Raw genomic sequence first — 62,375 nt, 5'->3', positions numbered from 1 at the left:
TTTTTTTATCTGTACAGGCTTCCTTCTTTTCACTCTGTCAATTAGTGTCACGATCGTCTAACAGAGATGAGGACCAATGCGCAGCGTTGCAGGCAAACATACTCTTTATTAGAGACACGATCAAAAACAACAAAACGATAACGTGACAGTTCACGGTCTAACACAACAGACTAGAAACAAGATCCCACAAACTCTGTGGGAAACAGGCTGCTAAAGTATGGTTCTCAATCAGAGACAACAAGCAACAGCTGAATCACGTTGCCTCTGATTGAGAACCACACTGGCCAACATAGACAAACAATACTAGAATGTGAAACCTAGAACAAAACACATATACTTTACACACCCTGGCTCAACATATTAGAGTCCCCAGAGCCAGGCGTGACAGTACCCCCTAAAGGCGCGGACTCCACCGCGCCCACCAAATACCACAGGGGAGGGACCGGGTGGGCACTCCGCTAGGCGGCGGATCCGGCTCGGGCCTGATCCCCGCTCCTCTCCAACCCCCAAAGTACCCTGGTCCGGTCTGGCCCCGCTGGCCGGAGCTGGACTGCACACTGGTGGAGCGGATTGCTCTAGCCCGCGTGAAGCATCTGACCGGTGCCGGACCAGCCACCAGTGGAACAGGCACGGGCGTGCCGGACTGACGACGCACACCACTGGCTTGGTGTGGGGAGCAGGAGCGGGCCGAGCCGGCCTGACGCAAACGCACCACTGACTTGGTGCGGGAGCAGGAGCGGGCCGGACCGGTTGACGGAGCGCACCACTGACTTGGTGCGGGGAGCAGGAACGGGCCGAGCCGGGCTGACGACGCACCACTGACTTGTGCGCGGGAGCAGGAGCGGGCCGAGCCGGTTGACGAAACGCACCACTGACTTGTGCGGGGAGCAGGAGCAGGCCGACCGGGCTGACGAAACGCACCACTGACTTGGTGCGGGGAGCAGGAACGGGCCGAGCCGGCTGACGAAAACGCACCACTGACTAGGCGGGAGCAGAACGGGCCGAGCCGGCTGACGAAACGCACCACTGACTTGGTGCGGGGAGCAGGAGCGGCGGACCGTGCTGACGAGCGCACCACTGACTTGGTGCGGGTAGCAGGAGCGGGCGGACCGGGCTGGCGAAAACGCACCACTGACTTGGCGCGGAGCAGGTGCGGCCGGACCGGGCTGACGAAGCGCACCACAGGCTTGGTGCGGGGGAGCAGGAACAGGCCGGGCCGAGCTGGCGACGCAGCACCGTAGACTTGGTGCGAGTGGCAGGAACAGGCCGGACCGTACTGGAAACACACACCACTGGCCCTACGTGGGGATCAGGAACAGGCCGGACCGGACTGGCAACACACCCCAGTACCTCTCGCCGTGCCTCTACACCTTCCATCCCCTCTTCGACCAGTGGCCCCCGTAACCTGGCGGCCTCCTCTGCCAACCCGCTGGGCCGCTTCTATCGCGGCCTCCTGCCCCCGACGTCGTGAGCCCCCCTAAAAAATTTCTGGGAGTCTCTCTTCCCCGTGGGCCAGGCCTCTATGGTTCTCGCCCAACTCTCGCTCTTCTGCTTCCAATTCCCGCCATTCAGCTCCTCATTCGGCTTGACCCAGTCGAAGCTCTTCCTCCACTGTTCCCAATCCACCCTCTCTGCTCCTCACTAGGCTGCTTGGTCCAGTTCTGGTGGGATCTTCTGTCACGATCGTCTAACAGAGATGAGGACCAAGGCGCAGCGTTGCAGGCAAACATACTCTTTATTAGAGACACGATCAAAAAACAACAAAACGATAACGTGACAGTTCACGGTCTAACACAACAGACTAGAAACAAGATCCCACAAACTCTGTGGGGAAACAGGCTGCTAAAGTATGGTTCTCAATCAGAGACAACAAGCAACAGCTGAATCACGTTGCCTCTGATTGAGAACCACACTGGCCAACATAGACAAACAATACTAGAATGTGAAACCTAGAACAAAACACATATACTTTACACACCCTGGCTCAACATATTAGAGTCCCCAGAGCCAGGGCGTGACAATTAGGTTATTATTGTGGAGTAACTAAAATGTTGTTGATCCATCCTCAGTTTTCTCCTATCACAGCCATTGCACTCTGTAACTGTTTTAAAGTCATCATTGGCCTCATGATGAAATCCCTGAGTGGTTTCCTTCCTCTCCGGCAACTGAGTTAGGAAGGATGCCTGTATCTTTGTAATGACTGGGTGTATTGATACATCATTCAAAGTGTAATTAATAACTTCACCATGTGATATTCAATGGTTGTTTTATCTACCAATAGGTGCCCTTCTTTGCGAGGTTTTGGAAAACCTCCCTGGTCTTTGTGGTTCAATCTGTGTTTGAAATTCACTACTCGACTGAGGGATCTTCCAGATAATTGTATGTGTGGGGTACAGAGATGAGGTAGTCATTAAAAAATCATGTTAAACACTATTATTGCACACAGAGTGAGTCCATGCAACTTATTATGTGACTTGTTAAGCACATTTTTACTCCTGAACTTATTTAGGCTTGCAATAACAAAGGGGTTTAATATTTTACATTTTAGTCATTTAGCAGACACACTTATCCAGAGCGACTTACAGTTAGCGAGTGCCCACAACCCTGGCGTTGCAAACACCATGCTCTACCAACTGAGCTACATCCCTGCCAGCCATTCCCTCCTCTACCCTGGACGATGCTGGGCCAATTGTGCGCCACCCCATGGGTCTCCCGGTGGCGGCCGGCTACGACAGAGCCTGGATTCAAACCAGGATCTCTAGTGGCACAACTGTGATAGAGTGCCTTAGACCACCGCGCCACTCGGGAGGAGTGTAATAATAAACTGACTCTTTTAATTGTTAATTAGTTTGTAAAGATTTCCAAAAATATAATTCCAGTTTGACATTATGGGGTATTAAGTGTAGGCCAGTGACACAACATATCAATTTAATCATTTAAAATTCTGGCTGTAACACAAGAAAATGTGGAAGAAGTCAAGAGGTGTGAATACTTTCTGAAGGCACTGTATATCTGTTTTGCAGTAGTAGCCTACAGTGGAGAAAAAAAGTATTTAGTCAGCCACCAATTGTGCAAGTTCTCCCACTTAAAAAGATGAGAGAGGCCTGTAATTTTCATCATAGGTACACGTCAACTATGACAGACAAAATGAGAATTTTTTTTCCAGACAATCACATTGTAGGATTTTTAATGAATTTATTTGCAAATTATGGTGGAAAATAAGTATTTGGTCAATAACAAAAGTTTCTCAATACTTTGTTATATACCCTTTGTTGGCAATGACACAGGTCAAACGTTTTCTGTAAGTCTTCACAAGGTTTTCACACACTGTTGCAGGTATTTTGGCCCATTCCTCCATGCAGATCTCCTCTAGAGCAGTGATGTTTTGGGGCTGTTGCTGGGCAACATGGACTTTCAACTCCCTCCAAAGATTTTCTATGGGGTTGAGATCTGGAGACTGGCTAGGCCACTCCAGGACCTTGAAATGCTTCCTACGAAGCCACTCCTTCGTTGCCCGGGCGGTGTGTTTGGGATCATTGTCATGCTGAAAGACCCAGCCACGTTTCATCTTCAATGCCCTTGCTGATGGAAGGAGGTTTTCACTCAAAATCTCACGATACATGGCCCCATTCATTCTTTCCTTTACACGGATCAGTCGTCCTGGTCCCTTTGCAGAAAAACAGCTCCAAAGCATGATGTTTCCACCCCCATGCTTCACAGTAGGTATAGTGTTCTTTGGATGCAACTCAGCGTTCTTTGTCCTCCAAACACGACGAGTTGAGTTTTTACCAAAAAGTTATATTTTGGTTTCATCTGACCATATGACATTGTCCCAATCCTCTTCTGGATCATCCAAATGCACTCTATCAAACTTCAGACGGGCCTGGACATGTACTGGCTTAAGCAGGGGGACACGTCTGGCACTGCAGGATTTGAGTCCCTGAGCGCGTAGTGTGTTACTGATGGTAGGCTTTGTTACTTTGGTCCCAGCTCTCTGCAGGTCATTCACTAGGTCCCCCCGTGTGGTTCTGGGATTTTTGCTCACTGTTCTTGTGATCATTTTGACCCCACGGGGTGAGATCTTGCGTGGAGCCCCAGATCGAGGGAGATTATCAGTGGTCTTGTATGTCTTCCATTTCCTAATACTTGCTCCCACAGTTGATTTCTTCAAACCAAGCTGCTTACCTATTGCAGATTCAGTCTTCCCAGCCTGGTGCAGGTCTACAATTTTGTTTGTGGTGTCCTTTGACAGCTCTTTGGTCTTGGCCATAGTGGAGTTTGGAGTGTGACAGTTTGAGGATGTGGACAGTTGTCTTTTATACTGATAACAAGTTCAAACAGGTGCCATTAATACAGGTAATGAGTGGAGGACAGAGGAGCCTCTTAAAGAAGAAGTTACAGGTCTGTGAGAGCCAGAAATCTTACTTGTTTGTAGGTGACCAAATACTTATTTTCCACCATAATTTGCAAATAAATTCATTAAAAATCCTACAATGTGATTTTCTGGAAAAAAAATTCTCAATTTGTCTGTCATAGTTGACGTGTACCTATGATGAAAATTACAGGCCTCTCTCATCATTTTAAGTGGGAGAACTTGCACAATTGGTGGCTGACTAAATACTTTTTCCCCCCACTGTATCTGGCAAATTCAAAGAAATGCATGTTGGTGTATGGAACATGGCATCTTTCTCTCGGTCTCTCTAGGGTTAAGGACACGTAACTGTGGATCATTCGGCCAAATACTGCTCGTTTATTGATGGCGCTGGCAGTGCCCAGTCTGAGGTTTATTTTTCTCTCTCTTTCTACTCTCGGATCTGAACGGGTTTCTCGGATCTGAACGGGTTTCTCGGATCTGAACAGGTCTCTCGGATCTGAACAAGCACAGGTCTTTTGGGGTTTGTTTTTCCACAGGCCTTTTCGGAACGGGTCTGACTGTTCTCCGGTCCATTCAGAACGGGTCTCCATTTATTTATTTTTGATGCTTATCGGGTCGGGTGGGAAATCCACAGATCCATCTCTAGTGGAAACCTGTGTCAGTGTGTTCCTGTTGTTTGTTGTTTTGAACCTCCCTGTGAATGTGAAATCTGTCACTGACGCATGCAGCCCCCGTCAGCAAATGGATGACTGGCCTGCCCAAAAATTAAGAATGGATGATGACATGTCATGTAGCATCATGTATCTGCTATATCCAGGACATCTAGGCCACCATCCACTCAGTGTGATTCCTTACTGTGATGTCCAACACTCTCCTACGTTAGTGTTTCTCAATTCTGGTCCTGGCACTAACCCACCTTATTAAAATCAAAGGCTTGATGATGAGTTCATTAGTTGAATCATGTGTGTTAGTGCTAGGGCAAGAACAATAATGTGCACCCCTTTGGGTCCCTAGGACCAGGGCTGAGAAACACTGTAGATCTACATTATGGTCTAGTAGTCCAGTATGCTCTGATTACTACTCTCCATTGTCACCTAGTACTTCACAAGTCATCTGGTTTAGAACATGTACCAGATAGAGAGGGAGAGGGGGAATGAGAAGGAGGAGAAGGAGAGGCAGAGATATAGGCAGAGATATAGGCAGAGGCAGAGGCAGAGGGAAAATACTATAGTATTCAAGTACTAACTACATCTATCTACATCTATGAATATTCATGCAATGCTTACACTACAGGGTTGATAAAACACACACACACAGTCAGTCAGGGTTGATAAAACACACACACACAGTCAGTCAGGGTTGATAAAACATACACACACACACTCAGGGGGACGCAGCAGCTACCACTTCTGCTCCCTGACACACACGTCAGTGTGTTTATGTGTATCTGCCCCCTAAGTACATGTGCATGTGTACACTCAAACCAATCATTTAAACTGCATTGGCAATTATGTGCAATCACCTGCCAATTTGCAGAAGAATATCAATTTTCATATGGGTGGCCCCAGCGGGAATCAAACCCACAATCCTGCCGTTGCAAGCTCCACGCTCTACCAACTGAGTCACAGTAGTGATATGTCTCCTCCCTGTCCCTTGCTCCATGGGGTATTTAAGGAGGTATAAGGGAGGACAACCAATATTACCTAGTGCCTCTCCTTGAACCCAGGAGATGGAGTCAGTGTGGTGTGTTCATCAGGCCTCACAAGCTCCCTTACAGACTTACAGGATATGCAGTGAAACAGAAGCACTCTCTGGAGACTGACAGCCTCCCCCTCAGCCTTCCCCCTTCTCCAATATCTGCTGAGTCACGACTGACAGGCCAGGGCCCCTGTGGGCCTGAGATTGAGCCTAGTGTAAGGTTGCCGCTGGAGAGGGGAGGATTGGGGAAGAAGAGGAGTGGAGGAGAGGATGATGAGAGGAGGGGAAGATGGGTATTGGAGGAGAGGATGATGAGAGGAGGGGAAGATGGGTATTGGAGGGGAGGATGGGGAGAGGAGAGGAGAGGAGAGGAGAGGAGAGGAGAGGAGAGGAGAGGAGAGGAGAGGAGAGGAGAGGAGGCTGGGGATATGGGAGGAGTGGAGGGGAGGAGGAGAGGAGAGTGTAGAGGAGAGGAGAGGAGAGGAGAGGAGAGAGAGAGAGGAGAGGAGAGGAGAGGAGAGGAGAGGAGGATGGGAAGAGGGGAGGATGGAGTAGGGGTAGGAGAGGAGAGGAGAGGAGAGGAGAGGAGAGGAGAGGAGAGGAGAGGAGAGGAGAGGAGAGAGAGGAGAGGAGGATGGGAAGAGGGGAGGATGGAGTAGGGAGAGGGAGAAGAGAGGAGAGGAGAGGAGAGGGAGAGGGAGGAGAGGAGAGGGAGGAGAGGAGAGAGAGGAGAGGAGGCTGGGGATATGGGAGGAGGGAGGGGAGGAGAGGAGAGGAGAGGAGAGGAGAGGAGAGGAGAGGAGAGGAGGATTTGAAGAGGGGAGGATGGAGTAGGGGTAGGAGAGGAGAGGAGAGGAGAGGAGAGGAGAGGAGAGGAGAGGAGGATGGGGAGAGGAGGGAGGGGAGGGAGGCTGGGGATATGGGAGGAGTGGAGGGAGGAGAGGAGGGGGAGGGAGTATGGGGGAGAGGAGAGGAGGGCCGGACGGACGGGGGAGGAGAGGAGGAGAGGATGGGTGGAGTAAAGGAGAGAAGACAATGCTCGTTTTAACCATGTGTGTAACTTTGTAAATGGTATTATTGGACCGCTTCCTCCAATTCTGTTCCAACAGGACAGAATATTGATCAGAGAGAGAGAGAGAGAGAGAGAGAGAGAGAGAGAGAGAGAGAGAGAGAGAGAGAGAGAGAGAGAGAGAGAGAGAGAGAGAGAGAGAGAGAGAGAGAGAGAGAGAGAGAGAGAGAGAGAGAGAGAGAGAGAGAGAGAGAGAGAGAGAGAGAGAGAGAGAGAGAGAGAGAGAGAGAGAGAGAGAGAGGAGGAGGATGGGAGGGAGAGAGGAGAGGAGAGAGAGGAGAGGAGAGGGAGAGGAGAGGAGAGGAGAGGAGAGGAGAGGGGAGGAGAGGAGAGGGAGGAGAGGAGAGGAGAGGAGAAGAGAGGCTGGGGATATGGGGAGGAGTGGAGGGGAGGAGAGGAGAGGAGAGGAGAGGAGAGGAGAGGGAGAGGGAGAGGGAGGAGAGGAGAGGAGAGGAGGATGGGAAGAGGGGAGGATGGAGTAGGGGTAGGAGAGGAGAGGAGAGGAGAGGAGAGGAGGATGGGGGAGAGGAGGGAGGGGAGGGGAGGCTGGGGATATGGGAGGAGTGGAGTGGAGGAGAGGGGAGGGGAGGGGAGTATGGGGAGAGGAGAGGAGGGCCGGACGGACGGGGGAGGAGAGGAGGAGAGGATGGGTGGAGTAAAGGAGAGAAGACAATGCTCGTTTTAACCATGTGTGTAACTTTGTAAATGGTATTATTGGACCGCTTCCTCCAATTCTGTTCCAACAGGACAGAATATTGATCAGAGAGAGAGAGAGAGAGGAGAGAGAGAGAGAGAGAGAGAGAGAGAGAGAGAGAGAGAGAGAGAGAGAGAGAGAGAGAGAGAGAGAGAGAGAGAGAGAGAGAGAGAGAGAGAGAGAGAGAGAGAGAGAGAGAGAGAGAGAGAGAGAGAGAGAGAGAGAGAGAGAGAGAGAGAGAGAGACGGCTTTGATGAAGGTGGATGATTGATTTGCATGTGAGTGTTCATCCAATGCAGTATGTACAGTCGTGGTCAAAAGTTTTGAGAATGACACAAATATTAATTTTCACAAAGTCTGCTGCCTCAGTTTTTATGATGGCAATTTGCATATACTCCAGAATGTTATGAAGAGTGATCAGATGAATTGCAATTAATTGCAAAGTCCCTCTTTGCCATGAAAATGAACTTAATCCCAAAAAAAACCAGCCCTGCCACAAAAGGACCAGCTGACATCATGTCAGTGATTCTCTCGTTAACACTGGTGAGAGTGTTGACGAGGAAAAATTATTTTATTTATTTATTTCACCTTTATTTAACCAGGTAAGCCAATTGAGAACATGTTCTCATTTACAACTGCGACCTTGTCACGACTGTCTGTGAGATGCGGTAAACGAAGTCAGGCGCAGGACACAGAACTCTCGACTGTCTGTGAGATGCGGTAAACGAAGTCAGGCGCAGGACACAGAACTCTCGGATACGTACTTTTAATACGAAAAGGATCCAAAAGGACAGAGAAAATAACTCCACGCAGGGAGGAAATAACCCGCTCACAAAATAGACAACCGTGAAGGGGAAAACAATCACACACAAAGTACAGATGAGAGACAGGGGTAATTATAAGGGAAACAATTAACATAATGACGAACAGGTGTAAACAATACAGACAAAACTAAACAAACACCGATAACATCGAACGGCAGTAGCTAGTACTCCGGGGACGACGAACGCCGAAGCCTGCCCGAGCAAGGAGGAGGAGCAGCCTCGGCAGAATCCGTGACAGTACCCCCCCCTTGACACGCGGCCCCAGCCGTGCGCCGACCCCGGCCTCGGGGACGGCCAGGAGGACGCGGAGCAGGGCGAGTTGGGTGACTCCGGTGGAACTCTGTCAACAGGGAGGGATCTAGGATGTCCCTCCTAGGGACCCAGCACTGTTCCTCTGGACCGTACCCCTCCCACTCCACGAGATACTGCAGACCCCCATCCGACGCCTCGAATCCACGATGGAACGGACTGAGTATGCCAGAGCCCCTTCGATGTCTAGTGGGGGCGGAGGAGCCTCTCGTACCTCATTCTCCTGGAGTGGACCAGCTACCACCGGCCTGAGGAGAGACACATGGAACGAGGGGTTATGCGAGTAATTAACAGGCAGCTGTAACCTATAACATACCTCGCTCAATCTCCTCAGGACTTTAATGGCCCCACAAACCGCCCGGCCCAGCTTCCGGCAGGGCAGGTGAAGGGGCAGGTTTCTGGTCGAGGCCAGACCCGATCTCCCGGTCATAAACCGGACCCTCACTGCGGTGGCGATCAGCGCTCGCCTTTGCCGCCTGATGGCCCGCTGCAGATGGACGTGCGCAGCGTTCCATGTCTACTTCGAAGCGCCGAAACCATTCATCCACCGCAGAGCCTCGATCTGGCTCTGATGCCAGGGTGCCAGAACCGGCTGATAGCCCAACACACACTGGAAAGGAGTGAGATTAGTGGAGGAGTGGCAGAGTGAGTTCTGGGCTATCTCTGCCCAGGGAATATACCCCGACCACTCCTCCTGCCGGTCCTGGCAGTAGGACCTCAGAAACCTACCCACATCTTGGTTTACTCTCTCCACCTGCCCATTACTCTCAGGCTGATCGAGACCCCCAAACGTTCCATGAACGCCCTCCACACTCTAGAGGTGAACTGGGGACCCTGATCAGACACTATATCCTCAGGCACCCCGTAGTGCCGGAAAACGTGAGTAAACAGGGCTTCGGCCATTTGTAGGGCTGTAGGAAGACCTGGCATAGGGATGAGACGGCAGGCCTTAGAAAACCGATCCACAAAGACCAAGATCGTGGTATTCCCCTGGGAGGGGGGAAGGTCCGTGACAAAATCCACCGACAGGTGAGACCACGGCCGTTGTGGACGGGGAGAGGTTGTAACTTCCCCCTGGGCAGGTGTCTAGGCGCCTTACACTGGGCGCACACCGAGCAGGAAGAAACTTAAACTCTCACGTCCTTAGCTAGTGGACCACCAGTACTTCCCCGCTAAGACAGTGCACCGTCCGACCAATACCAGGATGACCAGAGAGGGTGGCGTGTGAGCCCAATAAATCAGTCGGTCACGGACCTCGAGCGGCACGTACCTCCGTCCCCTCTGGACACTCTGGGGAGAAGGGTCTGTACGTAATGGCCGCTCGAGCTCCGTGTCGACCTCCCACACCACCGGTGCCACGAGACAAGACTCCGGTAGTATGGGGAGTGGGCTCAATGGACCTCTCCTCTGTGTCATATCGTCGGGACAGGGCGTCTGCCTTAACGTTCTGTGACCCGGGGATATACGTGATCTTAAAGACAAACCGGGCCAGAAACATGGCCCACCTAGCCTGACGAGGGTTCAGTCTCTTCGCTGCCCGGATGTACTGCAGGTTACGATGGTCATTCAGAATGAGAAAAGGGTGGTTAGCCCCCTCAAGCCAATGTCTCCACACCTTCAGTGCCTGGACCACAGCTAGCAGCTCCCTGTCCCCCACGTCATAATTGCGCTCTGCCGGACTGAGCTTCTTAGAATAGAAAGCACAGGGGCGGAGTTTTGGAGGCGTGCCCGAGCGCTGAGACAGTATAGCACCGAGCCCCGCCTCGGACGCATCCACCTCGACTTGGAATGCCAAAGAGGGATCCGGATGTGCAAGCACCGGAGCTGAGGTGAACAGGTCCTTCAAATGACTAAACGCCCTGTCCGCCTCAGCCGACCACTGCAAACGCACTTGCCCCCTTTAGCAGGGAGGTAATGGGAGCCGCTACCTGTCCAAAACCCCGGATAAACCTCCGGTAGTAATTGGCAAAACCCCAAAACCGCTGCACCTCCTTTACTGTAGTTGAGTCTTCCAATTACGCACGGCTGAAACGCGGTCAATCTCCATCTCCACCCCTGACGCAACCGTGTCCCAGGAAGGAGATGGACTCCTGGAAAAACAGACATTTCTCTGCCTTCACATACAGATCATGCTCCAACAGTCTACCCAGCACCCGACGTACCAGGGACACATGCTCGGTACGTAGTAGCGGAGTATATCAGAATGTCATCAATATACACCACTACCCCCTGTCCATGCAAATCCCGGAAAATCTCGTCTACAAATGATTGGAAGACTGAAGGAGCATTCATTAGACCGTATGGAATGACGAGGTACTCATAGTCACCCGAGGTGGTACTGAAGGCTGTTTTCCACTCATCTCCCTCCCGAATGCGCACCAGGTTGTAAGCGCTCCCTGAGATCCAATTTTGTGAAGAAGCGCGCCCCGTGTAATGACTCCGTCATACTAGCAATCAGAGGGAGAGGATAGCTGTATTTAATAGTGATCTGATTGAGACCACGGTAATCAATACACAGGCGCAAACCCCCATCCTTCTTCTTCACAAAAAAGAAACTTGAGGACGCAGGAGAAGTGGAAGGCCGTATGTATCCCTGTCTCAAGGATTCGGCGACGTATGTCTCCATAGCAGCTGTCTCCTCCTGAGACAGAGGATACACATGGCTGCGAGGGAGCGCTGCGCCAACCTGGAGGTCTATCGCCCCTGTCGATGAGGTGGTAATTGAGTCGCCTTCTTCTTACAGAAGGCGCTTGCCAAATCGGCATACTCAGGAGGAATGTGCATTGTGGGCATTTGGTTCGGACTCTCCACCGTCGTTGCCCCTACGGAAACACCTACACACCGCCCCACACACTAATCAGACCATCCCTTGAGAGCCCTCTGTTGCCATGAAATATTGGGGTCATGAGATATTAACCAGGGAAGTCCCAACACCACTGGAAATGCTGGAGAGTCAATTAAATACAACTGTATAGTCTCCTCATGACCCTTCTGCATTTTCATCTTCAGTGGCGCTGTGACCTCCCTAATCAATCCCGACCCCAAAGGCCGGCTATCTAGGGCATGGATAGGGAAGGCACATCAACTGGTAATATAGGGATCCCTAACTTATATGAGAAATGGCGATCGATAAAATTCCCAGCTGCGCCTGAATCAACTAGCGCCTTATGCTGGGGAGTAAGAAGAAACTTCTGGAAACATCACTTGGATACACATATGAACAGCAGAGAGCTCTGGGTGAGTTGGGACCTTACTCACCGGGAATGACTCATCAGTGCGCTGCCTGCTGCCTCGAATCCGAGGAGACCCTCCCCAGCACCGAACCGCCGTGTGTCCTCGCGGCCACAGTTGGTGCAGGGGACAGCCTCCTTCCTGGCGTCCCTACTACCAGCACCCCCGAGCTCCATAGGGCTCGGCTCGGAGGTGCTGGGGAATGGAATGACGGCCCCAGCGCTGGACGTCCGCGGGTAGCCAACAGGGTATCCAAGCGAATCGACATGTCCACCAGCTGATCGGGAGCTTAGGTTGGTGTCCCTGCAGGCCAGCTCTCGACGAACGTCCTCCCTCAGGCTGCATCTGTAGTGGTCGATGAGGGCCCTCTCATTCCATCCCGAATTGGCAGCCAGAGTCCGGAAGTCCAAAGCGAATTCCTGCGCGCTCCTCCTCCCCCTGTCTGAGGTGGAATAGACGCTCACCCCGCCTCTCCCCTCCGGGGGATGATCGAACACTGCCCTGAAGCGGCGGGTGAACTCCGCATAGTTCACAGTAGCGGCGTCTATCCCTCCCCACTCGGCGTTGGCCCACTCCAGTGCCTTGCCGGACAGACAGGAGATGAGGGCGGACATGCTCTCGTATCCCGAGGGTGCCGGGTGAATGGTTGCCAGGTAAAGTTCCACCTGGAGCAGGAAACCCTGACACCCGGCTGCGGTGCCATCATAAGCCCTCGGGAGCGAGAGCCGAATCCCACTGGACTCCGGATGTGAGACGATAGGAGTAGCCGATGGTGGTGGTATCGTTGGAGGAGGTGTGGGCAACCCTCCTCTCTCCCGTCGTCCCAAAGTGTTCATAACGATATCCATAGCGGCACCAAGATTTTGGAGCATCGCTGCCTGTTGTAGGACGCGCTCCTCAAGTGATCCAGTCGGTGCCGTCGCTCCTGCTGACTCCATGGTAAGGTGTGTGATTCTGTCACGACTGTCTGTGAGATGCGGTAAACGAAGTCAGGCGCAGGACACAGAACTCTCGGATACTTACTTTTAACACGAAAAGGATCCAAAAGGACACAGAAAATAACTCCATGCAGGGAGGAAATAACCCGCTCACAAATTAGACAACCGTGAAGGGAAAAACAATCACACACAAAGTACAGATGAGAGACAGGGGTAATTATAAGGGAAACAATTAACATAATGACGAACAGGTGTAAACAATACAGACAAAACTAAACAAACACCGATAACATCGAACGGCAGTAGCTAGTACTCCGGGGACGATGAGCGCCGGATCATCAAGAACTTCAAGGAGAGAGGTTCAATTGTTGTGAAGAAGGCTTCAGGGCGCCCAAGAAGGTCCAGCAAGCGCCAGGACCGTCTCCTAAAGTTGATTCAGCTGCGGGATCGGGGCACCACCAGTGCAGAGCTTGCTCAGGAATGGCAGCAGGCAGGTGTGAGTGCATCTGCACGCACAGTGAAGCGAAGACTTTTGAAGGATGGCCTGGTGTCAAGAAGGGTAGCGAGGAAGCCACTTCTCTCCAAGAAAAACATCAGGGACATACTGATATTCTGCAAAAGGTACAGGGATTGGACTGCTGAGGACTGGGGTAAAGTCATTTTCTCTGATGAATCCCCTTTCCGATTGTTTGGGGCATCCGGAAAAAAGCTTGTCCGGAGAAGACAAGGTGAGCGCTACCATCAGTCCTGTGTCATGCCAACAGTAAAGCATCCTGAGACCATTCATGTGTGGGGTTGCTTCTCAGCCAAGGGAGTGGGCTCACTCACAATTTTGCCTAAGAACACAGCCATGAATAAAGAATGGTACCAACACATCCTCCGAGAGCAACTTCTCCCAACCATCCAAGAACAGTTTGGTGACGAACAATGCCTTTTCCAGCATGATGGAGCACCTTGCCATAAGGCAAAAGTGATAACTAAGTGGTTCGGGGAACAAAACATCGACATTTTGGGTCCATGGCCAGGAAACTCCCCAGACCTTAATCCCATTGAGAACTTGTGGTCGATCCTCAAGAGGCGGGTGGACAAACAAAAACCCACCAATTCTGACAAACTCCAAGCATTGATTATGCAAGAATGGGCTGCCATCAGTCAGGATGTGGCCCAGAAGTTAATTGACAGCATGCCAGGGCAGATTGCAGAGGTCCTGAAAAAGAAGGGTCAACACTGCAAATATTGACTCTTTGCATAAACTTAATGTAATTGTCAATAAAAGCCTTTGACACTTATGGAATGCTTGTAATTATACATCAGTATATCATAGTAACATCTGACAAAAATATCTAAAAACACTGAAGCAGCAAACTTTGTGAAGACCAATACTTGTGTCATTCTCAAAACTTTTGACCACGACTGTAGCTCTATGGTTATAAGATAACATATCGCTGGGATATGAGGTAACAACAGGGCCTGGCCTATGTTAAAAGTGTTTAAAAAAGTACAAAGTGTTTGTTAGGTGTTAAGCCTATGTTAAAAGATGTTTAAAATTATTAAAAGACAAAAAAGTTATTGGGGTTGTGTTGAATTGTGTTTGGGAAATAAAGATAGACATGGTTTAAAAAGATACAGTAGTGGTAATATTTAATTCAGTACAGAAATGTGTAGGCGGCTTAACTTACTCTGTCCCGTGGCTCAACGGACCCCATACCCGGGGTAAGTTGTGCCAAGACACCACTTTTTTGGACAAGCTATGTTTTCAAAACTGTAATGTTTACATCCTGAAATATATGTAGATATCTTTGTTAGAAATAATTATATATTTCCCTTAATAGAGTGGAAATTGCTGAATTTACCATGTTGCCCAGGGTTAAGAACATAAACTGTAGATTAATAATATTACGTTGTATTGCATTGTATTACACACCCTCTAAACTTATACCATGGACCCCTTGGCCAAACTGTGGTTAATCTGTTGTTGTAACTAATATATATATATATTTTTTATTTTTAAGTGTTATTTTTATTTTTATACTTTGAGATTTGGTCGCAGACCCCCTGCAGTACCTCCGCAGACCCCGAGGGATCCGCAGACCCGACATTGAGAACCCCTGCACTAATATATTCATACAATAAATAATTTCACTGACTACACTAATACATTCATACATAATGTTACTGACTACACTAATACATTCATACATAATGTTACTGACTACACTAATACATTCATACATAATGTTACTGACTACACTAATACATTCATACATAATGTTACTGACTACACTAATAATTCATACATAATGTTACTGACTACACTAATACATTCATGCATAATGTTACTGACTACACTAATACATTCATACATAATGTTACTGACTACACTAATACATTCATACATAATGTTACTGACTACACTAATACATTCATACATAATGTTACTGACTACACTAATAATTCATACATAATGTTACTGACTACACTAATACATTCATGCATAATGTTACTGACTACACTAATACATTCATACATAATGTTACTGACTACACTAATACATTCATACATAATGTTACTGACTACACTAATACATTCATACATAATGTTACTGACTACACTAATAATTCATACATAATGTTACTGACTACACTAATACATTCATGCATAATGTTACTGACTACACTAATACATTCATACATAATGTTACTGACTACACTAATACATTCATACTGTACATAATGTTACTGACTACACTAATACATTCATACATAATGTTACTGACTACACTAATACATTCAGAAATAATGTTACTGACTACACTAATACATTCATGCATAATGTTACTGACTACACTAATACATTCATACATAATGTTACTGACTACACTAATACATTCATACATAATGTTACTGACTACACTAATACATTCATACATAATGTTACTGACTACACTAATACATTCATACATAATGTTACTGACTACACTAATACATTTACATTTACATTTACATTTTAGTCATTTAGCAGACGCTCTTATCCAGAGCGACTTACAGTTAGTGAATACATATATATATTTTTTTTATACTTGCCCCCCCGTGGGAATCGAAACCCACAACCCTGGCGTTGCAAACGCCATGCTCTATCAACTGAGCTACATCCCTGCCGGCCATTCCCTCCCCTGGACGAATTGTGCGCCGACCCAATGGGTCTCCCGGTCGCGGCCGGCTGCGACAGAGCCTGGATTCGAACCAGGATCTCTAGTGGCACAGTTTGCACTGCGATGCGGCGCCTTAGACCACTGCGCCACTCGGGAGCAGTGGTCTAATACATTCATGCATAATGTTACTGACTACACTAATACATTCATACATAATGTTACTGACTACACTAATACATTCATACATAATGTTACTGACTGCACTAATACATTCATACATAATGTTACTGACTACACTAATACATTCATACATAATGTTACTGACTACACTAATACATTCATACATAATGTTACTGACTACACTAATACATTCATACTGTACATAATGTTACTGACTACACTAATACATTCATACATAATGTTACTGACTACACTAATACATTCATAAATAATGTTACTGACTACACTAATACATTCATACATAATGTTACTGACTACACTAATACATTCATAAATAATGTTACTGACTAAAATAATACATTTATACATAATGTTACTGACTAGCTGGGAATAATAATCTGAATAAATATGTTTACAACCAATAAGTCAGGAGAAATGAATTTCCATTCAGTGAGTGTTACTTAGTTTACATGCAGCATTTTGATGAATATATTATGATTATTCAGCAAATGACTTATGTATAAACATACATCTTATTTATCGCTCCCTCTACATATTTACTTTTAATGTCTCCTTGTCAAACTCCCCTTATTTAGTCTCACAGTGTTTATGGCATTTTATCAACAATATGGAATCCATATTTTGTCTATTTTATGGTGTGCCTGTTGTGTGTGTCTGTGCCTCTATATTTGAAAGAGAGAGAAAAAGAAGAGAGAGAGCGAGAGAGGAAAAGCGGGCGAGAGAGGTGGAGTGAGTGTGAGAGAGGGAGATAAAGAGGCAATAGTGAGTAAGTGTGAGTAAGAGAGAGGACTGCAGAAGGCAGGGTGAGCTTGTGTGAATGTGGTTTTGTGAGTGTGACTAAAGATTTGAGAGGTTTTAAGTGGTTTCAGTGTACTGGCCCAAAAAGGCTGGGATGCTTACATAAGGGAGAGTTGCCCAATGCAGTGGAAATAAGAGACACTGGCAGTCCAGTAGAGACAGCCTGAGAGACAGCACCCTGCTAGGTTGATCACTGCCCTCTGCTGGGTGGAAGAACATACTACCACAGCACAGGCTTAACACATATAGGGCAGGGTTCCCCAAACAAGTTTTCTGAGCAAATGTTTATTTATTTATTGTTGGACATAAAACACTGTAAAAACACTAGCAAATCAGCTCCAAGTGATTTTAATTTAGGAAATTGGTTCCAAAGTATTCCCATGCATAATATATATATATATATATATATATATATATATATATATATATATATATATATATATATATATATATATATTGTAATTGTATACAGTGCATTTGGAAAGTATTCAGACCCCTTGACTTTTTCCACAAATTTGTTACGTTACAGCCTTATTTTAAAATGGATTAAATGCATACTTTTTTTTATCAATCTACACACAATACCCCATAATGACAAAGCGAAAACTGGTTTTTAGAAATGTTTGCAAATGTATATAAAAAAACTAACATAAATACCATATTTACAAAAGTATTCAGACCCTTTGCTATGAGACTCGAAAATGAGCTCAGGTGCATCCTGTTTCCGTTGATCATCCTTGAGATGTTTCTACAACTTGATTGGAGTCCATCTGTGGTCAATTCAATTGATTGGAAATGGCACGCACCTGTCCATATAAGGTCCCACAGTTGACAGTGCATGTCAGAGCAAAAACCATGCCATAAGGTCAAAGGAATTGTCCGTAGAGCTCCGAGACAGGATTGTGTTGAGGCACCGATCTGGGGAAGGGTACCAAAAAGTTTCTGCAGCATTGAAGGTCCCCAAGAACACAGTGGCCCCCATCATTCTTAAATGGAAGAAGTTTGTAACCACCAAGACTCTTCATGGCCGCATGGTCAAACTGAGCAATCAGGGGTGAAGGGCCTTGGTCAGGGAGGTGACCAAGAACCCGATGGTCACTCTGACAGAGCTCCAGAGTTCCTCCTTGGAGATGGGAGAACCTTCCAGAAGGACAACCATCTCTGCAGCACTCCACCAATCAGGCCTTTATGGTAGAGTGACCAGACGGAAGCCACTCCTCAGTAAAAGGCACAAGACACCCCGCTTGGAGTTTGCCAAAAGGCACCTAAAGGACTCTCAGACCATGAGAAACAAGATTCTCTGTTCTGATGAAACCAAGATTGAATTCTTTGGCCTGAATGCCAAGCGTCATATCTGGAGGAAACCTGGCACTATCCCTACGATGAAGTATGGTGGTGGCAGCATCATGCTTTGGGTATGTTTTTCAGCGACAGGGACTGGGAGACTAGTCAGGATCGAGGGAAAGATGAACGGAGAAAAGTACAGAGAGATCCTTGATGAAAACCTGCTCCAGAGCGCTCAGGACCTCAGACTGTGGCGAAAGTTCACCTTCCAACAGGACAATGACCGTAAGCACACAACGCAGGAGTGGCTTCGGGACAAATCTCTGAATGTCCTTGAGTGGCTCAGCCAGAGCCTGGACTTGAACCCGATCGAACATCTCTGGAGAGGCTTTAAAATAGATGTGCAGCGACGCTTCCCATCCAAGCTGACAGAGCTTGAGAAGATCTGCAGAGAAGAATGGGAGAAACACCCCAAATACAGGTGTGCCAAGCTTGTAGTGTCATACCCAAGAAGACTCGAGGCTGTAATCGCTGCCAAAGGTGCTTCAACAAAGTACTGAATAAAGGGTCTGAATACTTAGGTAAATGTGATATTTCAGTTTTTTATTTTTAATAAATTAGCAAACATTTCAAAAACCCTGTTTTTGCTTTGTCATTATGGGTTATTGTGTGTAGATTGTTGAAGGAAAAAAATGATTTAATCCATTTTAGAATAAGACTGTAACGTAACAAAATGTGGAAAAAATCTAGGGGTCTGAAAACTTTCCGAATGCACTGTACAAATGTGAACAAGGTGTTTGGGCTTCTTGCGGTCAATTTGCGGTCTACACATTTTTTACAATTATGTTCCGGCCCCCTGACCATCCGCTGAAGAAAAAATAGGCCCACGGCTGAATCTAGTTGATGATCCCTGATATAGGGGCTGTTTCCCGGACCCAGATTAAACCTAGTTCTGGACTAAAAAGTACTTTCATTGATCTTGCTTTTTAATCCAGGGCTAGGCTTAATCATTCTGGGAAACCGTCCCCTACAATTCCACACCTATAAGATTTACCCAATGTGTGGTTACTAGTATGCATTTCCTTTGCCTAGTATCAATTAATATAGTGAGACTTAATGCCGAAAAGTATTCACCACCAAATAACCTCACAGTTTCTCTCTTTCCATTAAGGTTTCCATTATGTTTTAGACTGATTACAGTATGTGTTTGTGTGAGTTTGTGAGGTTCCTTACTGTACCATTTTCATCAGAATGGATAGTGATACATGATATGAAGGCAGGATGGATGTATAAATAAATTGCTAAAATTCTGAAACGTTTCTTACACGTTCTTCACACGTTGTTCTCACGTTCCTCACACGTTGTTCTCACGTTCCTCACTCGTTGTTCTCACGTCCCTCACACGTTGTTCTCACGTCCCTCACACGTTGTTCTCACGTCCCTCACACGTTGTTCTCACGTTCCTCATGGGGAGCTCTTACAGTAGGTCATATGTTCTCCACGTGCGTTACATGTAGCGTAGTGTTCTGACGCTGTGTTCTCCGTGCACTGTGTTCTCTCTGTTGGTTCCGCCCGTGCTACTACAGCTGCTGGACGCCAGGAGAACCAAGGTTTGTCCCTATGTCTGCCACCGCAGCCCTGGCTGCCGTGTGTGTGCACAACATAGAGTCGTCCTCAGTGTGACCTCAGTGACCCCCAGAGAGGCTCTGCCCCCCCCACACCCCTAGGTCATATCTGAAATGGCACCCTTTTCCCTATATAGTGCACTACTACACACCAGAAAGGAGTGTGATTGGTTTCGCCTGTTCCGTTCCCTACACCCTACCCTCTGACCCTCTCCCTTCCCCTACACAGTCTGTTTAGCTGAGTGTTGTTTGTTCAGCTATTCCTTCTTTACTCCAAGCACACCTGGTCCTCCTAGTATGTTCCCCCTATACAGACCAACATACTGTAGGTGTGGTTCACATATAGGGGTGTGGCTGCTCCTCTGCCCCCTAAATTCCAACACACAGGCTAGGTTCCAATGTCCATGCTAGCATACCACTAAGAATGCATGGCCCAATCAGTACACAGTGGTATGCTAGTGTGTATTTTGGGACAGTCACAGAGCCTCAGCCTCCTTTTTCCTTCTCCTACACACACTTCAATGGATGTGTGACTTACTGCTCGTTTAGTTATCAGGTACTGTACCCCTTTACTTTTCCCCTATGCTTCCTGAAGCAGCGTGTGCAGTCTAATGGAGGAGCATTGCTGTACCCTAACTCACAACCTCGCACGCATACACACACACACATGTGCACGCATGCACACACACGTACACACACACACACACACACACCACCCTAACACACAGCATATGGATGGGCATGAACCCAGAGGTCTGCTGAGTCTACTGCTATTGGTTGGTCTCCAACTCTCTGTGGGAAAAGTGTTTACTGTGCTCTACATGGATCTCTGCTGCTCTCGACTCAGACCGTATGGACAGCACCCACCCTGCAATAATGATAGATAATGACCAATAATGCTGCAACAATCAGACATGATAACAGCACAGCACAACCTCCTTTGAAAGTGCAAGCTGTTAAATGCAACCGTTAAACAATGAACACTTGACATGATCGTCAAACTATTATCGAACAATCATGGTTCTACAAGTTCTTCGCTTTCTTACTGGAATAGGGTGCCATTTCGGTTGCACGATCGGTTTCTCCCAGCAACACACCGATTCAGTCGTTCACTGGATGGCTTTGTTTAAATGGCTCTTTTAGTGTTCCTGCTGTCGAAGCCTTGAGAGATATTCCTAAAGATTAGATTACTGATATACAATACTGTAAATAGATAGCCATTTACAGTACACATTACTCACCCTAGAAATTGTTACAGAAGATGGAAAGCAATAAGCCGTATAGTCGATTATGAACAGCATATAAAACAGTTGGTTTTTCTATTACCTCTTCAACCCATACTTTCTCATGATGCCATACTCAAATCAAATCAAATCAAATCAAATTTTATTGGCCACATGCGCCGAATACAACAGGTGCAGACATTACAGTGAAATGCTTACAGCCCTTAACCAACAGTGCATTTATTTTTAACAAAAAAGTAAAAATAAAACAACAACAAAAAAAGTGTTGAGAAAAAAAGAGCAGAAGTAAAATAAAATAACAGTAGGGAGGCTATATATACAGGGGGGTACCGGTGCAGAGTCAATGTGCGGGGGCACCGGCTAGTTGAGGTAGTTGAAGTAATATTTACATGTGGGTAGATTTATGTGCATGTTTTCTATGTGTCTTTCATGCCATAGCAAGGTAAGGCCTCAGTTTCTTCGGCTATAACTTCTCCAGAGGTTGAATAGATTACAGTGTGTGTTTGTGAGTTTCTCTGTGTGGGTTCTTCCTAATGCACATCTCCTTTCCACAGGGCTGTCAAAATGCCCCCCCTCTCTATAAAATGTATTTTTGTGTGTGAGTTTGTGTGAGTTTGCTGTGATCCTACCAGATTGAGACTCCTTGTGTTTGCATGTGTGTGTGTGTGTGTGTTTGACCCCCACAGCACCTGCAGCTGACCATCCAGGCCCTGCAGGATGAGCTGCAGACCCAGAGGGACCTGAACCACCTGCTGCAGGAGAGTGGCGGCCGCTCTGGGGAACACTACACCAACATCGAGCTGACCGAGGAGAACTTTAGACGACTGCAGGCTGAGCACGACCGCCAGGCAAGGAATCTTAATAAATTATTCATAATAATTAGTGATAAATAAATGAGTTAGTTATTAGTTCCAGGTTATTATGACCAGGGTTGAAAAACTTCTGGTAACTTTCCCAAAATTCCCAAGTGCTGGTTGATGTATTTCAGATTTCCTGCTTATTCCCTGGCGGAATTCCGTGAATCTTCCAACCGGAGATTTCTGGATTTTTTTCCAACCTGGACATTTTGGGAAAATTCCCGGAATTGCGCTGCCCTAATGATGACACCATTTATATACTTCCTTAATTTAACATTCCTTAAAATTCCTTACTTTCCGGCAGGCAAAAGAGCTCTTCCTCCTGAGGAAGACCTTGGAGGAGATGGAGCTGCGGATCGAGACCCAGAAGCAGACGCTGGGGGCCAGGGACGAGTCTATCAAAAAGCTGCTGGAAATGCTCCAGAGTAAGGGTCTGCCTGGGGGGCCAGGCAGGGTCAACGAGGAGGAGGAGCAGGAGAGAGCCAGGCGCATCGCTGAGGCAGAGGCACAGCTGGGACACCTGGAGGTCATCTTGGACCAGAAGGAGAAGGAGAACATCCACCTCCGAGAGGTAGAAGATTATATGGCTTGCGTCCCAAATACACTATTCTCACTCATTTTGAACAGAGCCTGGTCAAAAGTAGTGCACTATGTAGGGAATAGGGTGCCGTTGGTGACGTGTCTTATGTAGTGCTTATGGCCATGTAGTACTGGCCATATAGTACTATATAGTACTATATACTGTAGCTAGTGTAGGGCCACAGTAGACTCAGAGTAAATGTAGTGCTATTATACGACCACTAAATGGCCATAACTATATAACTACTGGATTGTTCCACAAATGAGTGCCTTTTTGCATGCTTTTGATATTTGAAGTTGAAATTTTTCACAAATATAGAATTTTAAAAGCCTGTTATGAAGTTCCCTTTAATAAACACCACATGGAAAATTCAATAAATCAGATTTTTTTACATTAATAAATGCTCGCTAAAGTGGCAAAATTCAACATTTTGACATGTTCCTCCGTGCACCCTCAGTGAACTCTGTGACTTAACCCCAAAATGTCTCCAAATTTTCACTATCATTGTAAAGACCTAGTTATTTTGTTGCTTTGACAGTCATTTCTGAATATTGTTATTTATTTCATGTGATTAGTGATTCATTTTAAGGTTGAAAAATTAAAATGTGAACTGAACTCTCATTTTAATATGGTGAAACTATTCATTAAAAAAAATAACATTTTCAAAAGAAACATTGAACATCTAATAATCATATCATAGTGTAAAAGCAAGTGAGCTGGTTCTACTCTTTTTGGCCATTTTCTGGTGTTTTGTAGTGGAAAACTGAGCGGGTCAAGCATAACACATCAACCCTGTTAACCATAGCTAGAGAGGCTAGAAATGTTGTGAACAACTTAAAATAATTTGTGACGCTTGCATTCAATTGCCCCACCCTGTAGCACACAACAAGCGTTATGGATGATTTAAGATTAAGTTGTCAACCCTGTTACGGTCAACCTTGTTGCTTTATTTGGCACTTAATATGCACTTACTATAGCCATTTCTTTATGTATTTAACCTTTTGAAATGGGAAAACATGTTTTTTAGGAAGTTGAACATGTGCTCTTTATGACAGAATTTAAAAATGAGGTGAAATCAAAAAACATTTTCCATCAATTTACATTACTCAAAAGGCACCTACTTGGTGGAACCACCCTACTATATGGCCACAGTAGACCCAGTAGATTCCACCTGGTCAGGGTTGCCTCTGTCGGCACTGGTCTCACCTGTGTTTGAGGTGTTACTGATTGCGTTGAGTCATGTTATTTGTTCGGTACTGGTTTTAGAGCAGACGTTATTTGGCAATTTCCAAATGTTTCTTCTAAGGTAAAGTGTATGCGTATCAACACTAGAGGGCAATATTGAACTTCTGTCTGCCTACTGTGCTCTGACTGAAGTGAGAGGAACAGTGTTCAATCTGTGTCAGAGGAGGCTGGTGGGATGAGCTATAGGAGGACGGGCTCATTGTATTGGCTGGAATGGAATTAACGGAATGGAGTCAAACATGTGCTTTCCATATGTTTGATGTGCTTGATACCATTCAATTTTTCACAATGTCTTTACAATGATCCCATCATCCTATAGCTCCTCCCACCAGCCTCCTCTGATCTGTGTACAGTATTATTGCCAGTATATGAATGATGTAAATGGAAGTGCAAATAAATGTAACTTATTTCAATGCTGTCGCTAGAGTGTTGAGTTGAGTCATTACCCATTGAAAAGACTGAAAGGTTGTGTTGTGGTATTTGCTAAGATGCTTTTGGAGAGATTCAGAGACCATATTCATAAAGCGTCTCAGAGTAGGTGTGCTGATGTAGGATCAGGTCCCCCCTATCCATGTTATCTTATTCATGATGATCTAAAAGGCTAAACTGAACCTAGATCAGCACTCCTATTCTGAGATGCTTCATAAATACGGGCCAATTGCACTAGGTCTTAAGAGAGGCGACATTTGATGCTTGTCTTGTCTATTTCATATCAACTGGTGTTCTCCCAGGAACTGCACAGGAGAAACCAGATGTACCAGGACCCTGGCAAAACCAAAGCCCTCCAGACCATCATAGAGATGAAGGTAAGAACCATGGGGCATTATGGGTACTATAATACATCATGCTACACCAGACTAGCACCATCACTGAGACCAACCATGTAGTCAGATGAAGTACGAAAACAATAGTTCTAAGAAGCACGGTTTTGCAAGCGCCGTGCTCTACCAGCTGAGCTACAGAGGACAACTAGATGATATTTGGAAGTATGGCCTTGTGAGACTAGTTTGTGTGGATGACGTTACAAAGGTACATAACATGCAAAAGCTATGAAAAATATATTCAAAGCACTAACTGAGCCATTGTAGAGCCTACTGTAGCTGCAGAGCTGTGATATCACCTCCTAAATATAAAGCATGAGCTCACAGCCCACCAGCATGCTACTCTCTCACACACCACATCAGATGGAGATGGATTGGTGCTGAGCAAAACCCCAACATCCCCTAGCACAGTCACGTGACTCTCCTCTTGCATGGTCACATGACACGCTGGCTCCTGGAGGCTATGGATTTGCATACAGAGCTAAGCCCGGCCCCTTCCATCCTCGGTAGAGGAACTCCCCGCTCCTCTCTGCTCTTTTCACAGCCATGTTGATGTTGATGTTAGCATGAGTAATGCTTTCTTCCTCTTTCTCTCTCTGTCTGTCTGTCTCTCTCTCTCTCTCTCTCTCTCTCTCTCTCTCTCTCTGCTCTCTACCTTCTCTGTCTTTCAAGCTCTTTCTTTCTACCGCTCTATGACTCTTTCTCTCCCTCCCTCTCTCGCTCTCCTTCTTTCTCTACCTCCCTCACTCCTCACACACCAAGGAGAGCACACAGCCTGCCTGCTGCTACCATGGAAACAGGTGTGGTTGTTTATGACACTGAGGCCAGAACACAGGGAGGAGAGAGAGGGATAGAGAGAGAGAGGGATTGAGACAGAGAGAAAGAGAGAGAGAGAGAGAGTTTGAGTTTTTATAAAACCTTTATTTTATACTCAAGTGTTAACATAAATAATGGCACACTGCCTTTTCAGAAATGAAACAACAAATGTCATTCCTAAATAAAAATGAAAACAAAAATAAAAATAAATTAAATAAAAATACAAAAAAACATATACATTCAACTCATTTCATCAACAAAAAATAGTTTCCCCTCCTCCACAAAAAAAACTGCTCCTTCGTAGGCCCACTTCTCCTCAAACAATGGGAGATATTTTACAGCCGAGAAGAACTCAAAATCCACTTTTATTCTCGCTTTCACTAATCCTTTAAAAACACATCTTACATCCTGCCCATATCCTGTTTCCTTCTCAGAAAAATTGACATCTTAGCTTGTCCCAAAATAGAATTTAACAGTTGACATTTTCTTTTCTGTTGCGTACTATATTGAAACCCCAAAATAAAAACATTGTTATTGAAAATCTCCCCTACAGCTTTAAACAAAGACTCCAGCATTTCCAATAGAGGTTTTGTTCTCTCACACTCCATAAAACAGTAAACAATGGTTTCTCTTATATTACAAAAAGGACATCCATCTCCAACATCTGAGTTAATAACAGATACAAAAGCATTAACTGCAATGATGCCATGCAAAACCCTCCATTGCATATCCCCAGTACCCTTTTGTAACGGTGGCTTGTACAGTGCTCTCCATGCTGGCTTTACCTTGTCATCAATGCCCAATTTTACCCTCCATGGAGTGTCTTTTCTATTTTTCAATATATCTTTATTCAACACCTTGACACACCCCCTATATAAGTCTTTCCCATTCACCTCATCCAAACCCACCTCTTCCAACCCTCTCAAATCCAGTAATAATGCCTTTCTTTCTGACTCTGGGATATTGGGTGTAATCCATAGTCTTGGAAATGAGACGTTTTCATCTTGTACCTACTTCTTGTGACTATTCAGCATACCCCACTCTTCTGCTAACAGAGCCTTCCTGCAGCTTTCCCAGCAGTTGTCCGACAATCCTTTCCGACCTCACCCCCAAATGTTCAGCCACCCGTCTTCCATCCATTAAGGCGGGCCCAGCCATGGCCATTAACTGTTTTAAGGTGATGATTTTGCCCTTCACCAGAATCTTGGATAAATGTGGAACAGCTGCAGTTGTACAATCCAGTCTTGCCCCATACACCAGAGGTTCCTCCAACAGCCAACGCACTGACTCCGCTGAAGTTCGTCTGGACACCTTCATTATGCTCCACACCCTAAGAAGGCCTCTGTAAAACAGAGGTACTCCTTCCCTAGAAATCTGGCTACTATCAACCAAAAATAAAGCCTTGTTTAAACCTAATCCCTCAACCTGCTGTAATACAAGACCTGCCACCCCTCTCCAAACCACATTTTCCGGTCCATAAAGCAACCTTTGAATAAACTGAAACCGGAAAGCAGCAGCCCTACTAGCAAGATGTACAAGACCTTGTCCCCCCTCCTCTTTTGACAAATACAAAACACTTTGTGGAACCCAATGATATTTATCCCAAAATAAATCTACAATAATCGCGTGTATCTTAGCCAGAAGGCCAGATGGTGGCTCTAAAACTGACAACCAATGCCACAGTGCAGAGGCAATCACATCGTTAACTATAATAGTGCGCCCCCTATATGACATACGAGATAACAACCATCGCCATCTCCTCATCCTCCCTTCCACCATTTCAACCACCCCAATCCACTTTTTTTCCATTGTCCCCTCATCTCCTAGGTACACTCCAAGATACTTAAAACCTCCCTTACACCATTCCAGCCCCCCTGGCAAAGCCATGATCCCTCCAGACCATTCTCCAATCTGTAAAGCACAACTTTTTTCCCAATTTACCTTTGCAGAGGATATTGCCCTAAAACGATCAACCATTAGACTCAAACTATCCACCTCTGCTTGATTTTTCACTAAAACAACAACATCATCAGCATAGGCTGAGAGACGAATAGGAGGAATATCCTCTGAAAGGTACACCCCTTCAATGCGACTTTTAATGCTATTTAGTAGTGGCTCTATAGCAATGGCATATAACATTCCCGACAAAGAACATCCCTGCCTAATACCTCTACACACTTTAAAAGGAGCACTCAAACCACCGTTAACTTTCAATACACTTTCAATGTCACCATATATCACCTTTATCATGGCAATAAAACCAGAGCTGAACCCAAACACCTCAAAAGTCTTTGCCTTTGACAGGATCTTATAATCAGTGCACAATAAAGCCACCGGCCTCCAGTTCTTCACCTCCCTAGGGTCACCCTTTTTGGGCAGTAGGGTGAGGACAGCCCTTCTGCAGCTTATTGGTAGTAACCCTCCGGTTAAACTATCATTAACTACTGCTAGCCAATCCTCTCCCAACATAGCCCAAAAATACTTTAAAAAGTCAACGGGAAGCCCATCAATGCCTGGTGCCCTTCCATTTTCCATGCCTTTTAATGCAGTGTATAGCTCCTGCAAAGACAATGGTTGCTCTAGCTCAACCTGAGCTTCTGCAGCCACCTGTGGGAGCCCATCAAGGAACTGTTGTGTCACTGTTTTATCCTCTTTGTACTCACAATTGTAGAGCTCAGCATAGAACTCTACTGCCCTCTTTCTAATTTCACTAGGCTAGTGAGCTCCTGTCCAATCCAACAATGAATCAATCTTCTTTGTCCATTCTTTTTCTCTAAACCAAATAAAAATTTGGATGAGGCATCCATTTCAGAGATTCCCTGACTTACTTCTCACCAATGCCCCCTGTGCTCTGATACCCAGCAGGTCTGCCAATGCAGCTTTTTTCCTCTTGAGGGCCTGAGTATGTTCTCGATCTCCTGTGGTCTCAACCAACGTCATGAGTTCCACTATTTCAGTCTCTAGGGCTTTCATTGATCTGGTGATATCCTTGGTGACATTCCTCGTGTATTGATTACACAATTGTTGAATCTGGATTTTCCCTATATCCCACCACTGTTGAAGGGATACAAAACTGGCATTTTGAGACCTCCACCTCTCCCAGAAAAAACTAAAACATTTCCTGAAGTGAGCATCACTCAATAAAGTTATATTAAAATGCCAGTATGCGCTTTTGGGTTTTACATCGTTAATGAACACCACCTCTGTAATTAAACAATGATCAGAAAATCCCACTGGGGTTATCACACTTGATTTACAGACCTGAGATTGATGCTCAAAACAATAAAACCTATCTAACCTGGCCATAAAGATGGTGTTCTCTCTCACATGCGCCCAGGTGTACTGTCTCGTGCCTCCATGTTGACTCCGCCAAATATCACACAGTTCATGTGTTACAATGAGGCGTTTTAAAAAAGTCCTTGAGGCGATATGAGGTTCTTTGTGATTTCTATCTAAATCACTGACTGTGCAGTTAAAATCCCCAGCAATAAATAAATAATCTTTATTATTACATTTCTCAATGGTATTTGATAATGTCTCTAAAAAACATACCCTCTCAACTGCCACCACTGGGGCATATACAGTGGGGGAAAAAAGTATTTAGTCAGCCACCAATTGTGCAAGTTCTCCCACTTAAAAAGATGAGAGAGGCCTGTAATTTTGATGGTAGACATAATGTGTTGATGGTAGACATAATGTGTTGATGGTAGACATAATGTGTTGATGTTAGACATAATGTGTTGTAGTAGACATAATGTGTTGATGGTAGACATAATGTGTTGATGGTAGACATAATGTGTTGATGGTAGACATAATGTGTTGTAGTAGACATAATGTGTTGTAGTAGACATAATGTGTTGATGGTAGACACAATGTGTTGTAGTAGACATAATATGTTAATGGTAGACATAATGTGTTGTAGTAGACATAATTGTCATGAGCACTCTCTCTCCCTGGTAGCAACATTAATTGCATTCAATTATCTTCCACTCTGCTCACCTCCCTCTCTCTACTCAGCCTAACTAGCTCCACCTGCCCTGCTCTGCTCTTGTTACCTGGCCAGCTGCACTGCATTTCCCACTCACCATCCTCACCTTGCCTCACTCTGTTCTAATTACTCTGCCAGCTGAACTGCATTTCCCCACTACCTCTCCCAGTATATCAAGCCCTGGTTTTCAGCCAAGCCCTGTCAGATCGTCTTCAAACCCGGACCAGTAACCTGCCTGTCCTGCGCTCTGACTCCTGTTTGTGATACCGATCCTTTCTTGACTGCCTCCTTGTTCTACTGCCCCGTCTATCCCAACCTGCCTTCTGACCTCGACTACTCTCCGATCTTCAGCCCCTCCGGTAACTCGTTTCTGCCTTCTGTCTCTCACCACGATATTTGCCCAGCCCTGATCTGTACTTCTGCCTGCCATTCAATTGCTGTTGTGTGTGTGTGTTCCCCCAGGTCTCCGACCACAGATGAGCGTGCCCAGACGTTTCACCACCCTCAGCCCGATACGCCGCTCCATCACTGGGGAACACACACACTAAGCACTTGGACTGGACACCCCCGGACATTTGGTGACCCCCGAGCACAGGTACCCACAGGAGGACCCTGAAAGACCCCTGACACCCCTGGGACTCCTCTTCCCGCCTGTAACCTTGAATAAAGAACTCTGAATTTGAACTTGCGCTCTTGGGTCCTCTTCTGTTCGTGACAGAACGATCTGACCATCATGGACCCAGCGCACTCCCTGACCACGATGGAGGAAGAGCCAGAGAGGACTGCCCTCACAGCGACTGGAACGCTCTGAGGGAGACATAAATCGGATGGCTGGCGACATCGCTTCCTTTCTCCAGCTATTCAACCAGCAGCAACAACAGTTCCAACTGCAGCAACAACAGCTAGCCCAAGCCCTGCAACTACTCTCAAGCCCGGCTACTCCACCTGCACCCCCCCTGGTCCTTTTGTTCCTGTACCACCGATACTCCTTCATCCCTCCGCTGGAGGTCCCAATGCTGCAGGCCCGGCAGTGCTGCCACCAGATCCCCACGCTCCTGAACCAAGGATTGGGAACCCGGAACGCTTTTGATGGCAACCAGAAGCAAGTAAGACCATTCTTGAGCAGCTGCCGAATCCAGTTTGCACTACAGCCCAGGACTTTCTCAACAGAGGAGCCAAGGTGGGGTATGTCATCACACATCTCACCGGTCGAGCTCGGTTGTGGGGAACGGCGGAATTCGACCGGCAAACCCCAGCCTGTGCCTCCTTCAGTGCCTTTGAGGAGGAGATGTTAAGGTCTTTGACCTAGGCTCGCCAACAGCCGAAGCGTCACAAGCTCTGCTCACCATCCGTCAGGGCAATCGGACAGTGGCAGACTTCTCCATTGACTTTCGTACCCTGGCCAGTCAAAGCTCGTTTAACCCAGAGGCACTGGTGCAAGCCTTCCTCCATAGCCTGGCGGACTATATCAAGGACGAGCTTGTTTCCCATGACCCGCCCTCAACGCTTGATGCCGCCATTGACCTTGCCGTTCGCATTGACCGCCGTATACAGACCCGGGAGGAGGGAGAAGGGCCGTCTCAGTCAACCTGCCATCCGTACTCGGGTCGATACCGCTTCTGTCCAGCCCCTGCCTGTCAAGTCCCATAGCCAACTCAATCAGCCTGAGCCCATGGAGATTGGCCGTGCCTCTCTGACTCCCGAGGAGCGTCGGCGCCGTCTAAGCTCCAACCTTTGCCTCTACTGTGGTGGCGAGAATCACCGTGTCGCTACTTGTCCGGCAAAAGCCGCAGCTCACCAGGTGTGGGGAGATCCGGGTGAGCTCAACAAGCCTTCAGTCTCCCTCCATCCGAAAGACCCTGCTTCATCTCCGCCTTCAGCTTTCTGACAAGACTCATACATTGGCCGCCCCTTGTGGATTCCGGAGCCGAAGCAAACATCATGGACCCTGAGCTTGCACAGCAACTGGGCGTGAACCATCATCAACTGACACAACCCATTCCTGCACGAGCCCTGGATGGGCATCATCTTGGCACTGTCACTCATATCTCCGCCCCTGTGACAATCCTGCTGTCAGGAAACCACCAGGAGTCCATCCAGTTTCACCTCCTACACTCACCTGGCCAACCACTCATTCTTGGATACCCGTGGCTCCGTCAGCACAACCCCCACATCGACTGGGAGACAGGAACAGTCCGTGAGTGGGGAAGGAGTTGTCACCAGACCTGTTTAAGGGGGGCCACCCCTGCCCGTTCACCGGGAAGGATCTAGCGCTACCTCCGACATATCCAATGTTCCGGCCTGTTACCACAGCCTGAAAGAGGTGTTCAACAAATCCAAGGCGACATCTCTACCCCCACACAGACCCTATGACTGCGCGATTGATCTCCTGCCTGGCACAGCACCTCCCAAGGGTCGTCTGTATTCACTGTCAGCCCCGGAAAGAAAGGCCATGGAGGACTACATTAATGACTCTCTTGCCTCCGGGATAATTAGACCGTCGTCTTCCCCGCAGGAGCCGGGATTCTTCTTTGTCGGCAAGAAGGACGGTTCTCTTCGTCCCATGCATAGATTACCGGGGTCTGAACGACATCACGGTTAAGAATCGCTACCCACTGCCCTTACTTTCGTCTGCCTTCGAACTGCTGCAGGGAGCCACTGTATTCACTACGCTGGACCTTCGCAATGCCTACCATCTGGTGCGGATGAGGGAGGGAGACGAATGGAAGACAGCGTTCAACACACCAACCGGCCACTATGAATATCTCGTCATGCCCTTCGGCCTCACCAATGCCCCAGCAGTTTTTCAAGCCCTAGTGAATGATATCCTCAGGGACATGCTAAATACGTTCGTATTTGTGTACCTTGGACGATATTTTAATATTCTCAAAGACTCTGTCAGATACACACGCACTCACGTCCGGTTGGTCCTGCGCCCGCCTGCTGGAGAACTCTCTTTTCGTGAAGGCAGAGAAGTGCGAGTTCCATGCCAAGACCGTTTCATTCCTGGGGTATGTGGTGACCGAGGGCAGCATTCAGATGGATCTCACGAAGGTGTCGGCTGTCACTTCCTGGCCAGTTCCTGAGTCTCGGAAGAAGTTGCAACAGTTCCTGGGCTTTGCCAACTTTTATAGGAGATTCATCAGAAACTATAGCACAGTGGCTGCACCCCTCACGAGCGCTAACCAGCACTAAACAACCGTACCAATGGACATCAGCTGCTGATAAGGCCTTCAATATCCTCAAGACATGTTTCACTTCTGCTCCCATCCTCCAGATGCCAGATGCAGCAAGGCAGTTTGTGGTGGAGGTAGATGCTTCGGACGTGGGAGTGGGTGCAGTGCTTTCTCAAAGAGCAGCTGAGGATGGCAAGATGCACCCCTGTGCCTTCTACTCCCGTCGGCTAACCCCTGCCGAATGCAACTACGACATTGGGAACCGCGAGCTGTTGGCTGTCAAGCTCGCCCTTGAAGAATGGCGGCACTGGTTAGAGGGGTCAAAGGAACCATTCGTAGTGTGGACAGACCACAAGAACCTGGAGTATATCCAAACAGCCAGGAGGCTGAACTCCCGTCAACAGCGGTGGTCTCTGTTCTTTACGCGCTTCAATTTCACGCTCTCCTACCGCCCGGGATCTCGCAACATCAAACCTGATGCTCTTTCCCGGATGTTTCAGAAGGACGAGACCACCGCCATGACAGCTCCCATTCTTCCCAGCCACTTGGTCGTAGCGGCCCTCACCTGGGAGATCGAGAAGCAGGTCATGGAGGCTCTTCGGGACCAGCCAGGTCCAAGCACCAGCGCCCCCAACCGTCTGTTTGTTCCAGCAAATCTCAGGTCACCTGTGATTCAGTGGGGGGCACGAATCCCGCCTGGCCTGTCATCCCGGCATCACTCGCACCCTTCATCTGGTCCGCCAGCGGTTCTGGTGGCGGGGGGGATGAGACGGGATGTCCGAGAATTCATCCGAGCTTGTCCCACTTGTAACGAAACAAGACTCCCAACCAGCCTCCTGCTGGGTTGCTGCAACCCCTACTCATACCCAAGAGGCCCTGGTCCCACGTTTCACTGGACTTTGTTACGGGCCTTCCGCCCTCTGACGGACACACAGTCATCCTTACCATTGTTGACCGCTTTAGTAAGATGACCCACTTCGTGCCCCTTCCCAAACTACCCTCTGCTAAAGAGACCTCCCAGGTGGTCCTGGAACATGTGTTTCGTATCCATGGCCTACCCCAGGATATAGTGTCAGACCCGGGGCCCGCAATTCTCAGCAACCTTTTGGAAGGAGTTCTGTCATCTCCTTGGGGCCACCGCCAGCCTATCGCCTGGATTCCACCCGCAGTCAAACGGCCAGACTGAACGCATGAACCAGGAGCTGGAGAAGGCACTGAGGTGTGTGGCTTCCCAAAATCCCCGGGCCTGGGCTCAACACCTGCTCTGGGTGGAATATGCCCATAATTCACTCACCAGTTCCTCCACCGGGCTCTCCCCCTTTCAGTGTGTCTACGGGTATCAACCTCCACTGTTTGCCAGCCAGGAGGCGGATGCCACCTGTCCGTCTGCTCTGCGTATGCCCGCCGCTGCCGCCGCACTTGGGCCCAGGCTCGCACTGTGCTCCTGAAGTCTGGAACCAGCTACGCCGTCGGTGCCAACCGACGGAGGACCCCAGCACCTACTTACCGGGTTGGTCAGAAGGTCTGGCTGTCTGCCCGGGATCTGCCGCTGCGGGTTGTATCACGAAAGCTGGCCCCTCGCTTCATTGGTCCTTTTCCTGTGCAGAAAGTCATCAGTCCAACGGCGGTCCGACTTCAGTTGCCCGTTCCATGCGGGTCCACCCCACCTTCCACGTCTCCAAGGTCAAGCCGGTCCATGAAAGTCCCCTGGTCCCTGCAGCTCGGCGCCACCTCCTCCGCGCCTCGTAGATGGCGGTCCTGTCTTCACCGTCCGGCGGCTGCTCCGCTCTAGGCGAAGGGGTAGGGGTCTCAGTACCGCTGATTGGGAGGGATATGGTCCAGAGGAGAGGACCTGGATCCGGCCAGGAGGATAGTGGACCGGACCCTTATCACTGACTTCCACCGACTACATCCTGATCAGCCTGCAATCCGTAAGGGCCGCCCAAGAGGGGTTCCTAGCCGTCCGGCCCGCCCTGCTCCTGTCTCAGTGCCTGTCCTGTCTCCCGACCGTGACCCTCCAGCTCCTTCTGAGGATGAGGAGATTCACTCGGACCGCTCGGAGGAGTTCTGACCCGCCGCCTGCTCCCCTCCACCCCCTCCCGGCATGATGTTGTTCTTGGGACTTCTGGGGCCGTCCCTTGGAGGGGGGGTCCTGTCATGAGCACTCTCTCTCCCCTGGTAGCAACATTAATTGCATTCAATTATCTTCCACTCTGCTCACCTCCCTCTCTCTACTCAGCCTAACTAGCTCCACCTGCCCTGCTCTGCTCTTGTTACCTGGCCAGCTGCACTGCATTTCCCACTCACCATCCTCACCTTGCCTCACTCTGTTCTAATTACTCTGCCAGCTGAACTGCATTTCCCCACTACCTCTCCCAGTATATCAAGCCCTGGTTTTCAGCCAAGCCCTGTCAGATCGTCTTCAAACCCGACCAGTAACCTGCCTGTCTGCGCTCTGACTCCTGTTTGTGATACCGATCCTTTCTTGACTGCCTCCTTGTTCTACTGCCCCGTCTATCCCAACCTGCCTTCTGGACCTCGACTACTCTCCGATCTTCAGCCCCTCCGTAACTCGTTTCTGCCTTCTGTCTCTCACCACGATATTTGCCCAGCCCTGATCTGTACTTCTGCCTGCCATTCATATTGCTGTTGTGTGTGTGTGTTCCCCCAGGTCTCCGACCACCAGATGAGCGTGCCCAGACGTTTCCACCACCCTCAGCCCGATACGCCGCTCCATCACTGGGGAACACACACACTAAGCACTTGGACTGGACACCCCCGGACATTTGGTGACCCCCGGAGCACAGGTACCCACAGGAGGACCCTGAAAGACCCCTGACACCCCTGGGACTCCTCTTCCCGCCTGTAACCTTGAATAAAGAACTCTGAATTTGAACTTGCGCTCTTGGGTCCTCTTCTGTTCGTGACAATAATGTGTTGATGGTAGACATAATGTGTTGATGGTAGACATAATATGTTGTAGTAGACATAATGTGTTGTAGTAGACATAATGTGTTTATGGTAGACATAATGTGTTGTAGTAGACATAATGTGTTGATGGTAGACATAATGTGTTGATGGTAGACATCGTGTGTTGTAGTAGACATAATGTGTTGATGGTAGACATAATGTGTTATGGTAGACATAATGTGTTGATGGTAGACATAATGTGTTGTGGTAGACATAATGTGTTGATGTTAGACATAATGTGTTCATGTACAGTACCAGTCAAAACCCTCTTGGCATTCTCTCAACCAGCTTCACCTGGAATGCTTTTCCAACAGTCTTGAAGGAGTTCCCACATATGCTGAGCACTTGTTGGCTGCTTTTCCTTCACTCTGCCGTCCGACTCATCCCAAACCATCTCAATTGGGTTGAGGTCGGGGGATTGTGGATGCTAGGTCATCTGATGGTACAGTGGGGGGAAAAGTATTTAGTCAGCCACCAATTGTGCAAGTTCTCCCACTTAAAAAGATGAGAGAGGCCTGTAATTTTCATCATAGGTACACGTCAACTATGACAGACAAAATGAGATTTTTTTTCTCCAGAAAATCACATTGTAGCATTTTTTATGAATTTATTTGCAAATTATGGTGGACAATAAGTATTTGGTCAATGACAAAAGTTTCTCAATACTTTGTTATATACCCTTTGTTGGCAATGACACAGGTCAAACGTTTTCTGTAAGTCTTCACAAGGTTTTCACACACTGTTGCTGGTATTTTGGCCCATTCCTCCATGCAGATCTCCTCTAGAGCAGTGATGTTTTGGGGCTGTCGCTGGGCAACACGGACTTTCAACTCCCCTCCAAAGATTTTCTATGGGGTTGAGATCTGGAGACTGGCTAGGCCACTCCAGGACCTTGAAATGCTTCTTACTGCAAGCCACTCCTTCGTTGCCCGGGCGGTGTGTTTGGGATCATTGTCATGCTGAAAGACCCAGCCACGTTTCATCTTCAATGCCCTTGCTGATGGAAGGAGGTTTTCACTCAAAATCTCACGATACATGGCCCCATTCATTCTTTCCTTTACACGGATCAGTCGTCCTGGTCCCTTTGCAGAAAAACAGCCCCAAAGCATGATGTTTCCACCCCCATGCTTCACAGTAGGTATATAATAATATAATATAATATGCCATTTAGCAGACGCTTTTATCCAAAGCGACTTACAGTCATGCGTGCATACATTTTTTTGTGTATGGGTGGTCCCGGGATCGAACCCACTACTTTAGGCGTTACAAGCGCCGTGCTCTACCAGCTGAGCTACAGAGGACCACGAGGTATGGTGTTCTTTGGATGCAACTCAGCATTCTTTGTCCTCCAAACACGACTTAGTTGAGTTCTTACCAAAAAGTTCTATTTTGGTTTCATCTGACCATATGACATTCTCTCAATCCTCTTCTGGATCATCCAAATGCACTCTAGCAAACTTCGGACCGGGCCTGGACATGTACTGGCTTAAGCAGGGGGACACGTCTGGCACTGCAGGATTTGAGTCCCTGGCGCGTAGTGTGTTACTGATGGTAGGCTTTGTTACTTTGGTCCCAGCTCTCTGCAGGTCATTCACTAGGTCCCCCCGTGTGGTTCTGGGATTTTTGCTCACGTTCTTGTGATCATTTTGACCCCACGGGGTGAGATATTGCGTGGAGCCCCAGATCGGGGAGATTATCAGTGGTCTTGTATGTCTTCCATTTCCTAATAATTGCTCCCACAGTTGATTTCTTCAAACCAAGCTGCTTACCTATTGCAGATTCAGTCTTCCCAGCCTGGTGCAGGTCTACAATTTTGTTTCTGGTGTCCTTTGACAGCTCTTTGGTCTTGGCCATAGTGGAGTTTGGAGTGTGACTGTTTGAGGTTGTGGACAGGTGTCTTTTATACTGATAACAAGTTTAAACAGGTGCCATTAATACAGGTAACGAGTGGTGGACAGAGGAGCCTCTTAAAGAAGATGTTACAGGTCTGTGAGAGCCAGAAATCTTGCTTGTTTGTAGGTGACCAAATACTTATTTTCCACCATAATTTGCAAATAAATTCATAAAAAATCCTACAATGTGATTTTCTGATTTTTTTTTCTCATTTTGTCTGTCATAGTTGACGTGTACCTATTATGAAAATTACAGGCCTCTCTCATCTTTTTAAGTGGGAGAACTTGCACAATTGGTGGCTGAGTAAATACTTTTTCATTTACATTTACTTTTTTTCCCCACTGTATATTTCTTCCCTTTTGTCAACTTCAGAAATTGACGTACCTTCTCAATCCCATACCTCCCTTCCACCCCATTTATCTCACTATTTTGTTGTGACGCATCAGATGACTCACTCTCGCTATCCTCCCCAGAAGAAAACTCCACCATCTTTACAACCTGTTTATCTTCAACTGATTTATCAATCTCTACCTTCCTCTTGGAATTAGACCCTTCACCACCCCTTACATTCTTCCTCTTACTCCTCGGTACTTTGAAAACAGCTGCTTCCTTTTCCATTATTTCAATCTCCTCTTGACCTCCAATTTCATTTTTCAGCACCACCTCAGCTGACGGCAGTCTCAATCTCACCGACTTTTTCCCCTCCTTCTTTGTTCTGATCTACCACAATTGCCCCGTATCCACACTGCCTTTCTCTCCTACTTTTCCAACCACATCTGCCCACCTTCTCCCTTCCCCTGCACCCTTAGCATGTTCATCCCTTGCGGTGGTGCATTAGCTGCACCAGCACTCAGAGCTGCTACCAGACTCTACATGCTCGTTCTCGGGACAATTCGTACCAAATGCCCCTCTCTACCACAGCCAAAGCATTTAATTGATTCAGTAGAAGCGTAGAAGACATAATCAAATCCATCAATCTTAAAACTGAATGCTAAATTCAGTTAATCAATGTCCTTTTTTAAAATCATATGCACTTGTCTCCTATGAGACACGACATGTTTCAGCAAAGGAGATTTGCATCCAAAAAGAACCTTCTTTATTGTAGATACAATTTGACCATTACGAGATAACTCTCGCTCCAACACTTCATCTCTAACAAATGGTGGCATGTTAGAAAGTATAACTTTCTTCGCCATATTCATAAGCGGAAATACCGGCGTCTGTGTCTCCCGCAACACAACACCACTCTCAACTATCGTATTCACCTTTTCAATGGAATCTAAGAATATCACTACAGCGCTATTCATCCTTGAGGCTGATTTGATGCTATCATACCCAATGATAGCACCCACTGCCAAGCTACATTCTTCCTCTGAACACCCGGCCGCAGCAGGAATCTTTACTCCATGCCGCCGACTAAGTTTTTCAAACTCCAAACCTCCGCGAGTGGTCATTGCAACCAGCCCCACCCGCTGGTTGTGCCCTCGAGAAAAACAACCTCAACGATCCCACCACCCGTATACGTGCTTAGTGATAGTTAGACAAGATAACCTTAAAACAACTAAACTAATCTATATATATATATACACACCAAAGCCCAATAGAGTGAATATAATTCCAGTCGCTCTCACAAATCACTCCTGCTTCACGACTCACTCCCAGCATGCACTCCAACGAGAGAGAGAGAGAGAGAGAGAGAGAGAGAGAGAGAGAGAGAGAGAGTGAGCATTACATCCTCTGCTTGATCAGCTTGATCTACTGTAAAAGTGAAATCAATTGGATGACATAGCTTCTCTGACCCATTGAGCTATGGTATGTTGTTGTCTATACTATGTTCTAATGTACTACTATGTTCTCTCTATGGTAGCTTGCGTCTAGCTACAATTCGAGGATAGTGATGCATTGACGAGGCACATGGCCATGATAACAGCATTCACACTTTCACGTTAACCCCTTAGATCCAGGACCGTTTGTTGTTGTTTTCGGTCATCCTATAGTGAGAGCATCTCATACAGCCGGTGTTCCTAGTTCTCCACTGGGTGCTGGATGACCCCTGCTAAAGGTCTAGTTCAAGTTCACAACTTCAGAACCAGTCAAGGGAAGGACAGGTTGGAAGAGGGGGAGAGAGGGAGAAGAACAGGGGTTCTCGGTCTGCAGGAGGAGTGCATGGGAGATGGACCATGGCTAATCTTAAAGACACTGTATTATTTAATAAAAAACCCTGCGAAGCCAAAGCTACACTCAGAGTTGCAGTTGCAGTCGAGAGACTGGTTCCTGCATTGATGTGCGAGCGACTACAGAGCAGTACGGATCTTCTTCCTGCTTCTTCTCCAGGCGTTTCTTTCTGGGCTGGTCCCTCTCCCAGGCTAGATGTGATGTGTGCTGCTCAGTATTTCCAAATGGTGATTCATCCACTGAGAGGCTGTGAGGGAGCTGGAGCTAGATCTGCTGCAGGAGGAGGAGGCTTTGGATTTTTCTTGAGATACTGCAGCGGCTCTCCTCCATACTACTTCAAAGAGCTCTCTTACTCTCTGTCTCTGTCTCTGTCTCTGTCTCTGTCTCTGTCTCTGTCTCTGTCTCTGTCTCTGTCTCTGTCTCTGTCTCTGTCTCTCTCTCTCTCTCTCTCTCTCTCTCTCTCTCTCTCTCTCTCTCTCTCTCTCTCTCTCTCTCTCTCTCTCTCTCTCTCTCTCTCTCTCTCTCTCTCTCTCTCTCTCTCTCTCTCTCTCTCTCTCTCTCTCTCTCTCTCTCTCTCTCTCTCTCTCTCTCTCTCTCTCTCTCCCTCTCTTTCAGGTGTTTTGTGTTTTGTACACTGGTCAACCTTTGGAAATGTTCTACTACTGGATTTTAAGTGTGGATGTAGTGTACAGCTGGTGTGTGTGTGTGTGTGTGTGTGTGTGTGTGTGTGTGTGTGTGTTGTCTAGGACACCAAGATAGCATCTTACAGCTGGTGTGTGTGTGTGTGTGTGTGTGTGTGTGTGTGTTGTCTAGGACACCAATATAGCATATTACAGCTGGTGTGTGTGTGTGTTGTCTAGGACACCAAGATAGCATCTTACAGCTGGTGTGTGTGTGTGTGTTGTCTAGGACACCAAGATAGCATTTTACAGCTGGTGTGTGTGTGTGTTGTCTAGGACACCAAGATAGCATCTTACAGCTGGTGTGTGTGTGTGTGTGTGTGTGTGTGTGTGTGTGTGTGTGTGTGTGTGTGTGTGTGTGTGTGTGTGTGTGTGTGTGTGTTGTCTAGGACACCAAGATAGTGTCTTACAGCTGGTGTGTGTGTGTGTGTTGTCCAGGACACCAAGATAGCGTCTCTGGAGCGTAACATCAGGGACCTGGAGGATGAGATCCAGATACTGAAGGCTAACGGCTTGCTGAACACCGAGGACAGAGAGGAGGAGATCAAACAGATGGAGGTCTACAAGAACCACTCCAAGTTTATGAAGACCAAGGTACACACAAATATACAGGAAAAAACACCACATGCACTTACTGTAGTTCTGTATGATGTGCCAAACACAATCACTCACAATCTCGATTTTGCTGTGCAGGTTCAAAGTGAACAGAACAGAACAGAGCTGACTGTCTGGCTGACAGTAAATAAGCTAGCTTTAGTATTAAATGAACTGATTTCATCAGGGGAGTGCTTCGCTGGCAGCTATCTGACTGGGAGATGCTTACTTGTTGATTTGTTACTGACTGTACACTTAGCAGAGGAAGACAATAAAGAACACATTTACATCATTTAGCAGACGCTCTTATCCAGAGCGACTTACAACACCATTCCTATGTTATTAAATTCTCTATTTTATGATCACCTCCGAAGCCTTGTCAATATGTTTGTATCCATCTAGCATGACCGATAGTAGAGCATTACCGTTGGAACCCACTGTAACAAACTCTGGTTACGTTTAATTTCCTCATCAACGCTTATCTTATCACATCTTATCCAGTTGGTCCAGCTTTGATTTGCTCAGTCATATTAAACAGTCTGTCATCAGCTGTCTCACAGTCAGGTTAAGTTCCCAGCCTCCCTCTAAGCCTTCCTGTCTGTATGTCTGCCTCCATGCCACCTTGTCTGTCTGTCCGTCTGTCCGTCCCCTCCAGTCCGTCCGCCAGCCCGCCTATCTGTCTGTCCCCCGTCCGTCCCTCCATCCGCCAGCCTGCTTGTCTGTCTGTCTGTCTTTCGAGCCCTCTATCTGTCTGTCTGTGGCGTCTGACCATGTCAAGGGGCATGTCGTCCCCAGGGTGGTGGCTAGCCTCTAGCCTATCTGTAGAATTGTGTCTGTGTGACACATCCAACTCCACGCACATTACCCATGTGAGGGCTGAAACCAGCAGGGGGTTTGTTGTTGTATTTTAGACCATTATTCATCAATCATAGATAGGGCTGATGTATAATACATGAATAATGCAGGGAGTCAGTCCAAAATGCATCTTTAATGAGAGGAGAGCCTCGCTGGAATGAACACAGTGGATAAACTGTCCCTCTGTTTGAGTGAGAGGATGTTCTGTCCAATGTCCACTGCACAAAACACACCGAGTACAGTCATACTCAGACACCTAATAGACACGCACGCACACACACACACACACACACACACACACACACACACACACACATTTACACACACACCCTGCCATAATCATACTAGTTAGCTGGCAACTTCATGCAAGAGCTAGTTGTGATACTCCCTGTTCTGTGTGTGTCTCCCCTCCACAGATCGACCAGCTGAAGCAGGAGCTGTCTAAGAAAGAGTCAGAGCTGCTGGCCCTGCAGACCAAACTGGAGACCCTGAACAACCAGAACTCAGACTGCAAACAGCATATAGAGGTTCTCAAAGAGTCTCTCACTGCCAAGGAGCAGCGCGCTGCCATCCTGCAGACAGAGGTAGCTACACCGCACACAAACATGCATGCCTGCACATATGCACACACATGAACACACATATGCAGACAAGCACACACGCACACATGCATACACACACACACGCACGCACGCCTACATACACCCTTGGATGATGAAAAAATATATACATTTAAATTATCTTGTTGGGTTCATTAATAAAATGTTTTTTCCCCTGCATGTATTTTGGTCCTTGTCCTGTTTTGGTCCACATCTAAGGGCACATTATATCACCCTCTCCTTGTCCTCTGCATCACACACCCCTCTTGCCCTCTACCCTTTAGTGGGGCATGAACATTGTATTGTAAATGCCAAGTATTTCAGTGAGGACGCCTTCTTCAATTCGACAATGATAATAATAATACCTTTGAACTTTGAACTTTGCCTCATGGTTTAGGCCGGGCTTACTGTGAAAGCACTTTGTGACAACTTTACTTAAACCCTTTTGCTCTTTGGGGAGCATTCACAAACTTCCTCCAGTGGGCTGGGTGTTGGGGTGGTTTTCACTTTGTGACCACTGCTAATGTAAAAAGGGCTTTATGAAATCCATTTGATTGAATTTGACCTCTGAACTGTGACATTGTACCTTTGACCTGTGACCTCTCCCCTCCCAGGTGGATGCCTTGCGCCTGCGTTTGGAGGAGAAGGAGTCCTTCCTGAACAAGAAGAGCAAGCAGCTGCAGGACCTGACGGAGGAGAAGGGTACGCTGGCCGGAGAGATCCGAGACATGAAGGACATGCTGGAGGTCAAGGAGAGGAAGATCAACGTCCTGCAGAAGAAGGTTAGGGGCAGGGGGCAGCGGTCAAGGGTCAGGGTTAAGGATCAGGGATTGGTTTAGGTAGACTGGGATTGTTCACTAGCTTGTTTAAATGGACTAAAACAGTGACCAACATAGTTTTCTCCAACCATTGCTTACAGTACTGTAAGTGAGGCAGCCTAGCTCTGCTGTTCAACGCCAAAAGCTTTTAGGCATAACATGTTTTTCAGTAGGCCTCAGCGACTCGCCTAAGAGAAAATCTGAGGGAAACATTTGATACATTTGACTGAGACATAGGTTTACAAGAACGCTCTCCCCAGGAATGAGAAAACATCTTGAGAATTGTTACATAGAACCTAGGTGAGAGCTTGCTGTGTATCCCTACAGGTTGTTTGGATGTTTGGTTGGATCCCTGTCTCCCTGAGACCTGAGCTGTGTCCCCTATTGGCCCTCGTCGAAAGAAGTGCACTAAATAGGGAATATGGTGCTGTCATGACGTGACTTTCATTAATGTGATGACTGTTATTTATCGAATCAACTAACTATGTTTAATTGTTACTTTATTAAATTAGTCATGTAACAATTAACTCATTAGGAATTTGGGGCACCACGGAAGAAGTTACCATCTCCCGAATTAAACTCTTAGAAGATATATAGTTAACAGATAACAGTCACTTATCAATCATTACCTCATATCAGTCTCATTCTCAACGTCGCATACTGCTTGATATCTGCAAGAACCCTAACCTTACTTATGAATCAGCAATACACAAATTGGCTTAATCATTTATTTACTAGCTAACTAAATAATAACACAGAATACATACACACACACACGGTATAGGTTATTGATTAAAAACGTAATACAATGGAAACAGGTGCCTAGTGGACTAGCAACAGCATGACTTCTTGGTTATGAAAAGGGAGGGGTCAGAAAGAGAGAGGGAGAGGGAGAGAGAGAGACAAAGAGAGATTCAAACTTATCGCTGAATAATTTGGAAACTACGCTCACAGAAATCAGAATACTTAGCACCCTAACCACTGCCCATTCGAATAAGAAATGCAATGTATACATTTACGTGTAGATGTCTTTGTTCGTCGACTATCTCTGTTGGACTCGATCGATCCTTCGTTGGCTTTAGTGTCCTGTTCAGTGTAAGGCTCGTCCACCAGAGGTCACAATGTCCTTCTTCTTTGTAGAGCTTCTCTGGTAGCGAAGTGTTTGTTAGAACAAATACTTCAGATGCACCAATGGTTGTCTGAGATGGGATTCTACTTTCTTCCCACCTCGTGTCTTTAGTCAAATTTCTAGACTACTTTACATGTAAAGCTGCAGACTGGTAATGCTAAGTTCTAGTGTGTTTATCTTCTCCTTCACCTCGTGTAGAGGTTGAGAGTTTCAGAGTTTCACACCATTTTACACGCCAGTAGCAACCCGGCAATGTTCTGGTCTGAGAGTTTCAACCATTTGTAACGTTTAGCTCACACCTCACGTCTGCTGGTCTTTCTGGTCTAACCATTTTAAGCCGTGTAGCCACAGCTCCATGCTTCCTGGTCTGAGTGAATTTTGTTACCAAGGTAAAAAGGGGGCGTTCCATCACACCGACACAATGTCTGTGCTCCCTTGGGGCGTGGTTACTGACTGGGCAAAAGTTTATATGAAAAACAATTATCTCATTAGAAGACTAAAATCACATTCCTATCTTCACCAAAATACTCTCATACCTAATCATATATTTTATACAACATTTAGATATAAACTTGACAAATTGAATGTGTACACTTTCCGAGTTACAGTTATTTCATTATACCATCCTTAATGACATCACAAAATAATAAACAATATGACATGACCATTCTTAACATTCGGATGATAGAAATAAATGTTCCAATGTTCACTTTTTTAGGGGAAATGGTTTTGGCGGCAAACTGTCTCTCTAGACAAAGGCATTATTTTCTCAATACTAGTGAGCCAGGGAGAGAGTTATCTCCTGCTTAAATTTACAACCCATTGTTGAGGTGTCAAGACCGGCACAGACCCCCCTTCCCCCTCTTCTGTGTAGAGAGCGGGTCTGGCTATCTTCAAACATTTGCCTAGCTGATGGGTCCTTTGATCCACTGTCAGGGAGAGTCATGACTGTGCCATTTGGGACACATCCCTGGGCTGGTTGGTCTCTGAGGATACAAATCGATGGTTGTAGCTCTGTCTATCAAGTGTCTCTGTGCTGCTCTCAGGGTAAAAGTGTGTCCACACACACACAGACAAGAAGGAAACGAGGGAGATTCTGCCACACTGCCTCTAGTGTGTTCTATAAATATACACTGAGGGTTATTCTCTCACTCTGACATGCTCTCTTTCTCCCTCTCTCTTTCTTTCTTTCTTTCTTTCTTTCTTTCTTTCTTTCTTTCTTTCTTTCTTTCTTTCTTTCTTTCTTTCTTTCTTTCTTTCTTTCTTTCTTTCTTTCTTTCTTTCTTTCTTTCTTTCTTTCTTTCTTTCTCTCTCTCTCTTTTCGCTATATACAGTGGGGTAAAAAAGTATTTAGTCAGCCACCAATTGTGCAAGTTCTCCCACTTAAAAAGATGAGAGAGGCCTGTAATTTTCATCATAGGTACACGTCAACTATGACATACAAATTGAGAAAGAAAAATCCAGAAAATCACATTATAGGATTTTTAATGAATTTATTTGCAAATTATGGTGGAAAATAAGTATTTGGTCACCTACAAACAAGCAAGATTTCTGGCTCTCACAGACCTGTAACTTCTTCTTTAAGAGGCTCCTCTGTCCTCCACCTGTTACCTGTATTAATGGCACCTGTTTGAACTTGTTATCAGTATAAAAGACACCTGTCCACAACCTCAAACAGTCACACTCCAAACTCCACTATGGCCAAGACCAAAGAGCTGTCAGAGGGACACCAGAAACAAAATTGTAGACCTGCACCAGGCTGGGAAGACTGAATCTGCAATAGGTAAGCAGCTTGGTTTGAAGAAATCAACTGTGGAAGCAATTATTAGGAAATGGAAGACATACAAGACCACTGATAATCTCCCTCGATCTGGGGCTCCACGCAAGATCTCACCCGTGGGGTCAAAATGATCACAAGAACGGTGAGCAAAAATCCCAGAACCACACGGGGGGACCTAGTGAATGACCTGCAGAGAGCTGGGACCAAAGTAACAAAGCCTACCATCAGTAACACACTACGCCACTCAGAGACTCAAATCCTGCAGTGCCAGACATGTCCCCCTGATTAAGCCAGTACATGTCCAGGCCCGTCCTGAAGTTTGCTAGAGTGCATTTGGATGATCCAGAAGAGGCTTGGGAGAATGTCATATGGTCAGATGAAACCAAAATATAACTTTTTGGTAAAAACTCAACTCGTCGTGTTTGGAGGACAAAGAATGCTGAGTTGCATCCAAAGAACACCATACCTACTGTGAAGCATGGGGGTGGAAACATCATGCTTTTGGGGCTGTTTTTTCTGCAAAGGGACCAGGACGACTGATCCATGTAAAGGAAAGAATGAATGGGGCCATGTATCGTGAGATTTTGAGTGAAAACCCTCCTTCCATCAGCAAGGGCATTGAAGATGAAACGTGGCTGGGTCTTTCAGCATGACAATGATCCCAAACACACCGCCCGGGCAACGAAGCGAGTGGCTTCGTAAGAAGCATTTCAAGGTCCTGGAGTGGCCTAGCCAGTCTCCAGATCTCAACCCCATTGAAAATCTTTGGAGGGAGATGAAAGTCTGTGTTGCCCAGCGACAGCCCCAAAACATCACTGCTCTAGAGGAGATCTGCATGGAGGAATGGGCCAAAATACCAGCAACAGTGTGTGAAAACCTTGTGAAGACTTACAGAAAACGTTTGACCTGTGTCATTGCCAACAAAGGGAATATAACAAAGTATTCAGAAACTTTTGTTATTGACCAAATACTTATTTTCCACCATAATTTGCAAATAAATTCATTAAAAATCCTACAATGTGATTTTCTGGATTTCTTTTTCTCATTTTGTCTGTCATAGTTGACATGTACCTATGATGAAAATTACAGGCCTCTCTTATCTTTTAAGTGGGAGAACTTGCACAATTGGTAGCTGACTAAATACTTTTTTTCCCCACTGTATTTCTCTCTGTCTCTTCTTCTGCAGTGGCTATACTCTCAGTGCAATGTGTCTGGTTTCTTTCTCAGATATCCTATTTCTCTTTCTTTCTCTCTCTGGCTAGACTATCTTGTTTTATTTCTTACTATCTTAGAAAGACATCTCTGTGAAAACGGAGACTCATATATAGCCATTTACATCCAAACTCTCTCTCTCTCTCTCTCTCTCTCTCTCCCCTCTAACAATTTAAACAATTTAAGGGCTTTATTGGCATGGGAAACGTGTGTTAACATTGCCAAAGCAAGTGAAGTAGATAGTAAACAAAAGTGAAATAAACAATAAATATTAACAGTAAACATTACACTCAGAAGTTTCAAAAGAATAAAGACATTTCAAATGTCATATTATGTATATATACAGTGTTGTAACAATGTGCAAATAGTTAAAGTACAAATGGGAAAATAAATAAACATAAATATGGGTTGTATTTACAATGGTGTTTGTTCTTCACTGGTTGCCCTTTTCTTGTGGCAACAGGTCACAAATCTTGCAGCTGTGATGGCACACTGTGGTTTTTCACCCAGTAGATAAGGGAGTTTATCAAAATTGGGTTTGTTTCGAATTCTTTGTGGATCGCTGTAATCTGAGGGAAATATGTGTCTCTAATATGGTCATACATTTGGCAGGAGGTTAGGAAGTGCAGCTCAGTTTCCACCTCATTTTGTGGGCAGTGTGCACATAGCCTGTCTTCTCTTGAGAGCCAGGTCTGCCTACGGCGGCCTTTCTCAATAGCAAGGCTATGCTCACTGAGTCTGTACATAGTCAAAGCTTTCCTTAAGTTTGGGTCAGTCACAGTGGTCAAGTATTCTGCCACTGTGTACTCTCTGTTTAGGGGCCAAATAGCATTCTAGTTTGCTCTGTTTTTTTGTTTGTTCTTTCCAATGTGTCAAGTAATTCTCTTTTTGTTTTCTCATGATTTGGTTGGGTCTAGTTGTGTTGTTGTTGTTGTTGTCCTGGGGCTGTGTGGGGTCTGTTTGTGTTTGTGAACAGAGCCCCAGGACAAGCTTACTTAGGGGACTCTTCTCCAAGTTCATCTCTCTGTAGGTGATGGCTTTGTTATGGAAGGTTTGGGAATCGCTTCCTTTTAAGTGGTTATAGAATTTAACGGCTCTTTTCTGGATTTTGATAATTAGCGGGTATTGGCCTAATTCTGCTCTGCATGCATTATTTGGTGTTTTACGTTGTACACGGAGGATGTTTTTGCAGAATTCTGCATGCAGAGTCTCAATTTGGTGTTTGTCCCATTTTGTGAATTCTTGGTTGGTGAGCGGACCCCCAGACCTCAGAACCATAAAGGGCAATGGGTTCTATAACTGATTCAAGTATTTTTAGCCAGATCCTAATTGGTATGTCAAATTTTATGTTCCTTTTGATGGCATAGAAGGCCCTTCTTGCCTTGTCTCTCAGATCGTTCACAGCTTTGTGGAAGTTACCTGTGGCGCTGATGTTTAGGCCGAGGTATGTATAGTTTTTTGTGTGCTCTAGGGCAACGGTGTCTAGATGGAATTTGTATTTGTGGTCCTGGCAACTGGACCTTTTTTGGAACACCATTATTTTTGTCTTACTGAGATTTACTGTCAGGGCCCAGGTCTGACAGAATCTGTGCAGAAGATCTAGGTGCTGCTGTAGGCCCTCCTTGGTTGGTGACAGAAGCACCAGATCGTCAGCAAACAGAAGACATTTGACTTCAGATTCTAGTAGGGTGAGGCCGGGTGCTGCAGACTGTTCTAGTGCCCTCGCCAATTCGTTGATATATATGTTGAAGAGGGTGGGGCTTAAACTGCATCCCTGTCTCACCCCACGGCCCTGTGGAAAGAAATGTGTGTGTTTTTTTGCCAATTTTAACCGCACACTTGTTGTTTGTGTACATGGATTTTATAATGTCGTATGTTTTTCCCCCAACCCCACTTTCCATCAATTTGTATAGCAGACCCTCATGCCAAATTGAGTCAAAAGCTTTTTGAAATCAACAAAGCATGAGAAGACTTTGCCTTTGTTTTGGTTTGTTTGTTTGTCAATTAGGGTGTGCAGGGTGAATACGTGGTCTGTCGTACGGTAATTTGGTAAAAAGCCAATTTGACATTTGCTCAGTACATTGTTTTCACTGAGGAAATGAACTAGTCTGCTGTTAATGATAATGCAGAGGATTTTCCCAAGGTTGCTGTTGACGATATCCCACGGTAGTTATTGGGGTCAAATTTGTCTCCACTTTTGTGGATTGGGGTGATCAGTCCTTGGTTCCAGATGTTGGGGAAGATGCCAGAGCTAAGGATGATGTTAAAGAGTTTAAGTATAGCTAATTGAAATTTGTGGTCTGTATATTTTATCATTTCATTGAGGATACCATCAGCACCACAGGACTTTTTGGGTTGGAGGGTTTGTATTTTATCCTGTAGTTCATTCAATGTAATTGGAGAATCCAGTGGGTTCTGGTAGTCTTTAATAGTTGATTCTAAGATTTGCATTTGATCATGTATATTTTTTTGCTGTTTGTTCTCTGTTATAGGGCCAAAAAGATTGGAGAAGTGGTTTACCCATACATCTCCGTTTTGGATAGATAGCTCTTCGTGTTGTTGTTTGTTTAGTGTTTTCCAATTTTCCCAGAAGTGGTTAGAGTCTATGGATTCTTCAATTACATTGAGCTGATTTCTGACATGCTGTTCCTTCTTTTTCCGTAGTGTATTTCTGTATTGTTTTAGTGATTCACCATAGTGAAGGCGTAGGCTCAGGTTTTCTGGGTCTCTATGTTTTTGGTTGGATAGGTTTCTCAATTTCTTTCTTAGGTTTTTGCATTCTTCATCAAACCATTTATCACTGTTATTACTTTTCTTTGGTTTTCTGTTAGAGATTTTTAGATTTGATAGGGAAGCTGAGAGGTCAAATATACTGTTTAGGTTTTCTACTGCCAAGTTTACACCTTCACTATTACAGTGGAACGTTTTGTCCAGGAAGTTGTCTAGAATGGATTGAATTTGTTGTTTCCTAATTGTTTTTTGGTAGGTTTCAACACTACTTTCCTTCCATCTATAGCATTTCTTAATATTATTCAGTTCTTTTGGCTTTGATGCCTCATGATTGAGTATTGCTCTGTTCAAGTAGACTGTGATTTTGCTGTGGTCTGATAGGGGTGTCAGTGGGCTGACTGTGAACGCTCTGAGAGACTCTGGGTTGAGGTCAGTGATAAAGTAGTCTACAGTACTACTGCCAAGAGATGAGCTATAGGTGTACCTACCATAGGAGTCCCCTCGAAGCCTACCATTGACTATGTACATACCCAGTGTGCGACAGAGCTGCAGGAGTCGTGACCCATTTTGTTGGTTATGTTGTCGTAGTTGTGCCTAGGGGGCATATGGGGGAGGGAATGCTGTCACCTCCAGGTAGGTGTTTGTCCCCCTGTGTGCTGAGGGTGTCAGGTTCTTGTCCAGTTCTGGCATTTAGGTCGCTACAGACTAGTACATGTCCCTGGGTCTGGAAATTATTGATTTCCCCCTCCAGGATGGAGAAACTGTCTTCATTAAAGTATGGGGATTCTAGTGGGGGATATAGGTAGCACACAGGAGGACATTTTTCTCAGTTGAGATAATTTCCTTTTGAATTTCTAACCAAATGTAAAATGTTCCTGTTTTGATTAATTTAATAGAGTGAGTTAGGTCTGCTCTATACCAAATTAGCATACCCCCTGAGTCCCTTCCTGTTTCACACCTGGTAGTTTGGTGGATGGGACTACCAGCTCTCTGTAACCTAGAGGGCAACCAGTGGGTCCGTCTCCTCTGTGCCATGTTTCTTGTAGGATGACAATGTCTGTATTTCCGATTTCTTTGGTGAAGTCCAGATTCCTGCTCTTTAGGCCAAAGGCAGATGACCTCAGGCCTTGGATATTCCAGGATGAAATAGTGAAGGCTTTGTGTTCCATAAAGTGTCTAATGTTGTTGGTTGTGTGGTTTGGCCTCAGGCCAGTAATTGTGAGCAGAGCCTGCTGAGCATCTGGTACATGCCATTGGCTTGGGCTAGTGTAAGAGTGGGTGTTGGGCCTGTTTGCCTGCTCACGGCCTGGGCGTATGTGTGACTTTCATGTTGAGGCCCTCTTTGTGGGAGTGGGGGGCTTGGGGTGGGTAGGAGGGGCATAGGTCTGATCTGAGGGGGCCTAAATGGGGTGTGGGCATGGTTGACTTGGGGGGAGTTAATTGGTTGGGGTGGGGGGTGTAGATGTGGTTGATGGTGCTGTGGTCTGGATGTAGGTCCTCTCTGCGGGGGGTCCTCTATGTGTAGGTCCTGGGGGGGTCCCGCAGGTCTGGGCGGGGTGTCTGTTGATCTGTTGCTCCTGTGTGAGGTGTTGGGTCTGCGGTTGAGGGGCGATATCCTTTAGGGTCCGGGCGAAGGTGGGCACTGCTGCCTTGTATAGGTGGACCTGGTCAGAAAGGCTGTTCACGTCCAGGGTGGAGTGGTGGGCCAGGAAGACATTTGGTTTTGATGCACAGTCACGGGAAATACTTGCGTTTACCCGCTGTATGGTAGCAGGGTGGAAGTCTTTTCGTGGTAACAGGGTTGAGATAACCACTTGTGCGTTGGGGAAAGTAGAAGAAGCTTTTTCTATCACGCCCTTGAGTGATGTGGCCACCCTTTCCTGCTGTGTTCTCAGGTCATTTGTGCCTGTGTGTATTATTATGTGGCTGGGTGATCCTAGTCGGGTCCTCAGACAGAAGGTCTAGGCGCTGGGTGTTTGGACACCAGAGTTTAGACACTGTGTGTTTTGGAAAAAGTTTATTTTCTTGTATGTATTTCCCGTTTGAGTCCATAAGGAGTACAATCTGTGGCTTGTGTATGTCCTCAGTGGGTGTGGGGGGTCGTCATGAGGTCTATCAGGGTGTCTGACTGGGGGGGTTGCTCAGAGGGGTTGGGGTCCCCAGGGCTTGGGGTTCTTCATTTGTTTGTCTGGGTGTGATGTCGAGGCTATGGTCAGGGTCTAGGGTGTACTGTTCTGCTACGGTGTCGAGACTTTGGCCAGGATCTGAGGTGGGCTGTTCTCTAATGGGTTGTTCAATGTCACCCGTCATCGTTCTCACCTTCTCCTCCAGCACTCTGATCCTCTCCTCTAGTGCTCTGTTCTTCTCCTGCTCCTGCTCTTTCTCCTGTTGATGTTGTCTCACCACAGTCCAGAGTGCAGACATGTCTCTCTCCACCTGCAGCTCTCCAGGTCTAGTTAAGGGGGTGTTGTTGTGCTGGACTGTTGTCTGGGTCTGTGCTGACTGGAGTGTGTTCACCTGCTGTTCCAGCTCCACCTGCCTTACCTCCAGCTGGGTGAATTTATCCTTCATTTCAATGAGGGAGTAGTACTCTGTGCTGGGAAGTTGAGTTTCTGCTTGGGGTTGCTCTGTGGGGGTTATTTAATGAAGAGGTCTGGTCTGACCCGCTCGGGGTAGGGGTATCTTTCTCAAGGGACAGCTTCTCCTGCTGAGCTATTTCTTTGATTAGGTGAAAGTCCAGCTGGAACTGTTTGGTGTTGCCTTGAACCAAAACGGTTCCAGATTTATAAAGATTAATATTAGACGACTCAGAGTCCTCGTTGTCCAGTATCCTGAGTTTCCACCCGTCGCTAACACCCCCCCTCTTAACAGAGGGGTAGTGTGCTAGTATAGCACTGTGCCATGCCAGGGGATGGTCTGTGTGGAAGATAAGGTTGCTTATATTCCCATTTTTATACAAATCAGCAAAAAGTGTCTCGTGCTTCCCCAAAAGAAGTTTCAATTTGTACTCTTTTCGTGTCTTGTCGTTTTTTACATTCAGAGGGTACTGTATTTTAATGACCTCTGAACAGTGGGGGGTGCTTCTAAGGCCTCTTCTAAGGCCTCTAGTTGGGGTAGACTGTACGACTCTCCTGCCATTGTTGGGCTCAAGGGCTTTGACACCTCTCACTTCACACGTCAGTGCTAATTGAAATTGTATCTCTTTGTAGCAAGCTTAAGCTTGGTAGCCTTAGAATTCAGTCCTTATAATATAAAATATATCATTGTAATGAATTTTTCTTCTTGGTTTTTGGAAAGTGAAAAATAGCTTCATACTAAACATTACTCACTCAGTTCCAGGTTGGATGGTGTTTTCAGGTTTTCTGTTTGTTTTCCAGAGCATTTGCTGTATAGTTTGAGAATAGTAATCCTTGGTAGTAGAAAGCTTTCCAGGTAATTCCGTCCAAAATCAGGTTGTAGGTTTGGAGTTTTGGTTTGGAATGAAGGTTATGTTGTGGAGGGTAGCATCCTGTATATGTCCCTGCCAAAAAATCCTACTTTATCTAACTCTAAATCTATATTTTTTGTTAAAAATGCAGGAGCAATGTCTTTGAGCTCTCTCTCTCTCTCTCTCTCTCTCTCTCTCTCTCTCTCTCTCTCTTTCTTCTCCCTCAATTAGCAGCAAATCTAAAAGATGGCTAAAATAGTAAAAGCTTCCTCTCCCAGGCGTAAAAAGTCCAACACAGTCACAGTATGTCCCAAATGGCACCGTATTCCCTATATAGTGCACTACTTTTGACTTTGCACTATATAGGAAATACAGTGCCATTTGGAACACACACACAGTCACAGTCCCCTCTAGTCTTTGAGAGGGACTTCCCTGGAAGGAGAGGCAATTAGCCTGAAAACATCACTCACACTAACTCCTAACTCACACTCCTAACTTTTAATGCAGTTGATCAATTTACAGTTCTTTTGACCACATGCTAATTCCCTCTGGCTCTTTATACCTCATCCATCCTCCCTCCCTCTCTCTCTCTCTCTCTCTCAATTCAATTCAATTCAATTAACCTCTACGGGATTGGTGTCCCATATACGGGACGGTTGAGCTAACGTGTGCTAATGTGATTAGCATGACTGTTGTAAGTAACAGCAAACTTTCTAGGACATAGACATATGGGCAGAAAGCTTATATTATATGGGCAGAAAGCTTAAATTCTTGATAATCTAACTGCACTGTCCAATTTACAGTAGCTATTACAGTGAAAAAATACCATGCTATTGTTTGAGGAGAGTGCACAACAACAAAAATGTATCACGGCAACTGGTTTAATACATTCACCTCTGAAGGTAAATAACGTACTTACATTCAGTAATCTTGCTCTGATTTGTCATCCTAAGGGTCCCAGAGATAAAATGTAGCATAGTTTTGTTTGATAAAATCAATTTTTATATTCAAATGTAGGAATTGGTTCTACAGTTTGAACCCCTGCTGTCTCTGGCTCCACCCCCCACCCCGCCCGGCCATCTAGATGAGTGAAAGTTAGTGTATAAGCTAATGATCCATCATGTGTGACATTCCTGGGAGTGTGTGAACTTACATTTTGTATTACCATATCAATTTTGTATGTTCTCTATAGTTATGTACTTGAAAATGTAGCAATTTACCAATTAGGCACATTTGGGCAGACGTGATACAAAATAGTCCAGTATTGCAATGCTTCACTGGATCAATCTGAAACTTTAAATATGATTAAAAAAATTAATAATAATAACATCATGTTTTTTTGTTTGTATTATCTTTTACCAGCTCTAATGTGTTATATTCTCCTACATTAATTTCACATTTCCATAAACTTCAAAGTGTTTCCTTTTAAATGGTATCAAGAATATGCATATCATTGCTTCAGGTCCTGAGCTACAGGCAGTTAGATTTGGATATGTCATTTTAGGCGAACATTTGAAAAAAGGGTCCGATCCTTAAGAGGTTAAATTCTAAGGGCTTTATTGGAATGGGAAACATACACTACCGTTCAAAAGTTTGGGGTCACTTAGAAATGTCCTTGTTTTCGAAAGAAAAGCAATTTTTTTTTTACCATTAAAATAACATCAAATTGATCACCAATACAGTGTAGACATTGTTAATGTTGTAAATGGCTATTGTAGCTGGAAACGGCTGATATAGAATAAAATATCTACATAGGCGTACAGAGGCCCATTATCAGCAACCGTCAGTCCTGTGTTCCAATGGCACATTGGGGTTGCTAATCCAAGTTTATCATTTTAAAAGGCTAATTGATAATTAGAAAACCCTTTTGCAATTATGTTAGCACAGCTGAAAACTGTTGTGCTGATTAAATAAGCAATACAACTGGCCTTCTTGAGACTATCTGGAGCATCAGCAATTGTGGGTTTGACTACAGGCTCAAAATGTCCAGAAACAAAGAAGTTTCTTCTGAAACTCGTCAGTCTATTCTTGTTCTGAGAAATTAAGGCTATTCTATGCGAGAAATTGCCAAGAAACTGAAGATCTCGTACAACGCTGTGTACTACTCCCTTCACAGAACAGCGCAAACTGGCTCTAACCAGAATAGAATAGGCTTTTTCTTTGCAACTCTGCCTAGAAGGTCAGCATCCCGGAGTCGCCTCTTCACTGTTGACGTTGAGACTGGTGTTCTGCGGGTACTATTTAATGAATCTGCCAGTTGAGGACCTGTGCGGCGTCTGTTTCTCAAAATAGACACTCTAATGTATTTGTCCTCTTGCTCAGTTGTGCAACGGGGCCTCCCACTCCTCTTTCTATTCTGGTTAGAGCCAGTTTGCGCTGTTCTGTGAAGGGAGTAGTACACAGTGTTGTACCAGATTTTCAGATTCTTGGCAATTTCTCGCATGGAATAGCCTTCATTTCTCAAAACAAGAATAGACTGACGAGTTTCAGAAGAAAGTTATTTGTTTCTGGCCATTTTGAGCCTGTAATCAAACCCACAATTGCTGATGCTCCAGATACTCAACTAGTCTCCAAGAAGGCCAGTTTTATTGCTCCTTTAATCAGCACAACAGTTTTCAGCTGTGCTAACATAATTGCAAAAGGGTTTTCTAATGATCAATTTGCCTTTTAAAATGATAAACTTGGATTAGCAAACACAACGTGCCATTGGAACACAGGATTGATGGTTGTTGATAATGGGCCTCTGTACGCCTATGTAGATATTCCATAAAAAATCTGCCGTTTCCAGATACAATAGCCATTTACAACATTAACAATGTCTACACTGTATTTCTGATCAATTTGATGTTATTTTAATGGACAAAAAAATTGCTTTTCTTTCGAAAACAAGGAAATGTCTAAGTGACCCAAAACTTTTGAACGGTAGTGTATGTTTATATTACCAAAGCAAGTGAAATAGATAATAAACAGAAGTGAAATAAACAATAAAAAATGAATGGTAAACATTACACTCACAAGTTTCAAAGGAATAGACACATTTCAAACGTCATATTATGTCTATGTACAGTGTTATAATGATGTGCAAATAGTTAAAGTACAAAAGGGAATTATAAATAAACATAAATATGGGTTGTATTTACAATGGTGTTCTCTCTCTCTCTCTCTCTCTCTCTCTCTCTCTCTCTCTCTCTCTCTCTCTCTCTCTCTTCTCTCCTCTCTCTCTCTCTCTCTCTCTCTCTCTCTCTCTCTCTCTTTCTCCCTCTCCCTCTCTCTTCTCTCTCCCTCTCCCTCTCCCTCTCCCTCTCCCTCTCCCTCTCTCTCTCTCTCTCTCTCTCTCTCTCTCTCTCTCTCTCTCTCTCTCTCTCTCTCTCTCTCTCTCTCTCTCTCTCTCTCTCTCTCTCCCTCTCTCTCTCTCTCTCTCTCTCTCTCTCTTTCTCCCTCTCCCTCTCCTTCTCTCTCTCTCTCTCCCTTCTCTCTCTCTCTCTCTCTCTCTCTCTCTCTCTCTCTCTCTCTCTCTCTCTCTCTCTCTCTCTCTCTCTCTCTCTCTCTCTCTCTCTCTCTCTCTCTCTCTCTTTCTCTCTCTCTCTCCCACCCCCAGATTGAGAATCTGCAGGAGCAGCTGTGTGATAAGGACAAGCAGCTGGGGAACCTGAAGGACAGGGTGAAGTCTCTACAGACTGACTCCAGTAACACTGACACTGCACTGGCCACCCTGGAGGAGGCGCTCTCTGAGAAGGTACAGAACATAGAGATATAGGGCCCAGAGTTTCATGGTAGGAGAACTTAGAACCACAAGTTCAGGTCACATGACCTGTATATGCATTACTGAGTTTAGATGGAAATGTGAGCAACACACAATTGATCAAGAACTTGCTTTCAGTGTTGTTTTGTGGCTCGACTTTCCTCTGAAGAGAGACTGTATGTTTTCAAAAGTAATAAGGATTATGATATAGATAGCTCTGTTGTGGTAGACATAATGTGTTGTAGTAGACATAATGTGTTGATGGTAGACATAATGTGTTGATGGTAGACATAATGTGTTGTAGTAGACATAATGTGTTGATGGTAGACATAATGTGTTGATGGTAGACATAATGTGTTGTAGTAGACATAATGTGTTGTAGTAGACATAATGTGTTGATGGTAGACATAATGTGTTGATGGTAGACATAATGTGTTGATGGTAGACATAATGTGTTGTAGTAGACATAATGTGTTGATGGTAGACATAATGTGTTGATGGTAGACATAATGTGTTGTAGTAGACATAATGTGTTGTAGTAGACATAATGTAGTTGATGGTAGAAATAATGTGTTGATGGTAGACATAATGTGTTGATGGTAGACATAATGTGTTGTAGTAGACATAATGTGTTGTAGTAGACATAATGTGTTGTAGTAGACATAATGTGTTGTAGTAGACATAATGTGTTGATGGTAGACATAATGTGTTGTAGTAGACATAATGTGTTGATGGTAGACATAATGTGTTGATGGTAGACATAATGTGTTGATGGTAGACATAATGTGTTGATGGTAGACATAATGTGTTGTGGTAGACATACTGTGTTGATGTTAGACATAATGTGTTGTAGTAGACATAATGTGTTGATGGTAGACATAATGTGTTGTGGTAGACATAATGTGTTGATGGTAGACATAATGTGTTGATGGTACACATAATGTGTTGATGGTAGACATAATGTGTTGTAGTAGACATAATGTGTTGATGGTAGACATAATGTGTTGATGGTAGACATAATGTGTTGTGGTAGACATAATGTGTTGATGGTAGACATAATGTGTTGATGGTAGACATAATGTGTTGATGTTAGACATAATGTGTTGTAGTAGATATAATGTGTTGATGGTAGACATAATGTGTTGTGGTAGACATAATGTGTTGATGGTAGACAGAATGTGTTGATAGTAAACATAATGTGTTGATGGTAGACATAATGTGTTGATGGTAGACATAATGTGTTGTAGTAGACATAATGTGTTGATGGTAGACATAATGTGTTGATGGTAGACATAATATGTTGTAGTAGACATAATGTGTTGTAGTAGACATAATGTGTTTATGGTAGACATAATGTGTTGTAGTAGACATAATGTGTTGATGGTAGACATAATGTGTTGATGGTAGACATCATGTGTTGTAGTAGACATAATGTGTTGATGGTAGACATAATATGTTGTAGTAGACATAATGTGTTGTAGTAGACATAATGTGTTTATGGTAGACATAATGTGTTGTAGTAGACATAATGTGTTGATGGTAGACATAATGTGTTGATGGTAGACATCATGTGTTGTAGTAGACATAATGTGTTGATGGTAGACATAATGTGTTATGGTAGACATAAGGTGTTGATGGTAGACATAATGTGTTGTGGTAGACATAATGTGTTGATGTTAGACATAATGTGTTTATGTACAGTACCAGTCAAAAGTTTGGACACACCTACTCATTAAAGGGTTTTTCTTTATATGTACTATTTTCTACATTGTAGAATAATAGTGAAGACATTCAATAACACATATGGAATAATGTAGTAACCAAAAAGTGTTAAAGAAATCAAAATATATTTAATATTTGAGATTCTTCAAATAGCCACCCTTTGCCTTGATGCCAGCTTTGCACCCTCTTGGCATTCTCTCAACCAGCTTCACCTGGAATGCTTTTCCAACAGTCTTGAAGGAGTTCCCACATATGCTGAGCACTTGTTGGCTGCTTTTCCTTCACTCTGCCGTCCGACTCATCCCAAACCATCTCAATTGGGTTGAGGTCAGGGATTGTGGAGGCTAGGTCATCTGATGGTACAGTGGCGAAAAAGTATTTAGTCAGCCACCAATTGTGCAAGTTCTCCCACTTAAAAAGATGAGAGAGGCCTGTAATTTTCATCATAGGTACACGTAAACTATGACAGACAAAATGAGATTGTTTTTCTCCAGAAAATCACATTGTAGGATTTTTAATGAATTTATTTGCAAATTATGGTGGAAAATAAGTATTTGGTCAATAACAAAGTTTCTCAATACTTTGTTATATACCCTTTGTTGGCAATGACACAGGTCAAATGTTTTCTGTATGTCTTCACAAGGTTTTCACACACTGTTGCTAGTATTTTGGCCCATTTCTCCATGCAGATCTCATCTAGAGCAGTGATGTTTTGGGGCTGTCGCTGGGCAACACGGACTTTCAACTCCCTCCAAAGATTTTCTATGGGGTTGAGATCTGGAGACTGGCTAGGCCACTCCAGGACCTTGAAATGCTTCTTACGAAGCCACTCCTTCGTTGCCCGGGCGGTGTGTTTGGGATCATTGTCATGCTGAAAGACCCAGCCACGTTTCATCTTCAATGCCCTTGCTGATGGAAGGAGGTTTTCACTCAAAATCTCACGATACATGGCCCCATTCATTCTTTCCTTTACACGGATCAGTCGTCCTGGTCCCTTTGCAGAAAAACAGCCCCAAAGCATGATGTTTCCACCCCCATGATTCACAGTAGGTATGGTGTTCTTTGGATGCAACTCAGCATTCTTTGTCCTCCAAACACGACGAGTTGAGTTCTTACCAAAAAGTTCTATTTTGGTTTCATCTGACCATATGACATTCTCTCAATCCTCTTCTGGATCATCCAAATGCACTCTAGCAAACTTCAGACGGGCCTGGACATGTACTGGCTTAAGCAGGGGTACACGTCTGGCACTGCAGGATTTGAGTCCCTGGCGGCGTAGTATGTTACTGATGGTAGGCTTTGTTACTTTGGTCCCAGCTCTCTGCAGGTCATTCACTAGGTCCCCCCGTGTGGTTCTGGGATTTTTGCTCACCGTTCCTGTGATCATTTTGACCCCACGGGGTGAGATCTTGCGTGGAGCCCCAGATCGAGGGAGATTATCAGTGGTCTTGTATGTCTTCCATTTCCTAATAATTGCTCCCACAGTTGATTTCTTCAAACCAAGCTGCTTACCTATTGCAGATTCAGTCTTCCCAGCCTGGTGCAGGTCTACAATTTTGTTTGTGGTGTCCTTTGACAGCTCTTTGGTCTTGGCCATAGTGGAGTTTGGAGTGTGACTGTTTGAGGTTGTGGACAGGTGTCTTTTATACTGATAACAAGTTCAAACAGGTGCCATTAATACAGGTAACGAGTGGAGGACAGAGGAGCCTCTTAAAGAAGAAGTTACAGGTCTGTGAGAGCCAGAAATCTTGCTTGTTTGTAGGTGACCAAATACTTATTTTCCACCATAATTTGCAAATAAATTCATTAAAAATCCTACGATGTGATTTTCGGGATATTTTTTTCTCAATTTGTCTGTCATAGTTGACGTGTACCTATGATGAAAATTACAGGCCTCTCTCATCTTTTTAAGTGGGAGAACTTGCACAATTGGTGGCTGACTAAATACTTTTTTTCCCCACTGTACATTTCTTGGTAAAATAGCCCTTACACAGCCTGGAGGTGTGTTGGGTCATTATCCTGCTGAAAAACAAATGATAGTCCCACTAAGCCCAAACCAGATGGGATGGCGTATCGCTGCAGAATGCTGTGGTAGCCATGCTGGTTAAGTGTGCCTTGAATTCCAAATAAATCACAGACAATGTCACCAGCAAAGCAACCCCACACCATAACACATCCACCTCCATGCTTTACGGTGTGAACTACACATGCGGAGATCATCCATTCACCCACACCGCATCTCACAAAGACACAGCGGTTGGAACCAAAAATCTCCAATTTGGACTCCAGACCAAAGGACACATTTTCACCTGTCTAATGTCCATTGCTCGTGTTTCTTGCCCCAAGCTGGTCTCTTCTTCTTATTGGTGTCCTTTAGTAGTGGTTTCTATGCAGCAAAATCGACCATGAAGGCCTGATTCACACAGTCCCCTCTGAACAGTTGATGTTGAGATGTGTCTGTTACTTGAACTCTGTGAAGCATTTATTTGGGCTGTAATTTCTGAGGCTGGTAACTAATGAACTTATTCTCTGCAGCAGAGGTAACTCTGGTCTTCCATTCCTGTGGCGGTCCTCATGAGAGCCAGTTTCATCATAGTGCTTGATGGTTTTTGCGACTGCAAGTTCTTGAAATGTTCCGTATTGACTGACCTTCATGTCTTAAAGTAATGATGGCCTGTCGTTTCTCTTTGCTTATTTGAGCTGTCCTTGCCATAATATGGACATGGTCTTTTACTAAAAAGGGCTATCTTCTGTATACCCCCCCTACCTTGTCACAACACAACTGATTGGCTCAAACGCATTAAGAAGGAAAGAAATTCCACAAATTAACTTTTAAGAAGGCACATCTGTTAATTGAAATGCATTCCAGGTGACTACCTCATGAAGCTGGTTGAGAGAATGCCAAGAGTGTGCAAAGTGTCATCAAGGCAAAGGGTGGCTATTTGAAGAATCTCAAATATAAAATATATTTTGATGTGTTTAACACTTTTGGTTACTACATGATTCCATATGTGTTATTTCATAGTTTTGATGTATTCACTATTATTCTACAATGTAGAAAAAATTGGAATAATTAAGAAAAACCCTTGAATGAGTAGGTGTTCTAAAACGTTTGACTGTTGGTG

General features: G+C 45.5%; 1 protein-coding gene across 1 annotated transcript; it reads left to right on the top strand.

Moving 5' to 3' along the window:
* Positions 1-22,127: 22,127 nt before the first annotated feature.
* Positions 22,128-57,543, top strand: LOC123489202 (ERC protein 2-like; the record flags this gene model as incomplete). Its single annotated transcript, XM_045219889.1, has 7 exons — positions 22,128-22,289; positions 22,603-22,869; positions 24,855-24,929; positions 41,081-41,236; positions 42,508-42,675; positions 43,305-43,472; positions 57,385-57,543. Coding segments are annotated over 7 exons (1,155 nt in total), but the record flags the coding sequence as incomplete, so codon positions are not given.
* Between the last annotated feature and the right edge of the window lie 4,832 nt (positions 57,544-62,375).

This window comes from Coregonus clupeaformis, unplaced genomic scaffold, assembly GCF_020615455.1.
Source record: "Coregonus clupeaformis isolate EN_2021a unplaced genomic scaffold, ASM2061545v1 scaf2864, whole genome shotgun sequence".
Lineage (NCBI taxonomy): Eukaryota > Metazoa > Chordata > Actinopteri > Salmoniformes > Salmonidae > Coregonus > Coregonus clupeaformis.
Note: the sequence above shows the minus strand (reverse complement) of the source record. Positions and strands in the feature narration are given on the sequence as shown.